Here is a 72,089-nt window from a genome sequence, read left to right on the forward strand (position 1 = left end):
TTGTTCTTCTGGAGATTAATTGTAAAATCACATATATTCCTGATTTTTTTTTCATACCACTTCTTTTCATTAAGTAAGAAATAGCATAAATATATCATAGGCACATCATGTGATATTTTTTTCTTCTAATGAGGACACCTAGATGAAGACTTGAGCACAGTAGCATTCGTTAATAATGCAACAATTAGTCAAGATAGCAATATTCCCATAGGGATGTGAATGGAAAGACACACTCTTTGGGAAACAGCCCCAAAATGTAAAAAGTACAAATCACACAGTGGCAAAGTTCTAGCCCAATGACAACATTGAATAGAACTACAAATTTGGAAGATTCAGATAAGTGAAAAGTCAACAGTCTTAGACCTACTTCATGCTACAGGCAGAGACATTTGGGGAATCTTCCTATTAGAGGGAGCTATTAAAAAGCAGTTACTCAGAAATATATTGGGTCAGCTATTGAATAGCAGGAAGTTAACCTATTTGTTTGTTTTTTTTTTCCTGCTGGTTCCATGCACACCAAGGGTTCCAGCCAAACAGGCAGAAATCCCTGGGAGACTTTGAACTCTTGGCTGTGCCTGGGATCCAAGGACTGTAGTGGGATATCCCTGGCCTCCTCAAAATCCCGACTGGCTTTCAGGATTTTGGCTGCTAGGGCTACAGTGGATATCTGGAAGTCCTGAGTGACCTGAATCCTTCTTGCAGAATCAGAAGACTTGGAGTTCCTGAGGAAGGGCTTCCTTATTCTTACTAGGGTATTTCTCTAGACTAGGTTCTATAAAACACACACACAGAAAAGAGAATTTTCTGCCAAGTTGGATCAAAATTGAAAAATATTGAAATGAATGATTTGCAAGCTAGAAACCCCACATTTCATCTAATTCTGTCTCTAGGATGACTATTTTAATGGATGGGTAATCCCACTGCTAAATGAAATCCAATTTCTTTTTTTCTAGTGAGCTACTACAACTTGCAGATAGAGAAAAATAACGTTCTGTTTAACAATATTTATCATTAACCCTGTAAAACATTCTAACCCAATTATTCTAACAAAATGTGAAACGTATATGAGAACAACACAGTGTAATTGGGCAGAATCAACTCAGGCAAACAATTTTATGATTTAACTAAAGGCAGTGATAGTACAGGTTTAAAACTGTGGAGCATTAGAGCAAGAAACCCTATTAAGAGCAAGTATGGGAAAAACAGAATTATTTGGAAAGAAAGAAAAAACCTGTGCATTGAATCTAAACTTGAATTTTTTTATTTTTTTTTTTTCAGTCATTGGACTGGTCTCCAAGTGCAATTCAAGAAAGTCTAAAAATTATTATAAGATTTGTAATTTTGCTTTTGTCTGTATAGTATGTCTTGCTCTGAATTCTGTGCTGAAAATAAACCATCCATCAGTCAGGATGTCAAAAAAGTGATACGTACAGGATGTGAGATCACTCTCCTCATGAAAATCTCCACATGACCATATAAAAATAATGCACTCTTTGAGGCAACTGAAATGGTGCAAGACATAGAGAATCAGAATGATAATATTGATATTTTTTAATGAAGAGTGAGACAGCATAGTTCTTTCCACCATTTAAAAGAGGTTTAAATCCAAAACGCAAATAACCACTTCCATGATTTATAGCCTAAATCCATGCATGAGTCAAGCCAAGTAACTCAGAAGAGTAGTGTTCCTACCTAAACTGAAATAAGTACTTCTTGGTCATATGTACCTGGGTGTATTAACAAATGTGGTCATATTTCGCCTAGAGAGGGAACTTTCACTGCCCTGAAGATGTCTTTGGGAGCATTTTATTTCCTCTTTTGGTGGACCAAGCTATTGGGGCACACTCAAAGCACACAGCTTAGCTGGCATGTTAAAAGGAAATATCAGAGTACCTGGATTTTAGTGATTTATGAATGCATACTACCTGAAAGTAGAGACAGAGTCTATACCCAAGAAAGTGTACACATTCAAAAAGAACAGGTCTGAAAACAGCTAATGTAGGTTTATGAAAGACACACTGTGCCTGACCAACCACACTGCCTTCTCTCATGTGTTAGCTCACAGGTGGAGAGAAGCAGATATTTTTAACTTTCACTTTATCCTTTCAGAATGGTCTCTCATAACATCCTCATAACCAAGATGGAGAGGTACAGACTGGATGAATGGGCTACTAGGCAGGTTAAAAACTGACTAGACTGTCATGCTCAAAGGATAGTGCTGACAGCTGGAAGGTCAGTTACTAGTGGCATTCATCAGAGGCTGATCCTGAAACCAATAATGTTTAATATATTTAACAACTCACAGGATGGAATGTAGTTCCCTGGCAAGTTCACAAGTTATACTCAACTTTTCGGTGCAGTTGATAAACTGGAGAGCAGTGCTGTTCAAAGGGACCAACTAAGGTCAGAGGGAACTCAAGATTATTATCTGAAGAAAAGGGAAAATAGGAACCTCCAAAAATTAAACGACAGATGCAAAGTCATGCCCATGTGATGGAGGAACTTAGTACTTTAGTCTGATTGCTGGAAAGGGTCTTTGAAGAAAAAGTTTTGAGAGTCCTAATGGACAACAAGTTGAACATGGGTCAGGAGTGTGTCCTTGCAGTAATGAAGACTAACTGCATACTGGGCTAAACTGGAACTGTAGAAGGCAGGTTTAAGGGAATGATTGTTTGCCTCTCTTGAGTATTCATAAACCATTAACTCCACTATTATGCTGAGTTTCATACCTCCCAGTACCAACAAGACATTGACAAATTGTAAGATGTCCACCAAGATAACTGGGGAACTGGAGCACGTTTAGCAGGAGAAGCTGAAAGTCCTGGGTTTATGGCATGTGGAGGGTGAAGAGCGAAGCATGCCAGGAGGCAGAAGAGCAGAGCAAAAGGATGAAAGGCAGTAAGCTTAAGTTACAGTAAGGGAATTTCCAGTCATATGCTAGAAAACAAAATGAATTTCTACTGTGGCACTACTGCTAGCCTAAGAGATGTGGAGATTTTACTGGAGAAGGTTTTGAGCAACATGATATACCTTCGAATTTTTCTTTGCTTTTAGCAGGAGATGGGACTGGAGGACCACCAGAAGTGCCCTCCAAACTATCCTGTCTATGGCTTTGCATTGAAGCACCCTCAAACCACAGGTGTTTGAACCTCCAGGTGTTCGAACCTCCAGGTGTTCCAACCAGCGGCTCTCTGGATGGATCAAAATTTTGATAGTATTTCCCCCTCTTCATCCACCATCTTCACCTCACAGGTTTTCATAACTCATGTGCTACCACTGCTTTGCATGGTAACCTACTTCAGCATTGCAGCCAGCTGCTCCTACAGCCAAGATTTGGTTCTCACACACGGACAGGACCATAAATTATGTAATTTCATTCTTTGTCAATTTTTTGCACAGCTGAAGCCATTGACTGCCCAGCACATCATCCTTCCACTTAGCAGGGGATACTCATTTCTGAGCAGATGCTCATACAACTGTGTGAATGTCTAGGCTTAAAAACACAAAGCCCTGAAAATAGAATTCTTCATTTACCTGTAAATCATACCTTGAATTTCAGTTGCAGTTTACTTGCTCTTTTCTCTTAGCCTCGATTAATTTTTCTCACCTTCTACCTTTCCTTGAGTGTAAAATGCTTACAAAAGAGGCGGCTGTGGATGACCCAGGCAGCTTGCACAGGACTAACATGCTCTGAGAGTGGAGGCTAATTAAGTCTGTAGATGCATGCATGTAGGAGCATGGCTGTCATTTTCTTCTATTTTTTTTCTATACCCTCGTAAAATCAAGTACAATGTGCAAACCAGTAGCACATTAACTACGTTATGTCGATAAAAGTCCTCCCTTCGCCACAGATTTTCTGTTATCTGGTCCTCTGCCCTTCAGAACTATTTGTGAGGAGGTGTGATAGGTTTCTCTACTCTGACCACGTGCAGTAAAAAGTGCTAAATATGAGAGAGAGACTGTAGTAACATGCAGTGTATATGACTTTGGTACACATTCACCTGCTATTTTTTTTGTAACATATGCTTAATAAGGTGTGTTTTTATAAGTATGACAAGTTCTTATTTAGACTTTTTTTTCTGTCCTCAGAACTGAATGAAAAGTCTCATCTTTTTCCCTATGGATAAATTTTCTTACCTCTGTTCTAGACATTTAAATGTTAAGATGACAGAGAACACGAAAAAAGTAAACAGAAATGAGGGGAAAAGATTTAACACACACACACTGCCCTATAAAGCACTAGTTTTAATCTGAAAAGCACTATGTTTCTAAAGTGTTTTATGATCTTGTTGGGCTGCTTGGGTTTTCCTTCAGTTGGTGACTCTAGCACAAAGTTTATGGTCTTGTGATAATTCAACACTAAAAGTCTACTGGAATATTCATTACACACTTCCAAATTTTGTATCAAAATCCCTATCTACATTTCTGTACTTTTATGGCTGGTCCATGGACAGTCAACAATATAGACAAACTGTTGTGTCACGTATGCTAACATATTTTAATCTCAAAGACATATAAAAGGAAAAAATTAATCTGAAAAATATTAAAAGAAGTGATTTTTCTTAAGGATGCAGCTGACTTGTTTGATTTCAAAAGTGAAACCTTATCATCTGTATTAAGCATATAGAAATAAATTATTCTGAAATACAGGAAAAAATCTACACTAAGCTGATTATCATGTGATTTATTTCTGTGGGGTTTACAGTATTTTTATAACAGCAATCTGTGAAGTAAGGCAGTGCCACCCATTTCAAGTGTACGAGGAATTTATTTTCTGACCTCAAAGCAGTGGCAAAACCAAAGATTGTAAAATTAAAATCTTTAAAATTTATTTTTCCTAACAACTTTCAAACGTATTTATTGGTGCATGCAGAGAATAGCAGTGTTAGAATGTGTTCTGCAGTTTTTTCGCCATTGTACTTTAAATCCTGGAGTCTGCAATCATCAATAATCTGGGATTATACCTATGTTGGATTATCCAACAGGCTATCTGGATATGGAAATTAATTTTTGCTTTTACATTCTTATGTCTCATCTACAATGATGCCGTTAGGAAGACCACGTAAGTTTGTCAGTATCACTGTGGAAATGGAAATTAAAACTTTTATTTTACTGAACTATTGTTCATTTTTAGGGATTGAAAACCTTTTGTCTAATCCTTTACGCATAGCAGTAATACCACACACACACCTAAGCAAATTTCAAATAAACTGGCTCACTCATGTTCAGATTTTATACACAAATATATCTGACTTGACTACATCAATTAAAGTCTAGGATGTCCTTATTCATTCTAATAATCTCTTTTATATAACAAGTTATCAATCATAAAATAAACATTTTGCAAGTAGTATATAAAAGGAATGTTCCTTTTGCATTTCTACACGTTGTTTATTTGGATTTGGTTTTAAAGTCAGTTAAGAAAAACGTCAGCAGGACGTTAGCATAAAAGCAGCAAAGCAGTATAATCCATTTTAAGAAAACAAATGGAAGGCTTTACATGACAGCCATTTTCTAACTGCTCAGACAAAGTGAAAAAAAGTAGGAAAATTCACAGTAGCAACTAAAGGTGCTAATCTACTCCCCACTCACCAGAAGACTTACACATACCAAAAAGTGCTTCCAATATTTTTGCATTAATGCTGAGATTTCTACGTGCAATTTCCCGCCTGAAGTTTTTCAAAAAATTAATCACAACACTTTATCTTCCCAATAACTTGGGTGTGCAAGTCCACTGACTGAGTAGCAAGACCTATACCCTTATAGTTGTATCTGAAGAGCAATGAAGCTGGTGCAGTGTCTGGACCACAAGTCTTAAGAGGAGAAGCTGAGGGAGCTGGGGTTTAGCCTGGAGAAAAGGAGATTCAGGGGGAGCTCATCGCTCTCTACAGCCATCTGAAAGGAGGTCGTGGTGAGGTGGCAATTGGCCTCTTCTTCTGGGTAACAAGGGACAGGAAGAAAGAAAATGACCTCGGGTTGCACCAGGGGAGGTTTAGATTGGATATTAGGAAAAAAATCCTCACTGAAATGGTGGTCAGGCATTGGAACAGGCTGCCCAGGGAAGCGGTGGACTCACCTTCCATAAAAGAATTTAAAAGATGTGTAGGCTGTGGCACTTTGGGACATGGTGTGACCACGATGAAAGACAACCAGGTCCCTGTGCGAGTGTGCCCCTGCACACACCCCTCTCCATCTGTGATGATTGCAATTGACTTTGATACACATCAGCCTGCCAAAGGGTGTTAAATGCTGCTGGAGATGGGGCCAACTGGGCTAATTGCTCTCCCAAGGTTGCAGGCAGCTTCCCTGCTGCCAGGGGATCCTCCCCCTGCCAGGGTACATCTGGGCTGCCTTTTGAGAACAGCAGACACCACTGTTTTGTCTTGGTATTGTCAATAATTGCATTATCTCACATCACCTCAACCAGCTGAAAATAGATAGGTAAAAATAAATCTATAAAAACACACTTGGTTGGGTGATAACAGCTGTGTTCACATGTAACTGTGGAATGGATGTCCTTGAGTTTCAATGCTATCTTTTTTTGTGATACAGCAGATTTCAGATTTATTGTTATCTTCTTCCTGACATCTAGCATTATGCTTTGCTGGCCCCAACCTTCTACATGTCAGATGTTGTCAGCTCTCCACTGGATTTGATACCATGTAATTGAATAGGACATGACTTGAAGTGGTAACATTTTTCAGCCAAAGTTTTTATAATTGTATTTATTCATCTGTCAGTAAATGGGCTCTTAGAAAATAACTAGTTATTAAGTTTTCACATACTATGAACACCTCAAGTTTCATTTCTGGTGCAGATGCCTCTCCATTTCTCTCCTTTCCTGAAGATGTCACTATTCACAGCTCAGGCTGTGTGATGGTTTCCTAGAAGAAGCTTCTCATACTTGAGGCATGGCCACTTCCCTGTGCCAGAAAAGACTTGTAGTCTGGTAATTGCTGCAGCAATCCCTCAGCTTCTCACCTTCTTTTTTCTGTGTTGGCAAAATCAGCTGTATCTTCTCTAGGACGTCTGGACAGCAATTGACTCGTGAACTTGCTGCTTTTCCTCAATTTCGAAGTGCAGTTGTCACTTATGAGGAGAAACGAGAAGTGAAACCTGGCATCAAGTGTGTAATGCCTTGTATTGCTACACAATGCATCCCCCAGAAACACAAAGGAGTTCAGGCAGGAGCCCTCACAGCAGGAAAACTGGCTTTACCTCAGATTGTGAAGGAAACCTGCCAATGAACTAACAAAAAGTAACATCACTGACCAGTGGAAGCAAAGTGCTAAACAACACAAATTCTCACTTCCTTCTGAACAAGGCTGAGTTGGTGTGATACTGTATTCCTAACTTGAAAAGGGAATTCATTGTGAATTGATGTTAAAAACCAGTATTTTTAAAGATTTCAACGAGGCATTCTTCCAACAGCAGTGAGAGTTGTTAGCAGCGCAATAATCCCAGAAGACTTGTGTTGCTAACTGGGTTTGTTCACCTCACACACAAATAATGTGCTTCTCCATGTGATGGGACACGTCAACTGCATGCCGTGCTGACCAGAAAGGAGAATCTAAATTTAGGAATACAATATATCTAATTAGATTCAATTACCTCATCTGTAATTTGTCCCTAACTAACCAGTGCGAAAATCTCAATTTTCTTTCAAGTGTCATAGGGTTTGGTTTTTTTCTTTCCCCTGCTTTTGTGAAATGGTTTTTGAGTTTTTCTGCATTTTGTCTTGAGAACAGTTCTGAAAATAACACTGTGTGGCATCAGAAGTAGAACACAGAACCCATATTAACCCCCATGGAAAAATTGCCACCTAGACAATCAGTATTTTTCTTGATTTTCAGTTAGTGACAATTCAAAAAATATTTGTGAGACAACTCCTCAGTCAATTTTGAAATATTCTACAGATATTTTCACTCCAAATACTCAAAAAGCACTGCTTTTAGAAGAATTGTGTCTGGATGTTGTGTTGTTTTGCAGTCTGAATCATTGACGAGAAAGTCTGAATTAAACAACAGGTTCGATTTGGTACTTGAAGGTGACATTTCAAGCAGTAGCTATTTCAGCAAAGTCTGACTATTACCAGACTTGAAAAAAAACATTTGCCTTTCTCTCAGGCACTCATATAGCAGTGAATAAGAAAGCAAGAACCTTTGAACCTGAAGGTTCTGCACATTCATCTTCCCGATTCCGAGTTCAGTAAATCTTCTCAGCTTTGTAGTTATGTACAAATTTAGAATATGACCTGACTATCTATCATTTAGATAGGCGGAAGAACAGTGTAGATGCTGGAAAACAACTATAAGTCTTCTGAAAAGAATTCAGAAATAAATTAAATAAAACCTGGAAATTAATACTCTTCTGCCTCTTTAAGTACTAATAAGACCTTATGCAAAATACAAAGCAGTTTCCCTGTGTTTCATGTATGTTGAGGGAACCACGGTACAGCTCCTAATTTTTTCTAAAGTCTTAGACTGTACATTTAAATGTGTATATAAAAAGTTGTCATTCTAATAGACACAGTATTTTTCCATAGCAAACTGACTTTCAAAGGTGTAGGTAATTATATTTCATAGCCAAGCGTAACTAAATATAGCCAACAGAATACAAATTTTAAGAGGAATAAATAAGAAATGTATGTACTCTAGCTTTTATAACTTTTTCTAAAAAAAATAAAAAAGCCCATTCACAAAATGGACAGTCTTTAATCTGCAACACTTTTTAATATGCTACACTGTTTAGTACAGTCTCAAGTGGAGTAGTGTATATCTCAAAATACCACATTATGTGTTTGAATGCCCGGGCTCATTGAAACATGGAAGGCACATATAGTGCATAACCTAGATTTTTCAACCCAACAAGAATTTTTCTTTGCAGGAGAGAAAAAAGAACCATTGCAAAGCAAGCCACTTAAACCAAATCTGTATTTTCCCAGTCAACAGAAATATATCAGAATTAAAAATAAAAATAATAAAAAATAATGTGCTCAAATTCCTTTTGAATCTTCCCTGTAAACACAATTTCCTATCCAAGAATGTTTAAAGATTGTAGGGAACAAAAAAATGCTTTCACAAAAATCTAAGCCACCCAGTTATCAACCCTCTTGACAGATGATCAGTTTTCCAGATAGGGTATTTTGTTGTTTTTACTGGGTTGGTTTTTTTTTTCAATGAATCTTTCATGATTAATCTCCATTTGAGATTGCTTGCTACGCTAATCGTATTGTCCATATGGCATTAAAGTAATTTATAGAGTACTAAGATTCTTATTCAACCATGCTTCAGATTTCTCATAAGATAAATCTGCCATCATTTTTGCTGGAAAAAACATTTGTGATTCATAAAATGACTAAAGCCCATCTATTTTTCCTCATATCTGGAAAAATAAAAGATAACAAAAAACCCCTGAAAGTAGTCCTCTGGCACTTCTTTGTGCAATGATGAACTAAAGGATAAAAAATGCAGTGAAACACGATTTTTCCTGCCCACACTGCTGTCAGTGTGGCAACTTCTACTGCCAGGTGGGGATTTTTCTCCTATACTATAGTGTGTCCAAATGCCAGAAAAAGTCCATTATCAGTCTGAACTGAAATTTCAACAGTCATAACAGCCTGGTATCTTTTGAAAGTGAAGTTCACAGAAAAGAACAAACTAACCCTAATATTATAGTGTCAAAATACTTATGTTTTGCCTTTCTAGAATATCACAGAATCACAGAATATTCTGAGTTGGAAGAGACCCACAAGGATCACTGAGTCCAACTCTTGAATGGATGGCCCAAAAAGGGATCAAACCCATGACCTTGGTGTTATTAGCACCATACACTAATTAGCTAAGTTAATCACAGGGTCAATATGTTTTCCTGTCAACTTTTAGATAAAAAGTGCCGGGATAAGAGAGCATAGGTCACAATAAGATTATGTATAGTGTCTGTAGCATATAGAGGTTTTTTTCTTGTTGGATCATATGTTTTTAGCAGGATGAGTAAAAAGGGAATATTTAAGATGTTAATCTTACCTGATAAAACACAAAACCTCATTTTAAAATCACAGATGATGAGGATTTTCTGCCATATATGCAGTGACAGTAGCACAGAAACTCTAATGCCTGAAGAAAGCAACCCTTTGTGAATTATTTTCCCATGTGATGTTTAACCATAGGGGTGGGTGAAGAAAGATGGAAAACAATTACGAGCTGTTATGAGAATCTCCCAGGAAAAATCAGTCTTCTCTTTACTTGAGGGGAAAACAAAAAGACAAAAAACTGAAAACCATGCACATAGTTTGAAAGAAAAACAAGCATTAAAAATACAGTGTAAGAGTTGCCTTTCTGTCTCTGCCTATGAGCTGTCCTCAGTATTGGGATAGATCACAAATAATCAGACTGGTGAGGACTTTCAGAATGTGTCTAGGGGCCATGTCAGCAATGTCACTGCTATGAGTGTCTCTCCCATTACTGGGTGTTTTCATCCACCCACCAGCTGCAATGAGGGTAAAAGCATACAGATCCCTCAGTCAGTGTCTGTACTCAGACTCCCTCTGGGTGCTTGTACCTGCTCTGACTACTAAAAAATTTGCAGAAGCGGATGTGCAACAGAGCTTTTTGTCATCTTTTTTACTTACTTGCAGCATAGTTGTAGCCTATTATGGCTCTTACCATATGGCTATTCTGTAGTTGCCCAAACCATTTTTTGACCTGTTCAGCATGGATCTGGCTTTCTAGATGCCCTGCTGCTTCCAGTGTTCTTCTTCATATCTCTTCAAATGATCTGCATGTTTCTTAATCTGGAACCAAAACTGGAGATTACACTTTGAGGTTTCACCAGTTAGTTGAAGTCTTTTTTTTTTTTTTTTTTTTAAATTTCTTTTTCCTAGAAATGCATTGATTTTATTTTGCTGATCTTCTTTTTTTATATATATCACAATCACTTTCACAGAATCACAGGGTCACAGAGTGGATGAGGTTGGAAGGGACCACGGTGGGTCATCTGCTCCAACCTCTCTGCTCCAGCAGGGTTATCCTGAAGCACATGGCACAGGATTGATGTAAAAAGTGATATATTGTGCTGTACATATCTCGTTCATCAATATCAACAGAATTGCTTATATCTGATCATCTTATTATTGAAATAGAAAAAAATAAAGGGAAGAAGTTCAGTATATAGTTTTCACTGAAGGTCATTGGTCATTGTTATTCTCAAAAAGAACATTCATTGTCTTTGTTCATCATTGATCATTCATTGTGGCACTTTAAAAGCTGCCTGGACGTCAAAGAACACTGAAATGTTCTTCCCAGTAGATCTAGGAAGTTCCACTTTTGTTAGTTGGAAATATGGTATTCCAAAAATCAGGCAAGCTGAGGTGTTCCCACTGATTTGGGGGATTTCTACTTCTAATCCTACAAAGTCGTAGGGTAGGAGAAGTGGAGTGGTATCTACTTATTTACTTTAAAATAGGCAGTCATCATCTATGATGAGCTACTGGTCACTCAGTGCACATGTCCAGCCAATGAGCAAATCTAAGCCAGAACCTACTTTACTTAACTTGTTCTATGTCCCCCCTACATTCTTTCAAGGATTGAACATTTTCTCTTTACGATTCGAAGATGCCAATGGAATACTGTCTCTTCCCACCAACAGTGGATTAAAAGCAAAATCAAGAGACACTGTCATCTCCTGCAGGTAACTTCTACTATTCAATTGCTTCCTTTCTTTCTCACACCATGATGCAATTAAGACCTTTCATCATTTCAGTCTTTCCCCCAGTACAAAAGCAGCCATGTCAGTGAAAACAAAAGTCAGTAGGTTTATGTTATTGTTCCTTTTAAGACTGAGATGAGAACTTAAAATTTTTTTCCACAGGAAAGCTGTCTTCAAATAGCTGCTCAAGAAAGCTTTCATTTAACATAGCCTTTCATCTTCGAAGCTTTTAAAAAGAAAATCTCCTGCAGAAAATACATAATTTATGCCATGCCTTAGAAAGCAAACAAAACTTGCTATCCGCAGCCAAAAATACTTTTTCTAACCTCTGTGTCAGTGTCTACACTGCTACACACAGTGATAAATCCCATTACTGCACGCCTGTGAAAGAGGGGTTGCCTACAGCCTCCAAAACAGCAGTGTGGTAATAGAGTCTGATGGACTGTAGGGTGAAGAGAGTGACCAGAGGTATCGGCTGCCCGGGGTGGGGAACACATGTCACGATGGCTCTGGTGCAAGCAGTAGTTTGTGGTATGCTCAGCAAGAGTGGCCTGTGCTTGTGTAGTGGTCTGTCCTGGAGCCTGGTGTAGGTGACCTACATGCAAGTTCAGAGGAAGTGAGGAGGTCCTGCAGATTTCTTCTCAAGCAAGCTCACAGGATCAGGAGTACGTCCCTCCCACATTTCCCCCGCGTCTCCTATGGGTTCCTCTGAGGTGGTGTCATCATCACAGAAGAGCTGCAGTCATGTCAACAGCTGAGGGGCTTAGAAAATTAAGTTGGAAGGAGTGAATTATTTAATTTTGTCGCCAGAGGATTTTGAAATGAGAGTATGACAACCAAGGGAGTGTACTGACATGTCCAGTGGGAACAGATTTTCACCTAATGCTGTAAGTTTGGAAGAGACGATAGGCTTTGAAAAAATGGCAGCTATTCTATAAAACAATATTAAAAAGACATAGAGAAATTAAATTTTCACTTCAGATGCTTTGTAAGTTTCCTGCATCTTCAAGAAAAAAAAAAAGTTGCTCCAGTATATGAGAGGAATTTGAACACCAGGGTATTGGTCATTTTGCTACAGATCAAAAAAAAAAGTCTGAGTTAGAGAAAGGAAAAGAAAAACATTTCCTGAAAGTCTCCCTTTGGAGCTTACAAGTTTAACTTTTTCTTGATTTGGTAGTTTCCTATACCAGAAAAAAAATCAACAATTTTTACCATAGAAAGCAAAACTCTTCAGTTTGTTCTCACATCAGGTCCATTGTTACCACATCCAATGCAGTGCTATTGAAAATAAACTGGACAACATAGGGACAAATTCATTACAAACAAAACCAGGAATGAGTTTGGCCTCTGGCATTCAGAAAAAATTGAACTTGCCCATACTTCCATGTACTTGAAAGTTAAAACTCATGCTAAGTCTGTTCCTATTCAAACTTCTAACTTGTGCTCTAAAATACTCATTTTAGTGACATTTCAAACCATAAAACATATTTGTGGGGGAAAAGAATGACTAATACTGTCTCTACAAGTGACTGTTAAATTTTTCTGTTGAACTTCAAATTCTAATTACCATTAAAAGTACTTTGAAAATCTCTTGCTGAAAATAGACCTGATATGGAAGTTTCTTTTCCTAAACTAACTCATATTAAAAGACCCAGTAGAACAGTACTAATATCATGCTTCTGAGGAAAAACAGGTTAAAGAAATCACCACAATAAATAGAATACAGTTTTAACTACTAACTTGCACTTAACAATACATTGTCTTTCTACATCTGTATAGCACAGAATAATATATTTTCTTGACTTCAACACAACATTGATTTTTTTTTTTTAAATTAAATAATCCAGGTTCCGTAAACAGCTTAAAGCAGTGCTGTGTAGCCTAATTGACCCAGCAATGTTTAGACCATGGTAACTTCTGAGAGATGCAGCACACTTTATGTGCTGTTACGTAACTGACAGGCTATTTTTGTTTGTTTTGGGGTTTTTTTTCCATGGTAATAATTTAACAGAGTGGCTGCTCACCGACCACTCCGGTTACTTTATTACTACACGATTTGGAGCTGTTTTCTAGCAAGTAATAAATAAATTAAAATTGTCCTCTACCATAGTGGGTTTACTGTGCCTTTGCAAAATGGCATCCAGCTTTTACCACACTAGGTAAGCAAAAGACCATGAAATGCAGCTCAAACTTTCAGAACAAAGCCAATCTTAGATTCAGATTTGAATTTGAAAAGAAACTCTCTTTCTTCCCTACCACCTCCTTTTTCCTATTTCTTTCTATCTCTCTCTCTCTCGGCCTCACATTTACTGTTAAATAAAATCCATACCACTGATTTTGGCATATGGCCTTGTTTGCACCTTAATTCAGGCAGAGGCATCTTTCTAATAATTTTAATAACTGGATCATAACAGCCAGCAAAAAAGAAGGACAGAATTTAAATTTACCCCAACCTTTTTTTTTAGTGTTCATATTGGCTGCTACTTACTCTGAGTGATTGATCTGTGTCCTAATAGAATTTATTATTAGGGTAATTCCAAGAATATGCAACTGATTTTTTGCCTCCTTTGTTTCATCCTTCTTAAATATTATCATTGAAACTAAACACATTTACCCTCTCTCCACATTCAGTATCCCAAGAAAAGCCACTTCTGTAATTCTGCCTCTCTCTTCTAACACAGTCTTTCACCATTTTTGGCACATGAACATGCACTTCATAGAGCTACATATAAATATGCTATTATTTGGATGCTTACAGACATGTTTCTATAAAAGTATCCTGATTTCCCTTGCTGCTGTACTGGCCTTCGTTGTTCCAGTCAGTTTTTTAATTCATTGTAAAAAGCAAGGCTTGGCCAGTGTGAGGTTTGTAGAAGGAAAGGACTTGTTGTTCATACCTGTAGAGGTCATCTCACCTCATTGAGGAGAACATCTGTCTCTCTCCATGTAGAGGGAAAGAGAGCTGCCTGGACTAAATAGATCTTGTGGCTTATCCCCAGCAGACAAGTGGGCACCACAGCAGCTGCTTGCTCACTCCCCCACCAGTGGGATCAGGGAGAGAACTGTAAAAGTACAGGTGAAAAAAACCGTGGCCTTGACAGAGACAGATTGATAGGTTAGCAGGCAAAGCAAAACTGCACACAGAAGAAAAGCCACACAAGGAATTAATTCTCTGCTTCCTGTGGGCAGGGGTGTGTTCAGCCACTGCCAGGAGAGCACGGCCCCGTCATCCCTAATGGTCACTTGGGAAAATAAAGCCCCATCACTCTGAATTTCCCCCCTTCCTCCTTCATCACCCAGCTTCTTATATTGAGCATGACACTTTGTGGTATGGTAGGGTCCAGCTGGCATCAGCTGTGTCTGCTCCCAGCTTCTGGTGCACCCCCAGCCCCCTCACCAGCACGAAGCAGGAGAAACAGAAAAGGCCTTTGTTCTGTGCGAGCCCTGCTCAGCAATAACAGAAACATCTTTATATTGGCAACTCTGTGTTCAGCACACATCCAAAACACAACCCCATACTAGCCACTGTGAAGAAAATTAACCCTACTCCAGCCAAAACTAGCGCAAAAGGAAGGATAGGAGAGCTAAAACCCTGTTGCTAGTGAGTGGGTTCCCCTACATGGTCATACAGGTCAGCTATCCAGTGTAAAGTTACTTTTATAAGGAGTTACAGATTTGAATAGATCACCGAGTGAGTAGCAATTGCTCTCCTTATACAACCTGCTTACTTGAGGCAACCTTGTGTCACCTCCCTGTGATGTCTGTAAGAACAGTCAGTATTAGTGCAGCTCAGTGTGATCAGTATTGACTTGCTCTTTTGGAAAATACTTTTAGGGGTCCTCACTGATCTCACAATTTTTTGAGAAATAGTGAGTTCTGTAAAATGTAAAATCTTCTGATGTTCCCATTTTCTGTGCTCCTACTTCCCCTCCCAAATTATAATTCTCCTACCTCTTTATCACAGTGACCCAACTGTGCAGGGGACAGCTGGCTAGGAAAAATCTGGAATTAAATTCATATGCCTAAGCGTACAGTGCCTTTGTAATGTGGTTATAAATTAATAAACAGGCCAACAGTCTTTTTAAAGGACCAATCTGAACAACAGCAGGAACTGAACCACCAAAGAAGAAAAGGAAATTCAAAAGGCAAAGGATCTTTACAGCAGCTCTGGACAAAAGCTGCTGTACAGCAGACATATGTTAAAGTGAAACAGCGTCTCAGTGCTCTCCTCCCTTCTCTCTGAAAGCTAAAGTAGAATAATCTTTCTCACCTTACATATTAAATAAAGATATTTGCCATATGACTCTTAAAAGAACACCTCTTACGCTTCTTTATTTCCTGTTTTCTCTACTGAAATTAATAAAGTACTGTGGTAATTTCCATGTGACAGACACCGTCATACACAGCTTTCAGAGCATCAGGTGTAGAGGCCCACAGACACTGACTCGAGTTTTGGGGTGGATTGTGGTGTGCACCACTCACAGCACCCTCACAGGCTGCACTTTGATCTGAGAATCTGAAACTAGAGATGCTCTTGTAGGATCCATTGTGGGCCACTTCTCGGCATCTGAGTGTGACATACACACATCAGACTGAACAACAAATCTTCTTTTGCCCTTCAGTTTCATTATGTTGCAGTAGAACAACTATAACTCATTATAAAAAGTAGTACTTCGATCAAGATAAATTATATGAAAGAGGCTAAACGTTTTCTCTATACCCTTTATTCCTCTGGTTAATTTGGAAGAGATTCTGGGTCCTTTGCAAAGAGCATCCAGGTATGTACTTTCAAAGGTACTCAAGCTCAGCTCTCCCTCTCTTTGCAGTTTTAGTGGAGCTGGACTTCAGACACACTTGACTGCATGAAATAAATTTGTGGATTAATCAGAAAATGTGCACAGAAGGTGGGTGAGAACGCCAGTTAAAATGCTAATGAACTAAATGTGACAAGTACGCACAAGTTTGAATGAGAGGTCGTGTTAAAAATGAAAATATTTTCCACTGGGAAACAAGAATAGTAACAAACGACCAAAACAAAATTGAAGGCTGGCAAAATTTTGTGATGCTTCTGGTGTTTCCGTGGAATATGATACCGTAAACATTTGTAAAGCAATTAGTGACTGAATTGTGCAAAACTCAGGCCACTGAATTGGCACATCCACTGTTGTACAGTAGGGTGTAATAGAACCAGGACAAAGCACAGTAAATGATGGTACATTAGAAGAACAAAAGAAAAAACAAAAACAGTAGGGATTAATAAGAGTCCTGGGGTGTTTATTACTAAAAATAAAGTGCTTCTTGGACTGCCATGTGCAGTGAGGTGAAATCTGTAATAAATACTCAATATTTCATCCCTGGTTCAAATACCTATCAATATGCATAAGTATTCAAGCTTGTTTTTTGATTCCTTCCTCAGTCAAATACGAATTATTTCTTACAAGAAGAAATAATTGTTTAGCTGAACTGCTGCTACTGCATCTTCTGTATTGCAAGAAGTGTTAAAATATCATATTTGACATTTTTTGCAACAGGTGGTGATATAAAATGCAGTAGTAGTAAATTTGCAAAAACATCAGGAATTTTATAGAAATGAGGAGCAATAGCAGGATCCATATAGCAAGTTTCATTTTTTCACAAGCACAAAGTTTTATCTGCCATTATTTTTAAGTAAATATTGAGATATAGATTAGTTTTCCAAATGATTTTGATTTTTGCTGGCCAAAAGGAACACCCACTGATAAACGTTTTTGGGCAGTTTTTCCTGAAGGTAGATTGCTTTGAAAGGTAGGTATTTGCCACAGTATAATAAAGGAAGAGTAAATATTGGATAAGGTAATACTGGTCCAGTTCACTCAAGACTGATATGTATAGCTGAAGGCTCTGGGACTCTGCCTAGCATGTAAGAACCTGTTTAGATTAAAGAATTGCCTTTACAATTTTTAAAAATATATAATATACTTATGAAACAAATACAATGCAGGCATCAACAAGACTTCTAAACTTATGTTTAGATTTAAAACTTTATTTTGTATGTTGAGAACATCATCACACACATGGAAACTTGTAGGTACAAATTACTTCATATCCAGTTTTCAAATAAAACAATTGCTAATGAAATTGCAACAACACATTTTCATAATAACTATATACTTAATATTTCACATATACATATAAAAATCATGCATTTTAAAGATTCATTTTGGCTAGATCATATTTTCTGGGTGCTAAAATTCACTGCAGACCTTACATATTTTAAATATTCTTTATATGCTTTTTAAAGAGATTATTATACTGATACCACATTCTCAAATAAAACACAAAATGTAATAAAGCTGTATATTTTCTTTATTTACCTTATATTTTTTCTGTATTAAAAAAAATAATTCTATAAGTAATAGCAAAACAAACATTTTCAACCAGCTCACACATATGCAAGGTATGTAAAATCTAATAGTATAAACTAGGATGGCAATGCAAGGGTATAAAATATCTTCTCTTTTTAGTCTGTGGTCCTTGAGTAATATTGCTTCTGTACTGGCCTTGCTTTTATACATGCAAGTCCATGAAATACTTCATGGCTTATAATGTAGCAGGTGAGGAATCAACTGGAAACTAAAGGAAATGGTCCTCAAGCCTAACATTGGCAGCTACTAGTTTTATTTCCATATTTACCATACAATTACTCTTTTCTTGCTATGAGGCACATTCAGAAAAAAGTCCAGGGCCAAATTTCAGCCTGTAATATCTTTGCAGTCAGTACATTTTAAGTAATTCAGATCCCCTATATTGTACTTCTGCAAGATACTTTAGTATGTAAATTATTCCTCCAGCTAAAGAAATAATGTTAAAAGGTCCTTTATATAGCCTTTTTTTTTTTTCTCTTTGATTTTCTATCATTATTCCATGCTGGCTGCTAAGGCATGTGCCATGCATGATGACCTTTGGCACTGGTGTGTTAGCATCTGTGGGCAACCTCTCTAATTTTGATCTTTGTATGCCTCCTTAAGGTTGATCATGCTTTTTTCCCAGTTTCATCCATGGGATCAAATGCTGTGACGTTGAGTATCGTCAGCAATTTTTTTTACACCGTCGATGTATAAACATTTATAAAAGTCTTACCAAACATAGTGCTTTTAAATGCTTTGCATCCCTGATCTGGAAATACTGTTTGATTTGTTGACAGACAGTCGAGAAAGATGCACCTGGCTGTGTAAGCCAAACCAGGCTTCTTTATGTGTTTCAGAAACTATTTAAGAATGTGAAGAGACAATCTGACAAAACACAGAGTGAGCACTGAACTGGGGCAGAGGAGATCTGCTTTTGTTCCTGGGTCTGCCACTAGCCCACTGGGCAACCTATGTGCAGTTGCTTCCTCTCTTCATGCCTCACTTTCACCACCTGAGAAGTTAAGATAATGATGCTGTCCTTCTTGCAAAGTGCTTTGAGATTTATGGAGAAAGAGTGTTGTGTAAGAGCCAGGAATTTGTTGCCAATGAAGAATCTTAACTTTTTTCCATGCTCTTTACAGTTTTCTCTTCTAATGCAATGAAGTAAATACACACAAAAAAAAGTCTTTCTGAAATAAGTAGCAGCTTCACACTTGATTCTACTGGTGCCAGAATTCCTTCTGAGTGACTGACAAAGGCTGTGCTCCTCTCTAGACAGTGCTAATAGCAATTCTTCCCCAAGGAAATGTATACTATCACTCTACTTGTGAAATATCTGCACATTTGTTAGGAAGGTGGAAGTTAAGCAAGCAATAACTCTGAGAGAAACAAGGTGGCAATTTTTAATGCAATTGCTGCATTTGATCATCTCCTGGAAGGTATTTATAATGCAACAGCATGCATGCTAGTAATATTAGTGCTTGACTTCATTTTCCCATGTTTCTTGACATAAACATTTACTAAATGGTAGGCTTTTTTATTGGTTCAAAGCAGTTCCTAAGGTGCAAATTGTGACTTCTGCAATTTTAATGTGTCCTTTAAAAACTGTATGTGCTTATTTTATGTTAGATGGCCTTTGTTATCAGTAGGATTCACACTTCAGTCATTCATATTAGTTTTTAAAAAAGCTTTGGAGAGACATCCAGGAAAGCTCACATTTTGTACAATTTTTCCCCTTTCAAAGGTTTTGAGAACAGCAATTTCCCCTGATAGAGTGTTTTAAATATTTTCTTTTTCTATTCTGAACTTTGTATTGCATTGTAACACAGTAATGACTGCAACCCTTAATATGCCAAATCCTGTAGTGCTTATCCCAGAAAATCTTCTCTTAGAGGCTCCAATGGACCCTAACTCCAGATATAGGATTTGGTTCTATAAATAATCACAGCAGTTCAAATCATGAATTTAAATGGCAAATATAAAACTCTTCAGACAATATAAAGGCAGTAGATCTAGTAGTGCAGAAACATAACCCCATTTTGACTGGAATATGGTAATGTAAAGAAGTATCACTCCTCTAATCTGATAAATTGAATAAAAACTTTGTATCCTGCATTGACCCCTGTCCAAGGGTACCACCAGTTCACCAGTTCAAAAGACATTTCATTCATTCATTAATCACACCATGCGTTCATTTAACCAGTAGCAGCATTTGAATCAAGTCTTTCCATAGAGGCTTTTTAGGGGCCTCCCTAGTCAGTCCTCCCTGGGGAAGCTTTCTGTTTGTGTATGTACACCATTTTTATACAATCTGACATTCTCCGCGGGCAAATGTCTGTTCTTCTGAAACGTATTTGGGCCAGAAACACAGGTCATTCTTGAAGCAGTGAGTCCAGAAAAGCAGATGATCTCCACCTCTCTTGCAGGGACTGTCTTTTCCACAACCTTCAGTTCAAATACTGCATCCCACCAGAAAGAAATATCATGCTGAAGGGTAGAGATAATATCTGTTCCTTTTAACTGCTGTACCCACACTTCCTTTTGCTGTGCAATAGTTCATTTATTTGGCAGATCCAAGACTCTCTTATGCACACTCTCCCCCAGTCAGTAGTGAAAATGGCACAGAATTTTTTGTTTACAGCATTCTTAAAGAAAATGATTAATGCCACCCAGAATGCATTTGTATGTTCTAGGTTTCTTCACAACTATTTTTTTATTTTCTTCTGACATTATACAGTGCTTTCTCTTGCAGTTATATGCAAATGAAAATATTATTAAGTTGACTTTCCAAATCTTTCACATTATGTGTGTGAATGATGAAAATTCTTCTTTTCTGTAAATTACAAAATTAGGTATCCTGGGGCATCTTTCCTTTTCTTCCTGACTTATTTTCACTGAGTGCATGCTTTTTTATTTGTTGATTTTTGTCATAGCAACCACAGTATCTCATTTTTTCAAGTTCTGAAGCTTTCTTCCAGAACAGATACTAATAAATAGGATCTTGCATGGTTGTTTGGTGTCTATAGGTTTTACATGTGTGTTCTCAGGTGGGACTTCACAGCTGACTTCTGACAATGCAATTTCACATCACCACGCATTTGCCTTTCAGCTTCTCCTTCCTTTTCTGCTGCTTGCTTTTTTTGCCATCAATTTGCAAGCTCACAGTCCTGCGTTTCTCCAGGTTGAGCAGCTCTTGGAACAACTCTTTCACATTGTGGTTTGTCTTGGCAGAAGTCTCCATGAAGGCACATTTCCACTTCTTAGCCATGGCTTCTCCTTCGCTGCTCTCCACCTCTCGGTTTTGGTTCTCATCATTCTTGTTCCCCACCAGCATTATTGGAATGCTTTCTATGTCTCCTTTAATCTGACATATTTGTTCATAGATTGGCTTGAGTTCTTCCAAGGACTGCCGGCTGGTGATGGAGTAAACCAAAATAAAGGCGTGTCCTTTAGAGATAGACAGACGTTGCATGGCTGGAAATTGATGGCTCCCCGTGGTGTCGGTTATCTGCAAGGTGCATATGCTCTTGTCACAGCTGATCACCTGCCGATAGGTGTCTTCAATGGTGGGGATGTAGCTCTCCCTGAAAGTGCCTTTCACAAACCTCAAAACCAAGGAACTCTTGCCCACTCCGCCGGCTCCGAACACGACTACCCTGTAGTCGTTGCTTTGCTCAGGCATGTTTCCCTGTGTGCCACTTGGTCAGCTAGGGGGGAAAAATTCTAGGGAAGAAGACGACAAAAGCAAGAAGATAGATGTTAATACAGGCAACATGTGAAGAGTGCACGTTGTCATAGCTTTCCCAATAAGAGAAAAAAAATGTGATGTGATTGATGGCATACCAGTTCTAGTAATTTAAGAATATTTGCAGGGGGTTACAGAATTATTTTTTTTCAGGAGTAAATTTAGCGTTTGCAATCCAGTCTGGTAACAAAAGACCTTCTTCATCACTTCATGGCTGACTGTAAATTAATATCATGAGTTTCAGCATTCTTTCTACTGTACTGATATCAGCAGAAATAAAAAATTGCATCTGGGAATTTCAACAAGGCCAAGACCTGAACAAGTTGTACAGGTTGAATTACTCTTCTGTCTCTAAAACAGGTTTTCTTAAATCATAGTTGAAATATGTTGGTGTACGTGTGCATACAGTCAATTATTCTGAATATGCTGTATCTTCAGTAGTTGCAGAATTTATCTCCACTACAACTGAACAACTCTTTTTGAGTGACAACAAAGACATACTGTCAGATTATTCATCAGTAACACAAGTATGCTTTGTTTTTAAATCCATGTGAGCCCCACTTCAATGTGTTTTTCCACTTGCATTTCAGATCAGAGAGTACATTTTGATAAACTTAAATTGCTCACATTCAGTCTGCCTTTTCATTCTAATATTTATCTTGCAATAGAGGATATTTAACATGACGCATGCAACGCTTGTTGGAGAGGTTGTGCAGTTATATTCACAACATTTTTAGTGGCTTGTATTGTAAAGGCTCACAGGTGCATATGTCAAAGGTCACAAAATTTTGTGATTTCTGAAGTCAATTCCCCTTGACAATACCCATCTGTAAACAGTAGGACCACAAATATTGGTATAATTGTTAAATAACAGAAATGATAAAGTTTTCAGGTGTTTACACACTGTAGCTGTTTTAGAATTCATTGAAATAAATGTGAAGATGATTTTGCTCTCCCATTAGCAGCAGCTCATTAGGTACACAGCACATACAAGTCTTTTTCATATTTAGTGAGATTTGAGCAAATAAACACTAAAAAATTGAACCCTAAAATTGAAGAGAATCTAGGATATTGTTACTTTTCAGACCAGATTTAGATATATAAGAGGTACGTGCAGGACAAACTGCAAAACTTGCTGAATCTATATTTGTTCTTAAGAAAATTAGCTGTTTTAAAAGATAACCTCACCCAAGTGTCATAATGGCACCACGTGACTAAATCTGCCTGTTGCAATTATGCCTGGGTAGCAGTAAATCCAGAACAACCCAAAGGAATTTCTTTCCTTTGAAGGAAAGCCTTCAAGATATTTCTTCAATGCACCAGAAGGAGCGATTGCATTGCTAGGTGGGATTGTATCTGTCTAGCAGCAGCAGAATAGTGATGCCCTAGAGATATGGGCATTAGTGGACCCTCCATGACCTTATCTCAGTTGCAATCTCACGCCCAAATTTTTTTCTTCTGCATTTTGATGCTGTTGCTGGCTTGTGCCACTTCGACTTGAGCTATGACAACCTATGTTGCACTAATGCCTTCATTTTGTTGTTGGAGCATACTCTGATTTTGTTATCCTTCTTGTCCAGGGCATCCTATGCTGTCCTAATTCTAATGTCTGAGTAAGCTGAAAACATCTGTCTTTACACAACGTGTTGTGTGAAAGAGTTGTACGTCCTCATTTGCCGTAGGACAGGCAGAATAACCAGTGCAACGGGGCCTGCCGATCCCAAGGCAAAGTGGAGAGCTGTCACACCTCTGCCTACCCAGCCTGGCTTCAGGCAGATGATGCCTAAAAATGGAAGAAAAATTCTCCAAACAATATTGGTACAGATGAGGAAGAGAGCAGTTCTTCAGTGAAAGCTCTCAGGTGCATACAACACATCACAGAAGGCAGCATCACCCCTTCTATCTCTCCTACGCTACAGTCACTGTCACTCTGGGAGACTTGTTTAAATACAGGAAAGACAGATAAATAAGTGTGTTTTTCCGGAAGCATTAAAGAAAATTGTTTTTCTGGGACCAGAATTCAAGGAATGGAAAGGGAAAGTAGCCTCAGAAAACACACTGGTGTTCGTGTTTATAGAAGAGGGAAAACCCTCTGAGGAACAAAGAAAATGGGTGAGCAGCTCATGATGTTAAGAGAAAAATAAAAAAAGAAAACCGACACAAATCCACCAAACAAAGTAGCTAGAAAAAATTGAGGAGGAACAAGAGGAAGCTAGCAGAATGCTGTTCCACTGAGGATAAAACTGTACCTAAGAGCTGCAAACATGCAAATTCAGAGCAGTCATAGAGCGTACAGCTGTGGATGACTGCACAGCATGAGCTATCATAAGAATTATAGTTTAATAATTTCTTGTGAGCAAAAAGGCAAGAGAGGAGAACCTGGGTATTCCACCTCAGAAGCAGCTTAAGCATTGCACATTCATATAATATGCAGCCTAAGAACTATGGGACGAGGAGAAAAAATGCTCTAGGAAAATTTTTGCTGTGAAAATCAGTGAAATGTAGAGTAGAGAAATAAAATTTTAAAAGCTAGCTGAGTGTACTCCTGCTTTATTATGCTTTATGCTTTGAGCATAGTCAGAAATCTCAGAGAAATCTGACACATATGGTAGCCCAAAAGATAGAACAAACTGAAATGTGGCACTTCATGGCACAGAATTAAGCATACAAAAACTTCTAAGGGATCCTGAAATAGCAAGTTATTGCAAAAAGGGAGAGTGTTTATCTGTAGTGGAAAAAAAGAAGCATTAATGGGCTTACATCATAAAAGAGATTCCCATTAGACATTTGGAAAACTTTACAGGGGTAAGAAGAGTAGACCTATTGCTTAGGGAGATTTTGCAGACAGTCTTTAGAAATTACCATAGTATCAAAGGATAATTCCAGCTGGAAGGGACCTAAGGAGGTTTCTGGTCCAGCCTGGTGGTCCCAACAGGGTCAGCCACGAGATCAGGGAAGGTTTTTCTGCCCTGTCCAGGTGTGAAAATCTCCATCATTTATTTCCCACAGCCTCTCTGGAAAACACTGCTGACTTACATCTGACAGGATGACTTTTTTTCCCACTTATACTTGTCCTGCTCAGGAACTGAGAGGAAAAAAAACCCAAAAAACAATCTCATGCATGGCTTTTTGATCACATTGAGGAGAAAGGATGCCCTATATATGCCTTTTATCATCTGTTGGTATTCTCTGTGTGGATCTGGTCAGAGAGTCTCCTGCAGTGAAAATCATTCTGTATGTCTGTGGTGAGATTGCACACAAGTGTTCATTGTTTAACTCTTTCCATACTGCCCTTTAGTTTGCTGATGTTCTTTGTCTTAAAATATGTTCATGAAAGCACACGACAGAACAAAATAAAGTATGATATTGTTCCATCAGCTTTCTGTATTCTTGTCAGTGTAGGTATGGAAAAATTAACTTGATAGAAATCTGGGTTTTCAGATGTACAGGATCATTTCTGATTCATACTTATGAAAACCCGTTTCATAATCTGCACATAAAAAAATGCTTTTTAAACATTAAAACTGACTTATTTGTAATAAAGCCTCATTTGCTGCTTTTGCTAGTTTCACAACCTGCGTCAGTGGAAATTTACTATCATCCTCTGAAGTGTCAGTTTATCAACACTATCCTCACTTGAAAAGGCAAAATACTTTCTATAACATACATTGATATCCTTCATTTTTTAATTGTCTTATTGCAAAGTTCGGCAAATCAGAGTCTGCACCTCTGCTGACAGCTGTTTTCTGCAGAGGCTCTGTTAGCACAAGGCTAGAGCTGCTGCAGTTCAGCTACTGCAGGTGAACTTAATGGGCTATTTACAGGGACAAACCTCTGCCTCCAGTTCAAACTCAACTGCAGACCTTTGTGTTGGTCTGCATGCTTTCCCCGTTTATTTCTGACATGCCGGGTGAAAGAACTGTAGGGCTGCTCTGACAGAACTCTGATTCAAGGTCTGAGTCATTTTAATATAAAATCAGTTATTTTATTATATAGTGGTAACAAAAATATGCATTCAAAATGTTTAAACAAAGTACTTCACATTATAGTTTATGTTCTTTATAGTTCAAACTCTTCATGTTCTTTGGCTGACTAGTTACATGTAGGTGTATTAGAATTTACTAAATCGATGCTACTGATCCTGTACTTAGCCACTGGATCTCCAGAGTTATTTTTAATTGTTTTTTTTTTTTTTTCTGTTCTAATTCTTCTATCAATTGTATTTGTAACTTGCCTCTTATGTTTGCATTTAAGCTATGGATAACATATACAATAAGAGGCAAAAGGCATAGGATGACTGAAAAATATCTTCCAAAAACTAGTCTACCTGAATAACTACACTTAGAGTAACATGAGATGAGAATCTCACAGTTCATGAACTCCTTCAGGTTATACTTGAAAATAGGTACAAAAAAAATATCACTCACTCTCCAGTGTTTCCAGTCTTGGGTTTTGTTGCAAAAGATTTTCATCACGTTTGCATTGTTAGACTACCATGAAATGTCACAGATTTGTTATTTTTTTACTAGACGGTATCTTTTAGCATAGCATTCATTTTATAAAACAACGTCATTGCTTTCTGGAGTCAGAGACTTTGATTACATCTTAACTGATTCAGTTATTGAGGTTTTATGATGTCCTACTGAGATGTCAGTCTCGTGTGATATACAGCAATTTTCAGATGTTGGGTACTAATTTCCTGAAAACTCTTTTTCTTCAGGTAAAATCATCTCATGTCAGTCAGTGGTTTTTGTTGGTTTTTTTGTCTGGTTGTTTGGCTGCTTGTTTTAACTCTAAGGTGACGTCTCTGTTTATATTGTCATTATTATAATGAAAATTCAATAAAGGACAAGCAATGTTTTTAGTTCAAAATCTTGCCTCAATTTAAATTAGCAGTCTTTCCAGGCTATCCAGCGATGGCACCACTATACAAAGATACAAGGTACAAGATGAAGAATGTACCTATAATTAAGATGGATTTCAACGTGTCTGTAAGGTTAATGTCCATTTCAGCATATCAAATGTGAAAAATGTCACATTATTTTTATAAAATATAGAAAGAGAGCTCTGCAAGGAGGTTTTGCTTGTTGCACTCTATGTATAGAAGCAGGCATTCCTTGGGGAGTATTTTCACTGTATCTGCTAATGAACATGGACTTCAAGAATGGGGACTTTCCTAATTCCAGTGTCTTCAACATTGAATACAAGATTGACTTTTTCATTCTTTTTCTTTCCTTGGCTTCTTTAGTCTTTTCAAGTCAGTGGAAATTTGGACACATTTGAAGACCAAATGTTAACTGTTAAAATGGCTCCTTCTTGCAACATGAGGCTCTAGTCCATATGGAAAGAGCTTTTTTATTCTCATGTTGAACAAAATGTTCTTTGAAAGTCTGCTTCTTGATCAGCTAGTGTAAATCATGATTTTTTTCACTGCATAAATGTGGTAGCGCTTTTAATTTATCTTGTTCTCGACCATAGCTGGAGAGAAAAGCATTTATAGCTTAATATTCTTTATCATCTGCCAAAAAGAAGGTAACCAGACTGAGTTACAGAGAAAATGGCATCTTCTGAGGAAAAAAACAAAAACCTGTGTGTCATAAATCTGCTGAGTCTACCTGACACACTGTCCTTATATGATATTTACTTGATCATCTCAAAGTAAGAGACAAAATCAGACATTCTTCTTATTCAGTGTATTCGTAGAAAGCAAAAATTCAGACTACAAAATCAATTTATTTAAACTGAAACAGTTTCCATTTTAGAGTTATGATTTCTACAATGTTGAAACTGTTTGAATTTGGACAGAAAAATCATAACTTAGAAACTGGGTTGGACTGAGACAGAGTAGAAAGCTGAAACTGCTCTGGGTGACCAGAATGTCAAAAAAGTGTCTGCTTTGGAGGAGTTTGGACTAAGCAGTGTTTGCTTTCAAGTGTCCAAAAAAAAGAAAAAAAAAGAAGAAAAATAAAAATTGCTCTTTTTTTCCTTTCTTTTTCTTTTTTTTTTTTTTTTAATATATTTTGACCAAAGTATTTATTGCATTTTGGAACAGGTTTTTCACAACTTTATAAATATGTTTGCTACAGTATAAATATGGTGTAGGTTTCAAGCTAAGTATCAGATACCAACTTTACAAAGTCTTTCAGAGAGGTTCTCTGAGAGGTTTCCTTCATGCTCCTGGCCTAGCACAGAAGAGAAACAGCAAGAATAGGAGTCTTTAAGAATTAATTTGTTGCAAGTGTTTTTCTGTATTTATGGAAGGAGACTATTTGTATGTAAAGGAGGTAGAATACAGCCTGTATATTGGTCTGCAGTCACAGATGCTGTGCTCTGCTTTAGCAAACTGTCATATTGTCATCACGCCAACGCGGAAAATCTCATTCCCAAAACAATAGCTTTTCAAAACAGCTTTTCGTTTGAATCCCTATAAATTCTTACATCAAATGGAACCCCTGTTAAAATGAAAAATCCCGAATGAATAGTTGTCACAGTAGGAAAATCTTTACCAGTTTCTGAAACCACGTTTAACTAAAGTGGCATTGCTTGTCGAAGAAGGTGAAGCTGTCACAGAAGAATGAACAATGCAGAAGGAACTGCTGATTCCCTTCTTGGCTGAGGGTTCCTGTGCAGAAAATGCAGAAGGTGTTGGACCTGAACTAACAAAGAGGTTTACAAGTAGGAGTACACCGAAATTTTGTGCTCTGTTGCTGTCTAAGAGCTTCCAGAACTAACCCTTGAGTAACAGGTATGTGCCAATGAAACATTACCATAAAACAAGATTCAGTATCGTTGAACACAGTTACCATGCAAAAGAAAAAGCCTTACTTTCATGCAGTAACAGAAACATTACGCTATATTTATCCAGGATGGACAGTTAGACACATTTACCACACCAAAAAACCCGTACTTTCATGCAGAAATGGAAATAATATACTAAGTGCATCCAGGATGCACAGGGGTCCTATTGGTTGTCACTATTTAGTGGATTGGTTAACCTTAAAATTAAAAATGGAGCATTTCATGACAGTTTCTGTCTAAATTCAGGATTTGTTTTAGGCATGTTAGATACTTCATTGACGTGAATGGAGCTATTCTTACTTTTATTTACCTATTTGAGCATTTTGGTAAACCAGTGTCTTAATCTTTAAAGTGCTTATCATCAAAACTCAGAAGTCTTTGTACATGTGTATTTAGGTATTTGTGAATGGACACAGAGAAATAAAAATGTCAAGATAACAGTACTGTGTTCAACTCCCTTTGGGACTGATTTTTTTGTAGTTTTCTTCCCAACTTAAACAAAATACTGTAGTTTTTCCTCAATTTTCAATAGATTTGATTTAACCAAGTAAAGAGAGAAAGATCAACTTACAATGTTGAATGTTTGCCTTTCAACAGGTGGGTTGCCACTGTGAGCAATACGGTTATAAATTGGAATTTTTCATTCCTATAAATGCAGAATAAGAGACTCAGTTTGACCTTTCAGCCCCTCTATTTTTTAATAGTAGAATACTGTTTTGGCATTGAGCAATGACTTCACATGTCGTAGTGAACCTCTGCTTCTCCAGATGTAGACTAGCCAAAATAATTTCTGCATCTTATGGAAAAAGGTATGGTTTTTAAGTTTTCCTGGATGGAGAAACTTAGAAAAGTACAAAGCACCAAAAAAAAAGGCAAATCAAGAAAGAACATTCTCCAAATAATCATTTTACTCTGGAGGATTTGCATGATTCCATACTGTGAGATTCATAATCATTCAGAGAGAAAAATGCCAACATAAGCAACCAGCTATTTCCATATAAAAGTGTGTATTTACACAGAAGAATAGTATATTCATGGAAAACTAACATGGAAAAACCCCCTTCATTCAGCAAAAGAAACTATATGAAGACTGGTGGCCCTTGTTGCTCTCACTGTAGCCCTCAGTTCTGATGCTCTTACACAGCTCAAACAATATCCCAAGCAAAACAGCGTAGGTTAAACTGGGAGCATTTTTGCAACTCCTTTGTTGTGCAGTAAGTTGTGATTAGGATAATGCAGTGGATTTCAGGACCCAAAACGTCCCTAAAAAGTAATTAAATAATGCAGTACCATTGCTGATATGCTTTCAGACACTAGTAAGAAGACTGTTCTTCCACTCAATACTTAAAAAAGTTATGAAAACCAAAAGTTAAAGTATAACTTTGGGGTATTATATGGCAATAGCAGTTTTCTGATAGGAGTTTCTAAGTGTTCATAAGAAGCTATTTGTTGTCTATAATGTGCAATTTATTGTAACCTGGTTTGGGGGAAAGTTGTATCTATTTTTCTTTTTACTCCGAAGAGTTGGGGTTTTTTTAATGATTTATTTGCAAATCTGCATCTCAGGACTTTCACAAACTGAATAGTTTTCCCTCTCGATTTTTTTTATTATTATTTTTAAAGAGAAAATAAATTTCATACTGATATTCATCGTTGTCCCAAATTTCAATTCTTTTTGTTCTGAAGCAAGAAAGGTAGGTTAAGCCCTTAAAGTAGTTTAGTCTCAATTCATGTTTCTTCTCCTTATAGTATTAAAGAAAATTGTAAAAATTATATTCTGAATGTTAAAAAACAATTACTCAGTAACACATGGCAGCATTTTCATGTCTGCATGAAAAAATTAGGAAAATTGTAATGTTATTTATTTGGGCCAACAGCAATATTTTAGCTAACATTTGACTATTAGATAACTAACTTTTTCAGAATAGATAAAAGTTGTCAGCTTAAATTTTCAGGGAAGAATACAAAATTAAATAAAAATAAATAAAAAAGAACAAGTGTTCTTTTCTTATCTTCAGATTAATTTTAAGTCAGGATTACTGGACGTTTTGGGAAGGAAACAGCTACAGTCCAGGAACGGATTTGCCCTTTTCATATGCTTGCTTTCATATGTATATATTTTAAATGAGGATGCTGAAAGGCTGACATAACTTCATTGGAACTTGTTCAGATTCAACTAAAACCAGTTTCATTGCCCGCAGTCAGGGTGATGCTGACTGAATTTTACTGCCATAGCATATTGCAGTCCTGCATAGCCAGAGAGACTGATTTTAATCTTGTATACAGAAGCTTAACATTCAACATTAAAATTATTTGCTCGAGGGGAGGTGGTCCTGCCCTCAGTGTGAGTTGAAAGGTGCGTTTGTCACAGATTTGACACACCCTTTTTCACATTTTGCTTGTCTTCCTTTGATACCCATTTCAAGAATTATACAGTCATCAATATTTTTGGTTGAGAACTAATCAATACTTGTTTATTCAAAAAGGCAAATTAAAGCATGTTCTGTTTCAATTAATATGTACAGTTGCATTGTCACTTAGTGGGTCTTCTTCACTTCTTTTCCAGCAGTAAAGTGAGACAATTTAGTGCACATTTTAATGCCACAATAAGAATGCAGTGAAAGTATCTGTTCACTGATACTTAGAAACCTTTACTTGTGTGTAAAGTAAAAATACCAAATGGAAAAACATTTCCAGGAATATTTTTTTTACTGAAACATTTATGGAAGTTTTTCATTTTAAAGGGAAATTCATATTGCTAATATCCATGTTTTATAAAACTGTGATTACATAATATTGATAATTGCTCTATTAATCCTAGTAACATAAAATATTAAGGGGAAATTAACAAACATTTGAAATCAGCCCCACATATGGGGGGGCTAAATGTCCCACAGTGAATACTGTTTCAGCTTAAATGTACAAATGACCCAACACTCACATACAGTGTGGGAGATGGAACAACTGAATGCAGCTTATTATTACAGAACAGTTACTGGAGTCCACTGTGAGTTGAATGCAATTCAATGTAGTATATAAATCAAAAACATTAAAAAAAAAAAGAAGGAAGAAAAGCACATATTTATAAAATAAAGAATTAGAGGAAAAGGGAATACGGAATTCAATTCAGTCTTTCTGTAGGAAGATCTTTGAACCAGAATATTGTTTATTGTATGTTTATTAAAAAGACTAAGTTTGAGGCAATAACACATACAGTGAAAGTGTAAGTTTTTGCTTTTTCACACATGATGGTGGGATCTTTACAAGGGTGAGTGTGTTGGTTAGCACAAGAGAAAATCCCTATAGAACTTTGCCAGATGATCTTCAAAGGAAGCTGGAAACAGTGCTGGTAACTTCAGGAACAGCAGTACCAGTTTACATATTGTTCACTATTTTAGTGGTACTACAGAGACTGCAGTGCCGCTTAATATAATCAAGACCACTTGGCCATAAGGAGCCATGCCTCTGAACTCCAATTAAATTCCAAAGAGCTCAGCCCTGCACTGTGAGAAAGGGATATTATTCAGCCTGAGGACCATCAGGGCTCATGAGTCTGCTGATATAAACAATAGGGCAGCACAGTGCATAAATATGATTTCATCTGACTGACATGAGATATGTGGAAAACTGTGTTTCCAAAGACCTTGACTCTTCAATGCAGGCAACTTCCAGTGAAAAGTAAGAATGCTATTTAGTACTGAAAGAGACCTACTGGATTATCAAATCCAGTGCTTTGCCTCTGCAGGCAACCATTTCACATAACCCCTTCCATCAAGTTGCAACCAAAAAGCATTTAGAGTGTTTTCTATTACTTCAACTAGAATGTAATTTAAGAACCTTGCTGCTCTAATGGTTTGAAACCTTTAAGCCTAAGTGTATTCACAGCTCATTTATACCCATTCATTCTTCTCTCTTCCAAGGGACAAAGGATAAAAAGCTGTACATCACCATCATTCTCCCAGGTCCACGGGACGACTGATTTGCAGCTGCGTGTTTGAACTTGTTCCATATCTGGGCAATTCTTCATGCAAGAGACTCAGAAACGTGGTGTGTGATGTGAGGGAGAGAGCATGAAACCTGGAGGAACATCACCTTTCTTAGTCCCTGAACAATGGCATGGATCCCATTCTGTGTGAACTGGGCACTACTGCATTCAGTAAGGACAGAGGAACCCCAGGGAGCAGCTCCCTGAGCTTTTCTGAGTCAGAAAACTAAAAAGGGGAGGGAGGAAGGGGGAAGCCAAAACAGCCCTCTGAACCAGAATTAAAAATGGTGAGATCCTGCAAACATTCTAGACAGTAAAATGTAAAGCCTGGCAAACATATAACAGCAATCATTTTCATCAGCTTCATTTACATAAAAAGGTGTGGGGGTGCACACCTTACACAGCTGTATGTGTGTGCATGTATAAGCAGGCATATACGTGTTCACTTATATCCAGGTACTCATGAAAACAGAACATTCAGAAAACGCCTTAAAATTAAAACACATCCAGTCTTGTTGTTCCGTTCCGGGCTCAGCCTTCTGTGGCTGTGGTGCAGCATACAGAGCATTCCACATTTCATGGGGAAGACAGCGAGAGAGAAAGTGTTGTCAAATCTGAATTCAGTCACTCTCAGGCACTTCAGAATGGTCTTTCATGATTTATTATCTTTCATTCAATTGCGAGAGACATGATCTACTGAATAAATAAAATATTTCCCGCCTGACAGTGGAATGCTGCAAAGTTGTATCTCTCTCAAAGAAAGAAACACCCAGTGTTGTTTCATGCAGACTCTACATTTTTGTATTCTTCCATCAGTTAAAATGTAGCTTTCATTAAAAAAAAATAAATAAACATTAACCTCTCCTTAAACCACTGCAGTGGCAGTGCTGTAAACTAGGGCAAAATTCAGCACATCGAGTTTCATGAAAGACAGTTGGAAAAACAAGGTTGTGAAGTCATTACTAGCATCCCAGCACAAGGAAAATGATATTGTTAACTGGTCGTTATGTGTATGACCAGCTTCTGGTTTCCTTGCCAGCCCCAGTTTGCAGCATGCCATGTTCTCTATGTAAGATAGAAGCTTAGATCAAATCTTGCAGTCATAACTCACACGAAACTCCATCGACTTCAGAGGAAATTTTGCCTGAGTGAGCACTGTGGATTTTGGCCGAAGGAAATGAAGACCTCTACCCTCAGTGCAAAGTTGTGCTTATTTGTACGAGGTGACAACAGAAAGACAGTGGAAAAAAAATAAATTACCTGTGTGGGAGCAGAAAGCTTCAAATGCTCTTCAGTTTCTGCCTGTCATTGCACCAGCTCTTCTCCCTCTCTGCCCTGGGTTTCTTCCACCAGAAAGGAGCCCCTGCCTTAATCAAGGGGGGCTGCAGCCTGCGACGTCCCCTTGTACCCTGTGTTGGCTGCTGCCTGCCCTCTCCTCCCGCGGCTCTGCTCCTCTCCACTCTCTCCCCGGTACCTGGGTTGTGGATAATGCTCTCGTTGGCTCGATCGCAGCCTCTCTGCTTTTAGGGACGGACTGACTCCAGCCCCTGCTAGTGCTACTGCCTAAATGGCGACGGCAAAGCTCATCGAGGCTTTTAACTGCCACCTACTGAATAATTGTGGAATATATATTTATATATAAGGTACATATGCATACTGGCTGTAATTTTCTGCTTTTCTCCACCAATCTAGTAGATTTTTGCAGATAGTCTTCAAACCCTCCAAATATTCCGTAGTTTATCATTTAAAGCTCTAGCTCTTACACTAATCTGTGCTTGTAATTCTCCCTTTCTTTCAGCAGCGAAGCACGGACCAAGCCTGTCCCTTTAACTTTAAAAAGCTTACAAAGCCTTTGGTGAGGCTTATCCCCAGTAGGCATAAAACAGCAAAGCCCTATTCAAATCGATGGAGCTGTGTTGATTTATCTTAGCTGAGAAATTAATCCCTTAGGTCTAATATTTATTCACAAAAAAAAAAAAAAAAGAGTGGAAAGAAAAATGTGTCTTAAAAATAGCTTTTGTCCAACATAGTCCCTCAGAATTTCACTCATATGAAACAGATTAGACTTTTTTTTCCCCTGAGAGCAGTGTGAAACAGGATTCCCGAAGTTTATGGACAAACATAAATTAAAATGTTTTATCCACCTTTAATGGTGATGATATTTTATTTTTCTCTTTTGGTGAAAAATTCATAGGCAAAACCTAACGACCCCTTCAGCCATTTATTTTTTAAAATAACTCCTAATGCATTTTTCTCAACTAGAAGATGTCTGAAGGTGTCTGAACTCCTACTGCAGAAAGAAAGTCTAAGTACAGGATCTCCCTGTGAATACCCAGGGAAGGTGTGTGGGGATGCTACCCTCATAACCAGATGGTAGGGATATGTAGGACTATGGTTTCTCCAAGCTTGCAACACGTAACTGAGTTGAGTTTTGACATAAAAGGGCTCTGTGCCTATCCCGAGGAGCACTGCCCTGTGGAGGACAAGTGGCACCCAGCATCCTGGGCACAGCAGCATGGGAAGTGTTCAGTTTTTAGGCTTGCTGTGGCTGACCAGTTGTTGGCACACCAACTGCTGTTGGCACACCAACAGCTGGTGTGATAATTTTTAAACATAATCCTTGGTGGCACTTAAAAATTGATTTGTTTCTTTTTTAAAAATGGATTTGTTTTAATTGCTTTTGTGAAAGATCCATTTATGACGCTAGCACTTTTGCTGAACACAGAGATGAAAAGGTTTCTCCCCTAAATTTGTGTTTTACAGAGTATATGTATTAGTATGCATGATGACCTGGCCAATATGCCCTGAGGAAATAATTTGCACTAGTATGTGGTTCTGCTAGAGAATAATCCAGGCTCCCAGGCAGCAAGCTGTGGATCAAACCATGTGCTGCCAGCCTGCTCTTTTGCCTGACAGCAAAGCCCTGCCTTTGGTTTTGTCACCACTTCTCAGCAATTTCTTAATCCTGTGTGCTTAGAGAATTGGATAGTCAGTATCTCAAAAACAAAAAATTACAATAATATAATTACTGCAACACAGCATGAGTGCAGAATCCAGACCCACTTATTGAATAAGTCCACAAAGTGCTTCTGTAGTTGCAAAGAATATGTCTCAGTAATTTTCAAAGGTCAACAGATCTCAGTCCTCAGTGAGTGCATCCTTGTTGCCAATGTGGCTTTCAATTTTCCTTAAAAACCGTGGGAGCACATGAAGAATTTTGGAGTTATGACTTGCCACAAATCTTACTCGGTTTACATTGTGAGTCTGAGAGAATCTAGTTCTTGAACCCTATTCCACCAGGGTGGATGATCAAACTTTAGAAAAACTACCTTTTCAAACTGAATTTACTTCAGTTACAAGTATCAGTATAGCCTGTCTTCATTCTTTCCTTATCTGTCCAAAGAACAGAAATCTTTCATTTACAGGTTCCCGATTTGCACCTGCACTGACAGACAGAAATTCCACTTCTACAGCTTCCACCTGGGCTCTAGGCTGCCAAAATCACCATGAGGTTTTTCCTGGGTTGCCATGCTGTAATTCACTATAAAGGAGACCCGTACGGGATTTCCCTCACTATCTCTGCTGAAAACTAACATGGCAGTTCCTACTCTCAGCAGTGGTTTTGTAACACTGCTGCTCTAAATGGCATTGTTCACACAAGACAGACTTCTAAAATCCCAAGTGTGCCTCTCTCATCTTGTGATAAACACAGGTTATTCACACGTGGTCCCAATGGAGGATCCCACGGAAATGATCCCGGGTCAGTGCCACCCAGGCCAGCAAAGGCACCACAGGGTGAAGGTTTCCCTGCCCTAAGCTGCAGGGAGGGTGCATTGCTCCCCATGCTGATGTATGTTAATGTGGGATGGAGTGGACAGGGTCTGTTCGCAGCGAAGGTCTTCCCTTCTCCCAGTGGCACCACAGACCTCTGCCCTGCAACTGCAGAATGTGTACCAGTAACCCCCATCTGTCACTGTGTAGAAGGGAAAGTGGAGAGGGCAAGGGCACAAAGCCCTACTAGACTATTTCTCTTACAAGCTTCCCTCACAGCGAAATATCTCAGTCAAGCCGTGTGATTATTAGGTTTCTGTGCTGCATCTATACTAGAGAGGGCATTTAAGGAACAAGAAGTTTGCTTATTTAGCAAAATATGAGCTGCCTAAAGCTTGAATGCACATTTAACACAAACCTGCATAAGCACTGGAAGTGCTTCCGAGTCAAAATTCAATCCGTGGCCCACACACAGCACGGAAAAATGAGAAAGTCTTCAGTTTGCTCATAAAAGTTTAAGATGTGAAACAGCTGCTCACTTGTAAGGATTTTCTCTGTGCAAGGCAGAACATAGTCTTGACAAAGAAAAACCAGAAGAGAGCAGGGACTAAGCTCACTTTTGTCTTTTCTGGGATGGTTTTCCCCCTGTTAACCTCTGTTTCTCTGGAATGCTTTCACTAAACCACAGTCTGGCTAAAATACATCCCTCTTCACTTGCACATTTGGAAACTTACTGTCTTAGCTATGCAATGTTGAAAAGAAATTTAGTTCTTCCTTCCAACTATCCTTCAAAATGGCTAATAGTTCTCATAAATTTATCATACTTTGGTATCTTCCCATTCTGTATTTACCAGTTGGATTAAAAAAGGAGGTAATGAGTTGTCTTAATCAGCAGTACATTGGACATTGCAAAAGACCTTAGCATCAGAAAGATTTAGGAGTTTTTGTCCAATAGGAAGAAATTACTTTCTGATAAAATTATTATTATTAAAAGTGTTTCTCCAGGGCAGCTGATTGTCAGCAGTGGATCTTTTAATGCCCTGCATTTGGTCAAATAATTATATTTAAATATGACATGACAGTAGCTCCAGGACAGTTTATCTAAAGGGCTGTATTTTGTGCTTGCACATTTCATTTGAATATTAGGCAACTTTCACCATTTTGTAAACTAAGCATGAAATTGTAATAGTATTTTTAGTGCCTGCATGTTACTTTGAACCAGAAAAACTCAAGAAAAGTAGATAACTAGCAAGTTATTATTAGCATGTCTAAGTGCATCATAGTCCATTTAAAATGTACTGGAGCAGGTGACTATTTCTGGTAGAATTACATCTTATGTATAAATCCAACGCACTTGAAACATATGTAGTATTTCAGGTAGTTAGTGGTCTACACCAAAACTATGAGATGATGGGGCCAAATTCTTCCTGGGTGTAACTGAGGTTCTCATTCATGTTGAGTGACTCCAGACTACCTCTTGAGTCGACAAGAAAGGTGGATCTTTATCCAATTTGTTTTAGCAGCAAAGCCTCACCTGACCAGCAGTGTTGCTCTGTGAAATGTTGTGAATAAAGCTCAAACTGCTGTTCTTCTGGAGAGGGGCACCTTATGCTGTATCATTTTGAGGCTCCGGGGGTACATATATGAAATATTGGTTTTGCTAGCTGTGGACTTTTAGCTCATTTTCTTGCAAGGTAACTTTGTGTTGCACACAGAAGTTAAATAAATAAATAAATAAATATTGTTGTAATAAAACCCGACCTAGCTCTTATCTTGCAATAAAATAAAGCAGCTATTTCAGCAAAATTGCAAGACATGTCGCTCCTTACAGGCTGCAGATGGAACTGGTAGCTTGGAGAAAATATTATCTGACCCCACAGTGCCATTTTCTCTTTTAGATTTCAGTGGACTTCAGCCAAGACTTTGTCATTCACACCTGTAATATGGTGAATATAGTTTCCTTGAGACACCCTTTTGACCTGCAATCTCCATTATTGACTGTATTACTCTGAATCAATATTTTCCAAGTTTTGACTTGATTCCTGATGAACGGAATGGCACAAGGAGATACTTTTGCCTTATTGTCTGTATAAGGGCCATAACTTCAGGGCTTGCTTCTGAACACTTGGGAGCAAGTGGTTTGCTGCTGATTTACAGGGAAAGAAAGACAAGGTTTAATTCTTATTGGCTTCTGGGTTGTCAGATACCATAAATGTGATTGAAGGAGATGGGCCATTGACTCTATTCTCTAATATCTTTCCAGGGTACACAGGGGAGAGTGTTATTGTGACTGAAAATTGATAGTTAACTGCATTTAACCTGATTTTTCTGTGAAATGGTAAGATAGTGTAGCACCGCTCAGTATTTAACATGATAATTTTAAAATAAAAATATGTTGGTGGCATTTATAATAAACAAAGAACAGAAAACCAAAATTTCTGTGTTGTAAGCATAAAAAGAGTCATGTTCAACTCACTTTTCTTTCTGCAGATATGTCTCACTAAACCATCCACAAACACATGCACATGTAAACTAGTGATTCAACATCAATAAATTGCATAGAACTGCAAATACAGGAAAAAGTTACTATGCTTTGTTAGAAATCCATAAGCAATATTTAAAATTTAATAATATTTATATTATTTAATATTATTTTTCTTATTATTTAACTATATGCAATATATAATCTATATTATTAATATAGAACGTTGTTAGAATTTTGTGACACCTGTAAATTGTTAAGAACCCTTTATAGAAAAACAGAGTATTTCTCTCTTTATAAGTTAGTATAAGCACCCACCACAAAATATACTGGGTATAAATCAGTTTGTTAAGAGCAGTCCTTCCATTTGCTGATCAATATTCACACTAAACCCCACGGTGTGTTTGACCCATAATCATCCAGGCATACTGAAGAAAATCTCCATGAAGGAGGAAGGCTAAGAAACTTGTGACTTGATAAACATAAATGAATTACATTAATCAATTATTCATTGATCTTAACCCTGCAAATACAAACTATAGCTCTCAGGACAAATGATGGTTTAGGCAGGCACAATTTTAAATTTACATGAGCATAATGCCTTAAAAGATTCAAACATTATGTCAGCTACTTGCATTGCACTTGAAAATAAAACTGAAAAGCAGGAAAAAATTTCCCATAACTAGGCAGTCCTTCTTTTCTTAATGCGTTCATTTATCTTGTGCCCCTTAAAATGAAGACAACCCCATTCAGGTTTTACAACAGCTCTTAGGTGTAAACATTACAGGGGTGTATTGGGTTTGGATGGCAATGTTTTGGTCCATGGTGGAGAAGATATCCACCCGCAGTCCATGGAGGACCCCATGCTGGAGCAGATGTGTGTGCCCAAAGGAGGCTGTGACCCTGTCAGATGCCTGAGCTGGAGCAGGATCCTGGCAGAACTTGTGGAGAACACCTGGAGAGAGAAGTCCCACGCAGTCCCACGCAGGGGACCCACACTGGAACAGTTCCTGAAGAACTGCAGCCTCACATTGGAGAATTTTGTGGAGGACTGTCTCCTGTGGGTGGGGCTCCACACTGGAGCAGGAGAAGAGTGTGAGGAGTCCTTCCCCTGAGGAGGAAGGAGAGGCAGAGACAATGTGTGATGAACTGACAGCACCCCTCAAGCCCATATCTCTGGAGGACTGGAGGGGAGGAGGTAGAGAAATCAGAAGTAAAGCTGAGCCCAGAAAGAAGAAAGGGGTGGGGGTTGGGGTTTTGAGGTTTGGTTTCATTTCTCATTGTCCTTTTCAGATTTGATTGGCAATAAATTGAACTAATTTCCCCAAGTCAAGCCCGTTTTGCCTGTGAAGTAATTGGTGAGTGATCCCTCCCTGACCTTATCTCGAACCCTGAGCCTTTCATATATTTTGTATCCCCCAGCTGAGGAGGAAAGGTATAGAGCAGATCTGGTACAAGAATATATCATTATTTACCAATAGCACATAAGCTTCATTAATTTTACAGCATTTTAAAAGTGCATCTCACACATACATATTTTATAACCTGTCATTCATATCAATCATAACAGAAGACGTGGACAGGCTGGATCAATGGGACAAGGCCAATTGTATGAGGTTCAACAAGGTGACATGCTGGGTCCCACCTCTTGGACCTCAACAGCCTCATGCAGTGCTACAGGCTGGGGGGACAATGGCTGGAAAGCTCCCCAGTGGAAAGGGGCCTGGGGGTGCTGGTGAACAGCCAGCTGAACATAAACCAGCAGTGTGCCCAGGTGGCCAAGAGGGCCAATGGAATCTTGGCTTATGTCAGCAGTAGTGTGGCCAGCAGGGCCAGGGCAGTGATTGTCCCCTGCACTCAGCACTGGAGAGGCCACCCCTGGAGTGCTGTGTCCAGCTCTGGGCCCCTCAGTTCAGGAAGGACATTGAAGGTGCATGTTCAGAGAAGGGCAACATCTCCAGTGAAGGGTCTGGAGCACAGATCTTACCAGGAGCAGCTGAGGCAGCTGGGGTTGTTTATCCTGGAGAAAAGGAAGCTCTCTACAACTACCTGAAAAAAGTCTGTAGACAGGTAGGGATTGTCCCCTTCTCTCAAGTAACAAGCAATGGTACAAGAGCAAATGGCTTTGAGTTCCACCAGGGGAAGTTTAGATTGGATATTAGGTCACAGACTGCTAGAGGCTGCCCAGGGAAACAGCTGAGTCACCATCTCTGGAGCTATTTAAAAGGTGTGTAGAGGAGGTCTTTAGGGACATGGTTAGGTGGTGGACTTGGCAGTACTAGGTTAGTGGTTGGACTCAGTGATCTTAAAGGTCTTTTCCAACCTAAATATTCCATTACTTTTTACTTTTGCACTTTCAGTACTACATAACATTCCCATTCAAGAACTGCTCACTTGTTGATCAACAACAGCCTGAACCTGCTATTACTTTCTCTGTTTAAGGCTAACATCTTGACATGTTAGCTATGTATTAAATATTTGGATTACATCAAACATTTTGAGAAAGAAATAGTCTTTTGGTTACAGACAAAGTATTACACACTTTGCAAATTACTTTATTTTTTGTTCAGACCTTATTGTTGCCTATTTGAAATGGAAACTTTTATTTGTGGTTGTCTTGACAGATCTAATTGGTACTCGAATCCATCACCTGCAACCAATAATCAGAAGTGAGTAGTGAGCAGAAGAGAGCCCTCCATTATTTGCTGGGTTGCTGCTCTCAATTGTTGAACTTCAACCTCTACAAGGAGTAGAATCAGGGTAACAATACAGGAAACAATGGACAACCTCTAATTAGACATACATTCTACTAATTTGAAACTCTTCCTAGTATCTGTGATTCAAATTCCTGCCTTTGCAGGAATCCCCACTGATGGGAGTTGTGTTTGGCTTAGAAACCCCACAGTGTACGTGCACAAAATTTGCACACTAGCAATTCTCCTGTTTCTGCAGTATACAAAGAATATCAGCAGGAGTTTTTCACGTTCTCCTCTTGACTCTGCGCTAAGTCTATTATTATCTCTCTCCTCTACCAACTAGATTTGAAGCAGAGACTTTGTGTGGCAAAAATACTTTTCACTACTGTCCACATTGCAGTTGTATGCAGAGGTGTGCACTGCTGTTATCTGTCTCTTTCTTGAGGATGTTCCCAGAGGGGACTAGAGTCAATGGCAACTGCTAAATTGAGCCCTGTGGTCTTTAAGTGCTTTACCACCAAGTGGATTGGTCTCCTAACCCTGTCAAGAAATGTGAAACAGTACAGCAGTGCTTGACACAGTGAACAGACCTTTTGGAACCAATATCAATAAGAAACTACTCCCTGAACAAGGCATCTGGCACGAAGCAGGTCTAAGAACATGTGTATTTCTTTTTCCTTGTCATGTAATATAGTGATAAACTGATCCTCTTCATTTCCTCTGTCCCACTGTGTCAGCCCTTTTAGACCATTGATTCAACACTCTCATCAGCATTTCTGTCATTACAGAGATGTTATGTGTCTCTGAAAATGTTTTAACAAGCAGTGTTCCATCAGCTTCCCAAGAATAGCTGATGATTTAACAGGTTACTTCCTCTCAGCTGGGAGAAACTCTGTCTTTTACCTGATCAACAGTAAAACTCATCTTTACGTGTCAAGGTTAAAAGAGAAGCACTGAGTGCCAGTGCTGTGTTCCAGCAAGGCTGGCCAAGTCTGCCGTAATGTCCCCAAGGTGACTGGCACACACAGGCTAGGATGGCAGCTCTGAACCTCGTGCAGAAAGCAGGTTGTGTTCTTCACTGCTTCTGTAGGCCAGCTTGCTCAGCTGAAATGACTTGTCAGACTGAAAACTGAGCAGTCTACTCTTTCCACATCTCCTCCTCCTGGCATTGAAGGTTGGTCTCAAAAATGGCAGCAGCCTAGTGCCACCTTGTGTTACAGGAATCTGCCTCCTCCCCTCTGAGATAGCTTACATCTACCAACCAAAGTCGGGGAAAAGCTTGCATTCATTGTCAGATATGAAAACAGTGCAAATAACGGGAATAAGAAAACCTGTTGACAGAATTACTGTCAGATTCCCTTTTGCTATCACACTGATAAATTTTCTTTGGGATTCCATGTAAATCATGGAAATATTTCTATCTGCCCTTTATTTTTTGTTGATTTTTCAGTTTTCTCTATAGTTCTTGCCACATATTTCTCTATTAAATGCATTAGCATTTTAAGGCCTTCGCTGGCATCTGTACACTTATGCATATCTGTACAGATATGTAACTGAACTATATAAGATGTCATGGCACTTGATCCTTCTTACCAATTGCCATTGCTCCATGATCATCTTGTCACTGTGAACTCACTGCAGAAGCCAGGAGGTCAGAGCTGTTTATCCTCCTTGCAAGGACAGCCTCTCTTCTGCATGGCTCTGCATATCCTTAGTAATACATAATCTTCATTAAACTTGTTAGCCACACAAAAACATGTAATAGCCAGAGTGGAAAAGAAAAACACAATAGACTTCAGCTCTTTCACCCGAATTATCATATTAAATGTTTTGATCAAGTAATATTTAATTGGTTGATGAAGCAAAAAAAAAATAAAATCTTTACTAATTTTGTAGTTATGAATTGCCTTAGACAATGCGAAGTGAGGATTGTTTAGTGCACATTATAAAATGCAAAGCCATTTTGGAAATGATGTTATTCAGCGTATCAGGAACAATCTTCCAAAGGACAGTTTAGGGTGGGCAAAATTTCTTGGCAGAAATTCTATTCATTTGGAGGAAGACAGGAGTTATTTACCCAGTGCAACCTCACCTTGAACATTATGTGCAGTTCTGATTGCCACAATCTAAGAAAGATATTAAGTTATCAGAGAGGGTCCAAAGGAGGGCAACAAAGATGGTGAAGGGCCTTGAGGGGAAGCTGTGTGAGGAAAGACTGAGGGCACTTGTTCTGTTCAGCTGCAGAAGAGAAGACTGAGGGGAGACCTCACTGCAGTTACAACTTCCTTGTGGGGGGAACAGGAGGGGCAGGCACTGATCTCTGCTCTGTGGTGACCAGAGACAGGACCTGAGGGAATGGCCTGAAGTTGTGTCAGGGGAGGTTTAGGCTGGGTATTAGAAAAGGTTCTTCCCCCAGAGGGTGGTTGGGCACTGAACAGGCTCCCCAGGGCAGTGGTGACAGCACCAAACCTGACAGAGTTCAAGAAGCACTTGGATGATACCCTCAGGTCCATGGTGTGACTCTTGGGGATGGTCCTGTGCAGGGGTAAGGGTTAGACTCAGTGATCCTTCTAAATCCCTCCCAAATCAGCATATTCTGTGATTCTGAAATACCCTTCTGATCATTATTTCAAGGAACTGAACCCATAGACCTTCAATTTTTAGAATACAGCTGATGTTTGAATAGATTACAAGCAGAGTTTGCATGTTCTTCACTTACCCTTAAACATGAACAATAAGAGAGGTATTAAACCTTTCCCAAATACCTATTACATCATATTCCAGGGGCAGATAGATGTCACTGCAATTCGGTGAGTAGAGCTGAGGTCTGGAGAGGTGAATTCACTTGTCCAAGGTCATCAACTCTACTGGTAACAGGGCTAAGAATAGACTCTGCTGAGTCTTAGCAGAGCTTTCTGGTCACTAACCCTTCCTGCAAGTTATGGATAACTCTCTTGAATATATGTATGCTGCATATAAGTGGGCAATAAAGACACAGCCTAAGCCACATGGAAAGATTAACAAAAATGTATAATTGTCCATTTTGATGCGTAGACATCTATACTTGCTTGTGTTTAATAGCATTAAAACGTGTGCATTTTTATGAATCCAAAGATGTGTTTGTTTCCTTTTTAGGGGATAGAGAGATCTTGCAAAACTATCATTTACAAAATTCCCAATCTTTTAAGTCACTTTATTTGGGTGGCAGTTCTTTAGGGGGGAATTTCCATGGTTCTGAGAGCAGCACTAATGAGCTGCAGTTCATTATAATGAACTATAACTTCTGTAGCCTTGAAATTGAAAGAGGCAGTGAGGATGAGGCAGGAGGAAGCTAATGGGGTGAGAAAACAAACATAGATTAAAGATGTGAGGTAGGACTACAGTCTGTTTGAGTCCTAGTTTAGTTACAGGAAAAATGGTCAGACTTGTTCCAAAGCAAGAGGGAAGCAGCTGAGGCTGTATCAAGGTCCAAAGTATGACAAAAGGTCAAACACAAACCGAAAATATTGAGCTGCCACCTCTCTTCACTGCTGTGGTTATACCTTTGGAAAGCCCCATTACACAAATCCCTGCTTGCTGGGCTGAATAATGCCATTAAGTTGCTGTCTGCTCTGAATGAAACTGTGAATCACTGATTGTATGTGATGAGGCTTCCTGCATACAACTCATGCTGCAGTTCCTGTGTATAAAATATTCCAGCTCAAAAAGTTGAGGTAGCTTTATTTGTGAACTGGCCATGGGTATTCCAGAGATGCCCATTTATTCCAGCTATTTGTCTGTTGGTCTGATATTGAGGGAGAGGAAAAAAAATGAGTATGCATCTTGTAGGATGTCAGGAATGTGACTGTAATAAAAATGTTCCCTGCTTGAAATATAACAGGCCTTTCAGTGTAATCTGAAGGCCTGCTGTTCATTTAAATTACCCACTGTGTGGGCTGTGTGCCATTATATTGTGCAACATGTAAGGAATAGAAAGAATTTGCTTTCCTTTCAAGAAATAAGAATGTTAACATAGAACATTTTCAGAGTAGCATAATCACATTTATTTAAGAAAATTAGTCCTTTAAAATGAAGAAAAAGACTTATACCACTTATACAAGCTGATCCTGTCTCTTTCTTTGTCACAGTTATTTTAATGTAAGTTCTTAGTCATATGAAAAATTATGGCTTTCCTTGGAGCTTTAAAGGCCTCAAAAGACCTTGACTGTAACCATGATCATGAGAGTCTTTGTTCAGACCGTCAGCTAGGTACCTGCTAAATCAAAACTTGAGTCCCCTGAACAGTTCTGTTGAAGAAAGATAGTAGGTGTTGGGTGCATGACTTCTGTTTATAGGCTCTGGGTCATTTAGAGTATGTCTCAAGAGCACAGTGAATAAATCACAGAATCACAAGAGTATTCTGAGTTGGGAGGGACCCACAAGGATCATCAAGTCTAACTCTCAAGTGAATGGCCAGCACAGGGATTAAACCCACAATCTTGGCATTATTAGCTCTGGGTTCTAACAAGATGAGCTCCAGTAACTCAAAAACTTTGACTTGTTAAAGATGTAACTTACAGAGTGGACTGTACAGAGAAAGTTGAGCCTGTGTCAAATAAGCTAGCTCCAAAATCAAAACCAGTACAACCACCTTGGCTCATCAGTTGTCTCAAAGTAATTGGTTCTGCTGAAAAGTGCAGTGTAATGCCTTCAGTGACACAACAACTGCACATCTGTGGCGTCTGCTAGTACCCAGATCCTGTGCTGCACAGGTATGTCCTGCATGCAGACATTTCCAAAGGGCCCACAGCCTACACAATTGCCAAAATATTAAAGGTTTGCATTTGCAGAAGTAAGACCTTTACTTGCTGCGCAGCAGTGCAACCACTAACACTAATGCATTCATACTGAAGGAGTCATTCAAGTATCTAAATGGTGCATCCAAGAACATTATTTTCCTGAAAAGCCCACTTAACTACTAGACAGTTATGACATGACTGCGATAATAATACTTGTGGAGTCAGATTGTCAATGTTTTTATAAGGGGACTTTGCCGACTTGGCAAAGAAAACAGAACTTGGCTGGTAACTTTCGTGTTTTTCTTTTCCTGTAATAGCACCTAGTAAAATAAACTGAAATTGTTTCTTAAGAGGTAAAGCGTCCTTAAGCCTCACCTATAGGCGAAAGCCTGTCTTTATCAAAATTAGACTTCAATATGTGTTGGTTGGCAGAGTTGAGACTTGGTACCCTTCTACATAAATTAGGCGGATTCTAAATAAATGAGCCCTTTCCATTCTGTAACACTGCTGCAGTGCTGGAACAAGGATGAAGGCAGGTATATTCTGCCCAAATCAATTGTTCTGGCATAGACAGAGAGCATACACTTGCATTAACTCCTACCACTCCAGCAAATGCTCTTCCTCTGCTAAATTTGGTGACATCTCACAGATAAACTGCAATTCATTGCAGTTTGTGCAGCGTGGACACTACACACTTAATTTTATAAAATATTCTCAATTTAATTTGAAGAAGAATTGTGTTGATGAATACAGATCGAAATCAGGCAAACAGTTTATTAAATCAAATGTGGATGGAAACACTGTGGATGGAAAAGATTTGCTTAGAGATGGTTTCTTAATCTGCTCTGGTTAAACACCAAGGATTCTCCCTAGGGAAGAAAGCTACCAGAAAAAGCAAGAAAGAGAAGAATTGTTTAGAAGATTTTGTTGAAATTCTTTACCTATCTCTTAGCAAAAGAAGTTGGTCCATGTAAGTGTGCAATTTTTTAATTCAATTAAAGCAAAATTTTACATATACATGCCTGATTGGTTTGGGGAACTTGGATAATTGTGGTATTCCAATTTCTTTTTCTGTTGGTTTTGGGTATATTTTATTACTTTGGAAAAGCTTCACTGTGACCTTCTGATCTTCAGTCACCAGAAAATAAACTGAGGTACAACAGCCAAATCACTCACTAAGTCTCTACTGGCAAAGGATTATCTGGATATTATCACAGTTGTCCCTTCCTAATGATTCCAGTAATCTTACACGAATGCTTGTTTGTTTTTTTAAATAAATATTAGCTCATCAGTGTCAGATTTGGAGACCTTGTCATAGTGCCAAGAGTCAGGAGGCACTAGAATTACTCTTCTTCCACACAGCAATATCTAGAGCTCAGTTCATGAGTATGATTCAGTGTTTGGTTTCTTGTCAGCAGGGCACAGTACTTTTGACTTCACCCTCCTGAGGCAGCAACACTGAAAAAGCATCAACTGAACAGGGTCACTACAAAGATACATTTTTTTTATCTGCCATTTTATAAAGTATCAAAACAAACCCCTCCCCCCTCCAAAAAAAAACACTTATAAGCAAAAAGAATACAAACACATAAGAAAAAAAAATTGTTGATACCTTACAGTCTTGAACCAGCCATCATCTTTTAAGTATTATATGTGGTCATATCATGGCCTCAAAATTCTAGTGGTAGGTGCTAGCCTGTGCTCACCACCCTTCCCTTCATTGCTCACTTTTGGGTAGGTCTGTGCATGCCACATCATCACCCTGGCCTCATTAGAACACTAAAGGCTGCAAAAGACATGGAAGTTTTTTGTACAACTCCAAAAACCCCTGCATCAATCAGTGCTTCAGTGAAGCCTTTACACAATCTAAAGTTCTGATGAGGTCCTTACTGACGGTGGTTCCATGACAAAGGCAATAAACTTCACCACAAATGACCTGAGGTCCTCACAGCTGTCTTCAACAGCTGAAAACAAGGATTTATGACACAGCTTCTGCAATTAAATCCACCAAACTTCCTGTACCCTCAGCACGTGAGAAGTATAATCTCTGCAGATGGAAAGCTTTCCCCCCCAGTCTGCTGGTCTGCTTTCTGGGTATGAATGTTACACTACGAATAGCTTGCATAAACCCTAATTCTATGGAAAAATTAGATACCTCTTTCACAAGAGGGAAAAGCTTAGCTCAGCCTCTGAGTGAAGTCCTGTTCCCTCCAGGAGAGCTGGCTACAAAAGGGTAGTTGACACTCCCTCCCCTTGCACTGGAGTCTTTTTATGCAGGTTTCACTGAGAGTGGTTCAACATAAGTTGTTCTAACTTCTCTGTTAAAGGAATTTCCAGAAGCATAGCGTCCAGGTATTTACTTCAAGAATCAGAAATAGAAGCTTCTCAGTAAGACTGCCAACAGCTTTTTTTTCAAATGCTCTGTTGAAGTCCATCTGTTTGTCTGGAAATCAGTACAGAAAGTTATACTGAGAGAGGCTAGTCACCAGAATCAATTTACCTCTTATCAAACCATAAAGAAAGCTGTGAGGGAGAGTTTATACCGTGTCTTAGATCACACCTTTTCAGGGGCTCACAGTGAAACTTCTCTATTCCATTTTCAGCAGTTCTTCAATGCTTGACTAGCCAGTAATGGCAACCTAATGTGTCCCCTGCTGCTGCAGCTGTAAAAAAAAAATCCATTTGAAAATACCTCATCCTGAAATAGGATAAGCCTAGAGGGAGAATTTTTTTTTTAATTGCTAAATTACATGTGGGAAGATACCCACTTTAGTTCTACATCTCCAAGGAAGGATTAAAAAGACAATGTATAAAACATTTCAATTGCACCTCTGCTGACACCAATGGGGTTAAAATTATTTACTCCAGCAACAAATTTATCCTAAAGGATATATTATATAAATAGATTTTTAAAAATATATAACACGACCCAAAGGAGTAATTAGTATTGGAGAGGCAAGTATGGATTGTTATACACTCCAAGTTTTTATCAAACTTTCAGTATCATTGCAACTAACTTTATTGTCTAATGGACTGAAAAAAAAAAAGTGGTTTCTTTTTAATATTTCCACCTTGTATACTCACTAAGGCTGTGTCATAGAAATCTATCAGATAAATATATGTTTAACCAGGAGTACGGTGAAGAAAAATACTTTGAATCAGAAAATTACAGCAGTGTATTGCTGAAAATTACATATTTTTGATAGCTGCTTGCACTGTGCTATGTGATGTAATAGTGTACTAAACAGTTATTACTATAAACATTTCTCCACTGGCACTTGAAAACATTAAAGTGTCTGTTAGTTTAGCAGAAATTCCAGTACTGCACAAAGTCATGGGAATAATGTACCCCGGCAGTATGCGGGTGAATGTTTGTGAAAGTTAGAGAAAGGGACGCGAGTGGCCAATAAAAATGATAAAATAAAAATTTACTAATTAAAATGACGAAGAGATGCTTTAAAAATGTATTCATGAGGTAGATCAAATGAGATGTAAGAAACACTTAAGGGAATACTTCCTTCCACCTTTCCCCAGGCTGGTATTTCTGGACACCGGGCCACCATACAATCAGCAGGACTTATAGCACCTTTACCATGCTGTGATTTTCCCAGTAGATAATTTTTTAACCACTTATTCCATCTTTTAATAGCTGTGTAAATTAACCAGAAACATTCTGCACTAATAACATTCTGACTAATCACAAACAAAACAAGGAAAGTGAAAACAGACAGCAGTCCCTACGCAGCAAACCACCAACACTCTGTTCTGGCCTTGAGGTACAGATTTCCACATTGCAGTACTCCCTTCAAATTTTATCTCACAAATACCTCTTCTCAAGTCAACAAAGCAACTCAGGACCCGATTCTGCAGACACTGCTTTCAGAAAATTTCTGTTTGACTGAACAGCCTGAGTATAAAGCCAAAGCACACGATATCTCGTGATAGATCTATCAGGCAACATGGGAGAGGAAGGAACTCCCACTTGACTGGTGTTTGGAATCACAGAATCTCAGAGTATGCTGAGTTGGAATGGACCTGCAAGGGTTATCCAGTGTAAGAAGGCCAGGACTGTCTGGTTTGGGTCAAATACTTTGTAACATGGGATTCAAAAATGGATAGCATAATTTTCACTGCATCTGTCAGGGGCAGGTCAGTGCTACGTGGAGCCCCCCAGAGCAGCAGGCTGCAGTTCTGCAAGGGACACAGGAGCACAGTGACTGAACTTGAAGCCCTTGCAGACTGCTGAATTCACAAAAATCCTCTGCTAGCTGATGCCTGACCTCAGAATAAGCAATGACAGTGTGACACTTGCTGATGTTATGACTCGTTTCTGACTCACCCTTCTGACCACCAGGGATGGACGGAGCATTTATCCACCCAATTTTCCTGCTTTAGGCCCTTTATAATGTTTGTGCTGGATCTCTGGGGCTTCAAATGGGACACTGGTATCTTTGCTGTCCAGCTTTTAAATATCACTGAAATGTTTTATTACCAGGCCTGTAAGAGAACAAGTTAGTGCTACAGCTTTCTCTTCTCACCACACAGTGATAGAAGATGGGGACCAAGGCCAAACATATGACTCTAATCCTCCAGTGATATTTTTAATAACATTTAAAAAATATTATTATCCAGGATATATATTTTTTCCTGGTCACTTAAAATGCAGTCTGTAAAGACAGCAGTTCTGTGTGAAATCCAATAGATGTGGCTGAAAATTGAAACTGAATTAACTGGAATTCAGTACTCTGCTCTGCATTTTTCTAAGGTGATCCTAAGAAAATTTATGGCACATTCTAGTTGCTAATGTCAAAAGAGTTGACCAAAAACTTGGTTTCTGAAATTGGGTGTATCATTTACAATAGGAAAGACTATCAGCACTCTCATTGATTTCTTGTCATTAAGGGGTATTGTCTATATTAGTACAGTAGGTTTGGGGTTTTTTTCTGTTTTGTCTTTTTCATCCTATCAAAAAAATAGGAAATTTAAGTTGATCATGTTCTATTTCATCTTCCAGTCATTCTTTCACTTTTTGCCCTACTGTCACAATTCAGGCCTTGCAAAGCAGGAAAAAAACAAAGCCAAGAAAATTAATTAGCTCTGTAAATCATCAGAGTGCTATTTTCATTATAGGTGTTTTAAATTATCTTTTCACATAACAAAGTACCTTAGAGTGGAGCAAGTTAAACTACCAACCATATCAGAGCTCTTTTCATTATCACAAGTGAGTTTTCTGTAAATATCCTTCACATCTAATACTGTGTTTGGTGGATAAAGTTTAACCATAAGACGTTTTCATGCTAGCCACAGAAATTGTTTTGTTAAAAGAAAATTCTTCCTCTACTTTGTTTATATGTGTAAGAGTTTTAAGTGTATTTGAACAGAAATTTATAGTCAAGAGTTATTAAACACAACAAGATTTCTGCATAATGGGAAAAGAAAAGAATCCACTGGACAGACTAAATTGCTTCAAACACAGTAGAATTCCAGGGTGCAGCTCCAAGGAAGATCAACATAATGTACTAAACAGGAGGACACATGAAAGGACAATCAGAAAATGAAATAGAAATGGCAAATAAAAACTATTGTGCCTGTAACCCCCGAGGGAAAAGTGCAGGAAGAAAGTTAAAATAATATCTTTGACTTAGATGATGTGGTAAAGGTCATTCTGCCTTTAACAGACTGTACAAAAAGTGCAGTTAGTCAGAGATTATCACAATTTTAACAGAGAATAAAGAAGTATCTCGAGAAAAAACAGTGTAAAACCATCCTTGTTTGGTTATACTTTGCAGTAAAGTATGCAGGCCAAAATAGGGAGCATCTGTTTTATTACAGTTAAAATTTCTTCCATAATTGCCTGAATTACAGAGTTTTAGGTGAACGTAACATGTCACCAAGTGGAACTGTTCTCTGTGCTCCACCTATTTCATTATTTTCAGAACAGACTTATTTTTCACATTCACCTACTGTAGTGGTTAGACATTTCAAGTGTGGTAACAATAATTTCCCTATACCTATGCAATTCTATGTAGTTCTAACTAGAATGCATTTTAAAATGATACGTTTCTTTCTTTGTGTATATATATTTATCTTTATGTAATTATACATAAATAAATAAATTTATTTTATTTATATATACATATAAAACTTGAAAAGAAAGATAATTTATTTAGATAACAGAAATCAATGTATCAGTAAGATAATTATCCATTATTTCTAATGGTAACCAGTATCACTGGTGCTGCAGCATATCCATATAGTAAATAGAACATGTTATGCTCAAAATATTCTAGAAAGAGCCCGCTTCTTTTTATTCATGGCTACTTTATCAGTTGCCTACCTCCCTCTCCATCCCCATTTCAAAATTCAGGGCAAACAGAGACATTTAAATTAAAGGATCTGGCCAATTTCCCAGTATTTGCTCATTCATTAAACACATGCTGCTGCCTGATTTTTTGGAGAATCTCAGCTACAATGATCACTGAATCTCTGCTGATTTCTGGCCATCACAGTGCTTGTACTTATTTGTGTTCTGTATATTTATGTATTCAATTTCGACAGGCCAACCAATAAACAAATCCAACAGTTTGAAAGAACGTTTCACTCATTTTTTAAAATTTATCCAGAAAATGCAGCTAGCACAGATCTTGCAGTTTATTTATCATCTGAGAGGATGGTCACAAAGTAAGAAAAAGCAGTGTTAAGTGTTCTTCTGCTTCAAGCAGTGCAACATGGCTGATGTAATTGAATTGGAAAACAGTGGGCTGCTGCCAACCATGTGCTTCTGAAACCAGTCACATGTGAACACTTTCAGGATCTGAAACCCACATAGCTAACATTTCCTGAGGATTTGGAGATTTGCTCAGCAAACACAACCAAAACAAAAAAACCTAGGAAAAAACCCCAAAACCACCCCAAAACAAACAAACAATCACACACACACACACACACCAAAACAAACAAACAAACAAAAACCCCAAAAACCCAAACCACCAACAGAAACAACCAAACAAACAAACAAAAAGCCCCCCCAACTACACACTGGAGATGGTACCAGGGTCCAGCACCATGCTCTTCTTACACTAAACCTACTTATGAGTACAGAACATCAGAAACCTTAGGAGAAGGATAGGATTTCAGAATTGATGAAGATGGTGAAACATTCAATGAGTTGCTTTGCATGGGATATTGTCAGTTGAAACAGCTACTGCTTGCATGTCAGAACTCCCCAGCATGTTGCACTCTCTGTTTAAACTAAATTTATATGAACAAATAGTAGTTCCACAAATATATTAATCTGACTTTCAGTGTTATTTACATATTTTGGCAGAAAACATTTCGACATTCTACTTCAATCAGTCTTGAAAAGTCATGTGGGAGTCAGAAGCCCAAATGGTGCTTTTCAGCTTTCATCTCATCATCTGAGGTTACTGCAGATGAATACTCTTTCCAAACTTAAAAGCTAGCATACTCTTAAAGTACATCAGCCCAATCCCTCCAATTAACTGCAAAAATTCTGGGAAATTGCTTTTCACTCACCTGCAACTGCAATTACTGAACAATTCTCAGGCTCTTACATGGCACTTGATGGTACCTGCCCGTTCTCAGTTGCAGTCTGCCACCAGAGAAAAATGTACCTATGCAGCTAAAACAGGGAAATCTTAACCAGACACGTGCAACAGGCATGCTTCTGCTTGAGTCAGTTGTTTTGCACATCTTTTTATAGCCACAGTGTTGTGTGGCTGAGTCAGAGTAAGCGTCAGAAATGGTGAGAAAAGGAATCAAGTAAGCTTTGGATTCTATAAAGTATTGATAATAAGTGGCTTGGTGGTTAGGACATATTTCTCACCCCATATCAACTTGGTTCTGTCATGCTGAGAATAATTAAACTGGACATATCAGTCCTACTAGTATCTTACAGAATCAGAAAAGGGATTATATTCCCAGAAAATGGAAAATAGCAAACTCTAACAAAAAAAAAAAAAAAAAAAAAAGAAAAAAAAGAAGCAATTATTTTTATGGATTGATTTATGTTCTGTTTTGAAACCGTCCTATCACCTTCTAATGAATCATATTGATCTGTGATGCAATCCGTAAGCAGGTGTAAGAAGGGAAGTGACATCCTCTCCCCAAATTAAAAAATAAACAAACAAATAAAAGAAGTAAAAATCCAGATCAAAAAAGGAAAACTTCTTGCTCTTTAACAGCTCTCTGTAAGCAAGACAGAAAGTTGCCAAAGTGCTACTTACAAATTAGTGACATTTTTGAAAACTTTTTATGATAAAGGTCAACTATAAGCTAAGATGTAAAAGAAAAAAAAAACAGCCTTTTTGTTCTAAGGAAAATATTAAAGAGAAGTCATTAATATATGATGGAACAAGTCCATCCTTGGCTCACCTTTTACTGAGTCAGTGCTAAAGAGGAAAGCCAGCCAAAGGGAAACAGTTGAAGTAACAGATTCTTAACCCATAACAGGAAATGAACCAATTTAATTTACTTCTGTGTGTCATAAGTTTTGCTTACTGTTGCTGTTAATAATTAATAGCTCTGTTACTAATGCTCAACATTTTCTTTCTGCAGTAAAAAAGAAAAAAGGTCACAGAAAACTGAACTTTCACTTCTGATTACCAGAAGAGAAAGGCAATTATAACGAATCCCTTGCTTCATCTGGATAGTCATGCAGGAAGTTTTTGTCTCTTGGACAAAGATACCCTTGTGTGTCTGTCCCTGTGTCCGTGGCTGTGCCACTGAGGATTGTGAAAATGCTTCTGTTTCCCCTCCATCTGCTTCTGCCTTTAAACACTTATGAGGACACCTCAGGACACTACATTCAGTGCTAAAACATTGCATGTTAAGACAAGGAGCCATCAGTCACTGTTTTCTTCCTGATGATAATATTACAGTGTCTCTCTACTGACATCCTGGAACTATTGGTGGGAGTCTTTTGCCAGACAAAGCTGCAATAATAATTGCAGGCCCCAATTTTTTTTTCCCAGCCAATATTATGTTTAGGAGGCAGAGAAGTGATCTCAAAAGTTCTCTTACTTTCAGCAAACCACCAAGGCTGTGGTAATAACCATTGCACTAAACCCCAAGAGTGCTGCTTTCCCCTACTATGTTCTTTGGAATGAATCTTTGCATCCTCTGTATTCCACACTCTCTAATTAAGTACTTATGAAAGTGTACATGTCTTTGTTTCTGTGTATGCGCATAAAATAATTTTGGACCCACTCCTTTTTATAACCCACTTAATGTTTTTGCAAGATCAAAGTTATCTCTCCTGAAGACCTCTTCTCTGACATCTAGGAATTTCATAGAATTTATCAGCATTTCTTCCAAGGAAGTTAAAATGCCTTGAAGGAAAGGCATGGGAGAGGCCACAGGGAACATTAGTCCACGCTTGATCCACAGATTTGTGGCAGGGCCTGGCAGAGGTTAGGGGAATTGTCTGACACTGTCCAAGACAGTTGAAGAGAAAGCCAACTGCATCCTGGGCTGCATCAAAAGCAGTATGGTCAGCAGGTCAGGAGAGGTAATTTTGCCCCTCTACTCAGCTCTCATTAAATTCCACCCAAAGTGCTGCATCCAACTTTGGGGTCCCCAGCACATGAAGGACATTGGCCTGTTGGAGTAAGCCCAGAGGAGGGCCACAAAGATGATTAGAAGGATAAAACACCCTCTCTGGTGAGGAAAGGCTGAGAGAATTGGGATTGTTCAGCCTGGAAAATAGAAGGCTTCAGAGTGACCTAATTTTGGTCTTCAGTACCTGAAGGGATCCTACAAGAAAGATGGAGAGCAATTACTTACAAGAGGCTTGGAATCACTCTCTTGCTAGCTGCAAGAACAGGTAGTGATAGGAGAAGGGGAAATGGCTTAAAAATGAGAGAGCAGGTTTAGATAAGACATTAGGAAGAAATTATTTACTATGAGGCACTTTACTGTGAAGCACTGGAATCAGTTGTCCAGAAAAGCTGCGGATGCCCCATCCCTGGCAGTGTTCAAGGCCAAGATGGACAGGGCTCTGAGGAAATTGGTTTAGTGAAAGGTGTCCCTGCCCATGGCAGGGGGATTGGAACTAGATGATCTTTAAGGTCCCTTCCAATCCAGGTCATTCTATGATTCTGTGATTCTAAGATTCTATTACTCTGTGATGCAATGGTGTGCTTCTTTACATATGGTTTTGGTTCTGAGTTCCAGAATCACAGAGGTGACTTTCTTGAGCACTCAACTAACCATGTTCATGAGTTATATATTGCTGACGTTTAGCAAGCAGTATTTTCCATTTTGTTTAAGCAAACAGTTCTTCTACAAGCAAGTCATTGGCATCTTGTTTTTCTTTTCCCTTGTGATGCATATGAACTACATCCAGTTTTGGCTCTGGCATCCTCCATCTTTAGCATTTCATTAAGACATCTTTTTAGCTCTTGAAATAGCCATCTGGACACTAATGCTTCACCAGATGTCTTTCTTGCTTCACACGGGAGCAGCTGATTGCAAAATGCTTTGACAGACTTTCATGGTCACTGATGACAAAATACTGCCAGGATTTTTTATGTCTCTCTTTCTCAACCCACGTGGTCCCCGTTTGGGCCATTACAGGGTTAATTTTTGCAGTAACTAAGAAGGGCCATGGTTAGGACATGAAGGTTATTCTATACCACCTCACATCATATTGTGGGGACAGAGGAGGAACACCTTTTGGAGGAATACTGTGGCAGAAGGAGAGGTTGGGTATTGCCTATTTTCGTGTTTCTGTGGTGAGTAGTCATGTGCGAATTATTTTCCTCTTTCATTTACACTCTGTCATTAGTATTGTTGCTTTTACAGTTTGTTGCCTTATTTCATTGCTGTTTCCAGTAAATCTTTCATGTCTCAACCCATAATCTTTAGTTTTTGTAGAGGCTCCAATCCTCCTCTCCATCCCACCACAGAGGGAGGTGGGGAAGGGGGAAGTGGTCGAGCAGCACATGGTTTGGAGTGTTTCAGTGGGAGCATTAAATTGGGAAGTACCATTCTTAAACCAAAACACACATTTTCATGTCAGGGCACTGAAAACAGTTGTGTTGCATGCCTTTGATATCGAGACAAACTCTGTCCTGGGAAGAGTTCTAGGAACAGAGGAGGAAGCAGAAAGCAGCTTGATCTGCATGTCCATCTTGACTCTTCTCACAGCACTGAATCAATAAAACTTACTTTCACATAAAAATAAAAATCTCTGTTATCTTAAAATTGCATTCCTTTTTACATTATATTGAACAATTCATTTTTTTTTGCACTCAGTCCTACCAATGTTAAAGCTAAAGATTAGATTCCAACAACTCCTTTTCCTTGTTCAAAATACCCATGAAAACTGATATTGGCATAACTTTGTGAAGATTTCTGTAATATCTCTACAGCAGATATCTCTCTTTCTTTTTAGAATTTATAACATTTCATTTTTTATTTTCTTCCTTTTAATTTTTTTCTCCTTTTTCAACTTCAAGTAAAAAAAAAAAACCAAAAAAGAAAAACAAAAAAAAACCAAAAAGCAAAACAACAAAAACAAAAACAACCCCCCCAAAAAACCCAAACAAACAATAACAAAAAAAAAATAAAAAAAAACAAAAACAAAACAAAACAAAACAACAACAAAAAAAAAACAACAAAAAACCCAACAACAACAGCAACAAAAAAAAAAAAAGAAAAAAAACAAACCACCATAAAAAAACCAAAACAAGCAAAAAAGCCCAAAACAAACAAAAAAACCTAGGAACAATTCTAGAGAAAAGTAAAAATTATTTTCTAAACTAATAATAAAGTCACTGGAATATTCTGTTATTCCAGAATGTTCTGTTATTCCAGGGTTGAGGCAGGTCTGAGGCCGAGCAGAGATGTCAGATCTGTCAGCCAGGACCAGGAGGGTGTGTGGCCAGGAAGGGTCAAGGTCACGGCTGAGTTGCAGTCCTGGTAAGGGCCAGGCTTGGAAGCCAAGGCCAGGAGGCTCTGCTGAAATATCTCCCAGATCTTTCTCACAGGGCTCTTTCCCAGGAACCTGAAGTAAGGGCATCAGGACTGGCCCTGAGGACAGGCAGCCAAAGGCTTGGGGCAGCAGAGGCAACAGAGACCGCTGCTGCACACAGGCCCCCTGGCACTTAGCTCTTCCTGTCTTCTGAGGAAACTGAGAAATTTCCAAACTGTAATCATAGCCCCACCCTGAGCCCTTGATCAGAAAAAGAAATCACATTGACAGGCAGACAATTGCAACATATGAATTGTTATACAACTATAGAACACTCCAGCACAGGGATACAGTTGTCAAGAATGACGTTTTATCAGGATTTTGCAGAATGACTACTTTCTGTTTCTTTGCTTTTACACCAAATTACAAAGGGGATCCTTAGGACTGTGTGTATCTGTGAGACACATCTCCAGCACCCATCAGCTGCTCCCTGCTTCTGAAATAATCATGCAGCTAAGCAAGAGAAATATAAATTTCCTTCATTAGAAAATTACATAAGGCTTGGTATTCCTATCTTGCTTGTCCATTCAGATTGACATCGACAAGAGAAGATTCATATACAGTGATGGACACGCACAAAAGTTTACAAGATGCTTCAATGAACTTGAAATCATTGAGTCCTGAGTGTACCTATCCTAGCTTCCTAACTGCTAAAACTACCCATGTCTTTTCTGGGATCTGGTAATCCATTGGGACAAGTGATATTTAAAGTCTTCACCAATGATGCAGATGAAGGGATTGAGTGCACCCTCAGCAAATTTGCAGAGGATACCAAGCTGAGCTGCGCAGTTGACACACCAGAAGGACAGGATGCCATCCAGAGGAACCTGGACAAGCTCAAAAAGTGGGCCCTGTGGGAATCTCAGGCGGTCTAACAAGACCAAGTGCACGGTGCTGCACCTGGATCAGGGCAACCCCTGGTATCAGCACAGGCTGGGGATGAACAGATTGAGAGCAGCCCTGCTGAGAGGGACCTGGGGGTGCTGGTGGGTGAGAGGCTGGACATGACCCAGCAATGTGCACTCACAGCCCAGAAAGCCAGTTGTGTCCTGGGCTGCATCCAAAGCAGCGTGGCCAGCAGGGTGAGGGAGGGGATTCTGCCCCTCTGCTCTAGACATCCCACCTGGAACACTGCATCCAGCTCGGGGGTGCTCAGCACAGGAGGGACATCAACCTGTTGGAGCAAGTCCAGAGAAGGGCCACAAAGTTAATTAGGGGGATGGACAACTTCTCCTATGAGGAAAGGCTGAGGGAATCGGTATTGTTCAACCTGGAAAAGAGAAGGCTTCAGGATGACCCAATGGTGGCCTTCCAGTACCTGAAAGGAACCTACAAGAAAGACAAAAAGAGTCTAGTTCCAAGACAGTACAGTGACAGGACAAGGGGGAATGTTTTTACACTGAGAGTAGTTCAGATAAGATCTTAGGATCTTAGGATCTTTACTGTGAGGGTGGTGAGGCACTGACACAGGTTGTCCAGAGAAGTTGTAGATGTCTCATCCCTGGAAGTGTTTAAGGTCAGGTTGAATAAAGATCTGAGCAATCTGGTCTAGTTGAAGGTGTCCCTGCCCATAGCAAGGGGTTTGGAAGGGGTTTGGAGATGATCTTTAAGGTCTCTTCCAACACGGGCCATTCTATGGTTCCTTCATTCGTTGCAAACCCTTTCTACAACAACAGCATAAAACAGGCCTTCGGTAAAACAATGCCAACATCACAAAAATTGAATCAAAACTATTCCCACTGTGTAATGTCCAAGTATGTTTTGCTGGAGCGCCATAACAGGTTTTTTTTTTTTACACTATTCTGCTTTCATACCTTGTGCATGTTGCCTTTTTACCCTTTCATTCCTTTTGTAAGATTTTGGCTACCAACTGTTGTTTTGGGAACTACCGAGCAAATCTCAGGGTACTGAAGGAAATTACGACTATCACCAGGGTGGTCAAAAGGTTAAGTCCTAAATCTAAAATATGTTAACATTTCCAAGGCTTAAGAGAACACGTAGTTTATGAGGGAAAGTGATAAGTATAAATTGCTGACAGGATGCTATACCATACTTTTTGTCACAGTAAGCATGTTGTGTAGCCAATTCACTTGCTGACAGATGGTTTATGATTTTTTGTTTCAACACATAAATGCACTTCATGTCCACTGTTGCAAATGAAGACTTTTGAGCAAGCTGTAAAGATCCTTTAACCTAACTCAGTTTTTAAGAGTATTTTAAGTGTGTCTAGGAATGTAGGATGGCTCCTTAATATCAGTAGTAATGGTCATCATTTATTAATTGTTTCTGCCCATTGATGACTTTGAAGAGGTCTCCTGAATTTTGTTATTACATTTTCAGTCAAGTCACCAGTGACAGCATCTTCATAGCAGGTTTCATGCTCCCATCCTACTCAAGGTAGCATATTTTTCTGTCAGATCAGCTTAAGTGGTCTGAAGTAGAACCACCTAAGCCTAATCCTTTCTTTAAGAAAACATGTTTTCTATGTAAAAAACATAATTGTGTTCTGTTTTTTTGAAGAATCTCAGGTATCAAGAATCAGCATGAAACAGCTAAGTGGCAATATAGAAGGTTTTTCTACAATCATATGACACAAGACTATTCTTAGGCAACTTTTTTCCCGTTAAGTGACACAGTAATGCATAAATAAAATCATAAGATCTGTGCTTGCCTGTCTACCTGACTTACCTAACCATGAGGCAGAAAAAGTCATCATAAATTTTCCTCAGAACCTACTTTTCATGTATCTTTCTACTTTATGTTCTGATTTTTTTAGGCAGCAACCCTCCATAACTCCTTCTGTGGAATGTGATGCGCAGAATATTTCTTCTAGTTTTTGCATGATTCCATCACACCTTGGGAACCTCTTTAGGATATAATCACACAGACACATGCACACACACACACACAAACACACACACTCTGGAAGTCAAACTAGACTACTTGTACAAAATAATGGTTTTTTTGTGAATGAGTCTCTGGTTGGTAATTATTTTAAAAAAAAAATCAGTATTGGTGTGGAGTACAACCAAGAGTCTAACAATTCTACAGAAAAGCCTAGAAAAAACGAGAATTACTCCAAAAGAAAGATATAAGACACAGCTCCCTCTACAGGCCTCATAAATTATATTATACACCAGATATGATGTGGAACATAAATTATATAACACAGCATATAGAGAGCATGAAACAAAAATTTGTTTCTAGAATGGGTATGTAATAGTTAAAAAAAAGCCTTTTTATTTTCTTTTTCAGAGAAAAAAAGTGTACCAGTTGGCAAAATAGAAACAAAATATTCCTATTTAATCTGTATATTAAATATTCAGTTTATGTTGAATATTGAATGCATATATCAATGTCCAATGTATTCAATATGAAATTGTAGTTCTCCACTGTGATGTACCACTTACAGGGATTATCATCCAAGTTATTGGAAACCTTTTCTTCTCCGTGTTAACATTTAAATCAGGGTATATTCTATATCTTCTACCTAAATAATGGTTGAGAAAGGTTAGAATTGTAGCTGAAGAAGGGAACCCCAAAAACAAGCAGGAACTGAATCCAAAACCATTGTGCTGATGTGTCAGCTGCTGGCTAATGCGGGCAATTAAATTTTTATAGATTACTTAGGATCCTGGTTCACCAAATATGACTTCTGCTATTGTGTACAAGAAGACTGCTAGGCTTGTCAAAAAAATAGTGGTGCACTGCAACTCTTCATAGAACCCAAGATAATCTCACAGCACAGTACACCAGGAAACAGATTTTAGAGAGGGTAGGAGATGATGCCATCAAGGAACCCCTAGATGTGTACACACTTAACCAGGTCAAGTTGAGTTTTTGTCAGTCTATATGTCATCAGCACCGGAGTCAAAAAAAAGAGGTGTGAGAAGACTATGTCAGAAGTTTTGTAACTGGGATGAGAAGAGGAAGAAATAGAAACTTTCTAAAATGCTGTTGAGCCCTACAGCACCGGCAGCAATTGAGAGGCAGCGAGGTCTGCAGCACAGCCCATTTCCTCTGTTGAGGCTTATTTACAGTGAGACTGCAACATGCTGACCTCTCCTTTAGTGTTGTTCTCCTTTAATACTGTATTTATCTACCTCTGAGTGAGGAACTGAGCTCCAACACCACTTGCAACAGCCCTATCAACCTGGTATGTGAGCCATCTCCCAGTGCACACACCTGGCATGGCAGAGTGGAGGTGAGGGACCATATGATCTGCTACCTGACACTGACAGTGTGAAACAGCACATTACAGAGATCTCTGACAATTCCTCTATAGCATCAGAGGAAATCCTTCTCCTACAAGACATCAAATGCAGTAACAGATTCTATAATCACCCAGAAAAGCAGAGGATTTCAAGTGACTTAAACGACATCAAACAGATATGCAGGACACGGTGAAAAAATCTCTGTCTCTGTGATGCTGCTCAGAAAAACGCAGACAAACAGAGGAGGAAACGGACAGTAGGTATCTCAGTGGACTCCTGTGGCTTTTAAGGTGAATGGGAAGTTCCTTATTGATATTCAATATGACATCTTACTCCTGCTAAAGCTTACTAAGGGCTTACTCTGTTAAGTTGTGCTCGATATTGAAATATGATGTGCTAGGAAGCATTTTTTATTTTAAAAGCATTACTTATGGTTTTCCAGACATTATGTCCCACATTATGAAGCTCTGAATAGAGCTTTTGATAGAAAAATTAATTTACCCTTTGACCAGCCTAGAGTGGAAAGACATGGATTAAGTAAATGGACTGTATTTTCAGTGGTCATACTTTATAGCAATATTAATAAAAATTCATTACAACATGCTGTAACTGGATAAAAATGCTGCTAGTCATACATTTAAGTTTTTCCACAGAAATCTCAGTATGATGTCCCCTGCTAGAATAGTAGCTTATGATTACCCCTCCACATGGGATTATACAGAGAGACCAAACAAAATTACGTAAGGCAAGTGCTTTCCCACTGACAGTGAGGAAAGATGGAGACTCCATGAAGCCCATTAAGTGGTACTTCAGTGATGACAGTATTATTAAATGTATATATGCATGCAACTGTTACAGACATCTGATTGTGAAAGTACCTTTTAAACCAGATGAAAAAAAAAGAAATAACCCTTAGAACCGGTGAATTTTCAGTCCTCATTTCAAGCCTTTTCTGAACAGCAGCCATCAACATATCTCCCTGAAGGAATGTTGATAAAAGGCTGTGTCCTAATGGACTCAGCAGAGTATGATTAATGCTCGCAGAGGACATAAACCACTTATGGAGTACAGGTAGCAGTGGATGAATGCAAGTGCTAAATAGAAACAACCGGTTTGTAGCTATAAAAGCTGCCTTCTTCGTACCAGTTTGGATATTGTATTAATTTCTACAGTGTGAAATGCCAGTTAAGACACTGCATTAAAAGCAGCAGTTCCCAAAATAAAGGTACTGACCTCAGTAGAAGCTGTGGCACGTAACAGTAGAGGGTTGAACTGAACAAAAATAAACTTGCAGAAGTGGGTATCGTAAAAGGGGTTGCAAACCAGGAGGTGAAACTGCACATTTGGGAACTGAGAACTGAGGATATTTTGACTCTTTACCAAGCTCTACTTTATGGGTAATATATGAGAGTATTTGCTATGAATTCACCAAGATCTTACAGGAGCACTGTATAATGCTGCTTTAGAGCTCACTGCCTACCTGTCACTGCCTATTATTTCAAATGATTGTGGCTACCATGCTGTGTATGACAATATTCCAAATAAGAACCTTTCCCTGTAAATGATATACAGCAATACTCAGTGTTGTGGTTTAACCCCAGCTGACAACCAAGCCCCCACTCATCTGCTCACTCACTCACCCCAGAGGAGATGACGGAAGAGAATCAAAAAGGTAGAAGCAAGAAAACCGATGGGTTGGGATGAAAACAGTTCAATCATGAAAATAAAATAATGATTGAAATAATATGAATACTACTACTACTACTAAAACTTTAATGAAAGGGAAAATAACAAATAGGGATACTTAAAATAAAAAAAAAGACAAGTGATGCAACTGAAAACAAATGCTCACCACCAACAGACCTGTCAACCCCCGAGCAGAAGCTCCCATGGCAATATCCCCAGTAATTTATTTGCTGAGCATGGTATGACCCGGTGTGGGACACCCCTTTGCTCAGTTGATGTCAGCTCTGCCCCTCCCCACTTCTTGCCCACCCCCAGCTGACTTGCTGGTGGGATGGTGTGGGGAAGAGAAAAGGCCTTGTCACCATGTAAGCACTGTTCAGCAACAACTAACACATCCCAGTGCTATCAACACTGGTTTTATTCATTATGACTTGTTCTAATTAACAAGGTATTAAAAGACACTGGTATGTTTCTTTCCAAATACTTTGGAAGACACTGTTCTTGAGTAATCTTTCTATTCATGCTAAAAGGTGAACATTAAAAAAAAAAAAGTGGAGAGAGACTAAAGGTTTCTCATGTTAATTCATGCAAAATCTTCTGAACCTACATTTGTTGTTGACAGACCTCCCAGCTAAGACATCCAAGACAGCAGATGCAATGTCAAAATAAACTCTGCAAACCCCATTTGACTTTACAGATAAGTCCATTGACTTTCTTTCATAATGCAAAAAATGTAGCCCAAAGCAGAAGTTAGTCTTTTGTTTTTAGACAATACACACTAGTTTGGGCAATGAAGGTATTAATATATTCCTTTTTTAAAGCAGGTTGCACTCTGAAGCTCACAACCACCAATACTGAGGGAAATACATTGTACAATATTAAATATCTACACTTACTTTATAAATGAACTGATAGTGTCATAATCCTTAGCTTTAACTAAATATTTAAATATCCCTAGTCACTTATAAGAATGTACGTAATCAACAGAATATGCAGCTTTATTTAATTATTAGTGAAAGTTCCCACACATCATTGAAAGAAATTAATTCATTCATGTAAGTAAGCTACAGTCTTGTCACCTTAATCACAGTCCTTGTCTACAAATAAAGGAGAACTTGCTTCACTATTTGAAAAGTCTGAGTTGTTAGGAACTTCATTTATTTTATCAGCACAAATATTTATCTGCAGTATGTTACTGCAAGAGCAAGAAAATGGTTTGCATCTTTTATTCCTCGATTTTGGTCTCTTTCCTCAACCATTAATATTTAAGAATTTAGGTAAGTTAGGACACGATTTTAGAAACCTGTGAAACAGAAACCCACGTGTCAGAATGTATGCCTGATAACTTTAGTTTGGTGTTCTTCCAACAGTGTGATCTACAGGTATGAGTTCCCAGTGCTACAGATGAGATGGCTCCACAGGTAAACCTGTAGTTAGGCTTTCATTCAGCCAGCTGCAATGAAGAAGGAATCACAGCTCTTGCACAGGACCCCAGTCACATAACTTCAGCCATTCAGAAGTTAAACATTAAACCTAAACCACTTCCAGTTTTCAAGAAGAGTGAGATACACAGAAGATGAGTTGTTCCACTTAGGTAACTAAGCACCTTTCAGCACCGCCTTTCGCCTTTGTTGGGTTCTAGATGACTGATCCTTACTAAAGATACATTAGGATGATGAAAGATGTCTGAAATTAGCTGGGGTGACTCTCACCCTTTCTGTGTGGATTAGCATAGAGTCTTCATGCAGGGTATGAACTGTGCAAATTTGCATCACAACACATCACAAAATACTCCGCTCAAGCAGGTCACCGTCAAGCATGACATACTAATTCTATCATGCAAAATTGTGTCCCAACAGATTCGTCTTTTCACCCAGGCAGGTGATTACAAAAGATAGAGCCATGCATGGTTCATGCACTTTTGCTGGAAGATGTGATGGTAATAGAAGAAATCTGCAAAAAGTGATTTTACCTGTGTATGGGTACAGGCTACACTGGTGCATTTTCCAGGTTTTTTTAAGCAATTTGTGACTTCCAGAATAACAGTTACCAAAATATTTTCTAGGTTACATCTATTTGGCAAAATAAGATTTTGATTTGGACTTCTGAAACCGAGAAGGCCAAAAACTCACTCCATGTACAATCAGGAAACAGCTAAGCATTGTGAGCATCTGCCTATGGCTGGGGCTAGGAGCTCCCACGGTGCCATCAGCCGCCTGCTGGAAACAAAAAGCAACCTAATATAAATCTTTATTAATCTCAAATTCACTCTAGAACTAAAGTTTAATACTTTTGCATGTTCAAACTTGAAGAAAACTAAATCTGAAAGGAAGAGTGAGGGGTCTTCCATGGCAGGTTTCTTTCCCAGCTGAGGACTGGATGAGGTATAGGGCAGAGTCTTGTTCTGTACTTCCAGAGACAGTGATTCCATGTCCTGCCCACAGTATTTTTTCCAGTTACTCACTGTCCTCCTTATTAGAATGCTTTTCCTCATTTCTATCCTGGACATCTTTGATTGCAGCTTAAGCATATTACTTTTCATCCTAGCTAGTTCTCAAAGACAGACAGAACTTTTCTTTTTCCGTAGTCCTTTTGTTACATAAAGGTCATGTCTTTATTTCAGTGTTTTCTTCACGTTAATAGTCCCACAAGGTTGCTGGATCTCTCTACACTTCTGTGGGCTGGACTGGACCTACCTCTAAATTGCTTTGCTCTAGACAATGCCCTTATGTGTTTCTGGAAATAGGTGTACTCACAACTGCAAATAGCATCCCAATCACAACTTTAGTAATGCTGTCTAGAGTAGAAGGAGTATTCCATATGCCTTGATGGCTCTTCTCCTTCTCTTAAATTCCAGTACAATGGCTGAAGTGGTTTGTAGCATCACGATACTGTTAACCAACTCTGAGGCTGTTATAAAACGTAACCTTTCAATTACTTTCAGAACTGTTATCTTCAGCTGACTCTTCTCCCTCATTTGTGCCACTCCGTCCTCCATGTGGGTCCTGGTATTTGTTTATGTCAAAATTTGAATTAGTTTTCCTAAAAATTCCTCCAATCTGTTGTCCGTTTTGAATTCTAATACTGTTTTCCACCCTGGGATGCCTTCCAGTTTATTTTCACCCACAGTTTTTACTAAACATCCTTTATATTCAGGCTTAAGTGGATAAATACTCAGTGCAGAAAAATTACAATGCCATGAGCTCCATGTTCTACCTTGTCATTTGAGTAAAAGCCTGCAGTTTTGTGTAACAACGTACTCAACCACAGTTTTTTAAGTGTATGAGATAAGGGCTGTAGAAGTTATCACTGCTCTTAGGGAGGTCTGAAATATCCTATGGCTTTGTATGTTCTTTTTTATCTGAACTACTACTTTATCTCAGCTGCCACATTTTAAAGATAAAACAGCAGCAGACAGAGATTTACCATGATGAAGTGCACTGTTGTGTCATACAACTCTCTGCCTCACTGGCATTTTCAAGGCCCTCTTTTTCTCATACCAGAGCTTAGTTAAGGCATACAAAGCACAGTGAGAAGGCAGATTGTTGGTTTTGCCTGTTAGTCTGACTGAGTCACACTTATGGTGAGGTCAGATTGACTTTAGGGTAGTCCTCCTCAACACAGCATCTGACTTTTCTTCATTGATATTTTCTCTTACTAAATTAACAAATATTTGCATAGCTAAATATTGCATACAGACATACTGACTGAAGTATATTCCAAAAGTAGTTTTAGACCCCAAGGTCTATTTCATCAGCTATTTTGACAGTCAGCATCTAAGTTCCTATTAAGCAATCAAACACTGTCATCCATTAAGAAAACAAATCAAAAGGGTAAAGTGTGGATGGATATGGCAGTAATTACTCCTACTGGACTGACAGTATACAATAAAGATGCTTTTTAACAGATTTACAGAACAGGCATACTTTCAGCTTGGTAACTCTATTCAAATTCTGTGCCTCAGGTAAAACTCAGCTCAATTGCTTTTAGTGTTCAATATATGTAGATCCCATTACCCATTGTTCTCTCTTTCCTTCAAAACTACCAACTGGGCTATCAATTAAATACCCTTGTGGAGGTAATGATTTTCATTCTGCAGATATTGCATTTTTTTTTCAAGTAGTTAAAGACTTCTATATAAACCATCAGTCATCAGCCATCCTCTTCATGTTACTCAAACCTACCTGATGTATATATTGCCTCTCTTCAGTTTGAACTCCGGGAATGAAGCAGTTCAGCTGATCACATAGTTCACAAGTTTTTTTGTAGATCCTTAGATTGACAAGGAGATCTTCCAGGAACATCTGTGAAACATGAAAGAACACTTGAATAGAAGAAAGTCCTATTAAACACTTACCCAGTTTCTCTACTTTCACGTTCCAGTCCTGAAATCATCTTTGAATATTTTTAGTCTTTGGGAAAAAGAGATATAAAATAAAAATAGAACAAGGCAAATGCTGTAGGTGGAGTTGTGGCACTATATAAAGCTGAGGTTCATGACCTTTCCAGAAAGCCCTGACATCAGTCGCTTATAACTTCATCAGACCATGACCTTTAACACCTATTTTTTACACACTTTGTTGTCTGCATAAAACTGAATCTTCCATAATTTCACATTTAAACTTCATCAGAAACAGCTTGTTTTTTTCCCCTCAGAATGCTAGAATAAAAGTATCTGTTTTCTCTTCTTATTCTGGTTAAGTTATGCGTAACAGTTACAAAGTTAGGATCTCAAAAGATAAAATTCAGGACTGGAGTCACGTGTGTAACCCACTGTAACTCCACCATGACTATGTTGTACAGCACACAACCCCTAGTTGTATAAACACAACTTTTTTTGCAAGATTCCTGCTTCATTCACTTCATAAGGTCATTAATAGTTATTTTGCAAGCAAGTCGCCAATATTACATTTTTTCTTAATGCCCATCTACCATTAAATTGGTGAATGTGCAGTAAACTATAATCCAGGCTGACAGGATTATAGTTCCAACCTTCCTGTGCAGACAGTTACAGCCACCCCCCCAGAACAGGGAGGGAGGAGAAGAGGGCGATGGGAGGAAGGGTGTTCCTCTCTGAAAATGCAGTCAGCTAACACAGAGAAAGGCACTCCCAGCTGTAGTGGAGTGACCACAGAGAAGGCTCAGTGCAGAACTACTGCCCTTTCAACATCTACTTGTATAAAAGGTGTGGCACTCCTTTCATAGGCAAAACTCTCTGCCATCAAATAATGTCCAGTCCAGCTAAAAAAACCCACATGTATTCCATCAGCAGCATTTGTCTCTACCCAACCTGAGTCACCACTAGTGCAAGACCACCCTCTCTGTGTCATGAGTCAGGGTTCCTGGAAAAGATGGCTCATGGGCCAAGTAATTTCAGAAGACAGATGTAGTCAAGCAGGTTGACATAAAACTGCACATGATCTTAAATTCAAGCATTTCTTAACTTCGTATTTCTACTTTTGTGACTTTAGTAGCTTTTCATTGTATTATATTTGTATACACATCAATGTACACTGTTTCCTTTAGGTAAGGTCTCATGCCTTTTTTCTTTTCATTTTGTATTTTCACCTTGTTCCTATCCACACACCTGGACATTATTATTTGTCATGGGAAATAAGGGCTGAATACTTGCCTTATATATCCCTGATGTGTCATGCACCTCTGTGACATTACATAAATAACATCAAATAGAAAAAATAAATCAGAAGCTTATTTTGTTCAGTCACGTTATGAAGCACTGTAGAACTTCTGAATTAAATGTTGTTGGGAGAAGAGGGTTAAAAGCAGAAGAATGGCAAGGAGGATGGTAGATTTGCTCAAGTGACCATGCAGCTGGGAATGCCAAGGCCTGGAGTACAACAGTGTGGGAAACCCCATATATTACGGTTTCAGCTGTTTATGCTCTGTCTGTCACACAGACATTTATTGATTTGGTACAACTGAAAACAGATATGATGCTCTGACACAACATTTTTCTGTACTTCATTGTATTCAATACAAAATTATCCTTAGTTGGTTTAACGCAGCACACGGTGTTACAAAGGAGACAGAAGTTTATAGGTGGTAACAGTCATAATATGTATTAATTAATGGTACAGTTGTTCAAAAACCCGTGCTGTCATTTTACTGACATTCACTCTACTGGAAAAAAAAAAAAGATTTATTCGTCTGACAAGAGTACAGATATGACAAAAGAAGAATATATATTGTGGAGAAGTAGAGAGGGAGAAAAAGAGAGAAAGAGAGAAAGATTCCGAGAACTCCAAATGGACACATGTCCATGTACGAATGTAGGAAATCATAATGAATGTAGGAAATCAAGTATCCCTGTACTTCAAGAGTCATGGACTGTACCACTCCTTATAGCAATATAGACACATAAAGATGAAATCCTACTATGTTCAAAACAATGCTCATCACAGACTTTTAACCATTTAAACATGCGTGAGACAAGATATGCTAATGGAAACTTAGAAAATGACAATTACAACCATATACATGTCATAAACCAAGACGCTTACAGGTTCAAAAAATATTAACACGGGGTTAGCCTAAAAGTTGACTAAAATCCCTCATAAAAATGCTGACTCCATATAATGAAAATCACCACAAAAGTCCACTGTTTCTCTCAACACATTTTATGAAGAAACCCAGAGGTATCTTCAGGATGTCCCAAACCCCTGAAATATCCAACTTATGGTATCAGCAACCTGGGTGGCTCCTTAGATCCACAGGTCAACAAGGAACAGCCACCCATCCCAGTTTTTATTGATCCATTTTTCAAGCTATAGAAAGTGCATGAATTAAGTTGAGAAAGCAATTAGCATTTGGCTGTAAATGCTGTAGCTGATGTAGAGAAGTGAATAATTCATTAAGAGTAAATAAAATGGTATTTTATCTAAAAAACAAACAAACAAAAAAAAAAAAGGGATGGGAAAAAAGTAACCAGAATGTTCTTCTAGCTGGATTTCAGAAGGCCTGGAAGTGAATAAAATTGCAGTCTACAATGAGGATACAGTACCTTTTGCAAAATGCAATGGAAATGCCCCTTTAAAATAGAGTCCAAGGACAGCTGTCACAGTGTAAATATTCCTCTAATCTGTATTCTTGCAATCACAATCCCCTTCATCCATCAGCATCTCTTTAAAATCATTTTCTTGTCTGGCTAGTGAGATTGATGAAAAGAGCAACCACCACGGAGCTGCCTTTAAACTATTTGAAAGGCTACAAGACAGAAGAATAATTGAATACAATCTAGGGCGATGGTGTCTTTAGAAAGACATTTATAGTGTCTTTCTAAAAACGTGGTGAAATTCAATTCCTGTTTTCCATGGTCCATGTCTTCCACCCTTGCAAAACCATCATTTAGAGGTCAGATGCAGACTTTGCTTTATCACCCTGGGTTCTACACTGTTGTATGACATGCAAGAGATGAATCAGGTCAGGGAACAAGCATCACCTCTCCAGGTACTTCAGTAAGACTCCAACACCCCAGACTGGATCTGAATCCTGCCTGGGTATTTGGAGCAGCAAGAAGTCTTTTGAACACATCTGCCTTCAAACTTTTTCTGTGGTGTAGCTGTCTCCAGTCTCAAAGTTTGGTTTTCCCAAAAACATACAGCATTCACAGAGAGACCTCCATGATTTGCACTTGAAAAAATGTTAAACACAGGAAACTGGTTTTCTGCTTTACACCCCGATAAAACCACCCCTAAAACCATCCAAGGCTAAGGAAATTCCCTGGTCCTTTTAAATAACTCCAAATTTCAAAATGTTTTCTTTTAGTTATTTATGCCTGCTACACCACACCTCCAGAAAAAAAAAAAAAAACAAACCAAAAAAACAAT

General features: G+C 38.6%; 1 protein-coding gene across 5 annotated transcripts; it reads right to left on the reverse strand.

Annotated features, from left to right (window-relative positions):
* Window positions 1-17,707: 17,707 nt before the first annotated feature.
* On the reverse strand, window positions 17,708-41,016 carry DIRAS2 (DIRAS family GTPase 2). 5 transcript variants are annotated; one of them, XM_051777442.1, is made up of 4 exons: window positions 40,861-41,016; window positions 29,207-29,281; window positions 28,344-28,459; window positions 17,708-21,815 (listed from the first exon to the last, which is right to left on the reverse strand). In XM_051777442.1, exon 4 carries the CDS (start codon window positions 21,772-21,774, stop codon window positions 21,175-21,177), a length of 600 nt encoding a protein of 199 aa, XP_051633402.1. In that variant the 5' UTR covers window positions 21,775-21,815; window positions 28,344-28,459; window positions 29,207-29,281; window positions 40,861-41,016; the 3' UTR covers window positions 17,708-21,174. The 5 variants fall into 5 exon arrangements, with proteins under 5 accessions (XP_051633402.1, XP_051633400.1, XP_051633401.1 ...); XM_051777440.1 differs by lacking the exon at window positions 40,861-41,016 and adding an exon at window positions 33,881-34,398; XM_051777441.1 differs by lacking the exons at window positions 28,344-28,459; window positions 40,861-41,016 and adding an exon at window positions 33,881-34,398.
* Between the last annotated feature and the right edge of the window lie 31,073 nt (window positions 41,017-72,089).

The sequence above is a fragment of the Manacus candei genome, unplaced genomic scaffold (assembly GCF_025592945.1).
Source record: "Manacus candei isolate 608988 ecotype Guabito, Panama unplaced genomic scaffold, ASM2559294v1 h1tg000010l, whole genome shotgun sequence".
NCBI lineage: Eukaryota > Metazoa > Chordata > Aves > Passeriformes > Pipridae > Manacus > Manacus candei.

What these genes read in the sequence shown, in the direction of transcription:
- DIRAS2 (XM_051777442.1), bottom strand. Translation starts at nt 21,774, where the DNA reads ATGCCTGAGCAAAGCAACGACTACAGGGTAGTCGTGTTCGGAGCCGGC.